The sequence below is a fragment of the Delphinapterus leucas genome, chromosome 4, assembly GCF_059928025.1.
Source record: "Delphinapterus leucas isolate spDelLeu-1000000601 "Yukka" chromosome 4, BTC_Dleu_Yukka2, whole genome shotgun sequence".
In the NCBI taxonomy this organism is placed as follows: domain Eukaryota; kingdom Metazoa; phylum Chordata; class Mammalia; order Artiodactyla; family Monodontidae; genus Delphinapterus; species Delphinapterus leucas.
In genome coordinates, this window is record NC_143132.1 from 65165067 (window position 1) to 65237155 (window position 72089).

At 38.6% G+C, this 72089-nt stretch overlaps 1 protein-coding gene and 1 pseudogene across 1 annotated transcript; both read right to left on the bottom strand.

Annotated features, from left to right (window-relative positions):
- Positions 1 to 3076: 3076 nt before the first annotated feature.
- IGSF11 (immunoglobulin superfamily member 11) lies at positions 3077 to 35038 on the bottom strand. The gene is made up of 6 exons (XM_022558348.3): positions 34805 to 35038; positions 32339 to 32546; positions 29441 to 29596; positions 6102 to 6224; positions 5140 to 5290; positions 3077 to 3521 (listed from the first exon to the last, which is right to left on the bottom strand). The coding sequence occupies exons 1-6, from the start codon at positions 35015 to 35017 to the stop codon at positions 3077 to 3079; spliced, it is 1296 nt and encodes a 431-aa protein (XP_022414056.2). The 5' UTR covers positions 35018 to 35038.
- On the bottom strand, positions 22780 to 23886 carry LOC111166634 (tetratricopeptide repeat protein 19, mitochondrial-like; annotated as a pseudogene).
- Positions 35039 to 72089: the final 37051 nt, after the last annotated feature.

Consider the following 72089-nt stretch of genomic DNA (forward strand, 5'->3'; position numbering starts at 1 on the left):
GTGCTAAAGCAATTCACTGGAGGAAGAATAGACTTTTCAATAAATAGTGCTGGAGCCACTATACACTTGGGCATTTATCTCAGAGAAATGAAAACTTACGTTTACATAAAAACCTGCAAAAAATGTTCACAGTAGCTTTATGTGTAGTAGCCAAAAACTGGAAACAACTCAAATATCCTTCATACCCTTCAGTGGGTAAATGGTTAAACAAACTGTGGTATATCTGTACCATGAATTCTACTCATCAATAAAGAGGAATGAACTATTGATACATGCAACAACTTGGATGAATCTCGAGAAAGTTATGCTGAGTGAGAAAAAGTCAATCCTCAAACGTTACATACTACATGATTCCACTCATACAGCATTCTTGAAATGACAAATTATAGAGATGGAGAAGAGATTAGGGATTATGGACTTGGGGAGGAAGGAGGTGGCTATGACTATAAAAGAATAACTCAAGGAATCCTGTATCCTGAGTGTGGTGGTGGCCACACAAATCTACACATGTGATAAAATTCCATAAAACTGATGCACATGTGCGCATGTGCACACGCGCACACACACATACACACACACACACACACACACACAGCAGCGCATGTACAATGTTGAAATCTGAATAAGGTGGATGGATTGTATCCATATCAGTATGTGACACTGTATAATAGTTATGCAAGATATTACCCTTTGGAAAAATTAGGTGAAGGGTATATGGGAATCTCTATTATTTCTTATAAACTGCATGTAAATACATAATTATCTCAAATAAAAAGTTAAAGGAATGACCCAATATACATCAAGAGCTACAATCACGACCATAACTTTCTGAACTGAAACTTGGCAACTCCAGTTCAGAAATCATCATTTATCTACTCAATACCCATATTAGGCACTGTGCTAGGTGACAGAGATATAGGGTGAAAAAGATAGCCATGGATCCTGTCTTCATGAACTTCCAGATAAAGAAACAGGAAAATGACTCAGTGTATGAAAAGGATCATCACATCTTCAATCACACATGTGATAAATGGACTCAAATTTCTAATGATAAGAGTAAAGTAATTTTTGGAATACTATATGCTCATTAAAGTTATTATAAATACTATTTAACAGAATGGAAAATGTTTACAACACTAAGAGAACACTAAGTACAAAATCATATATTCATTAGTATATGATAATTAATGACAACTTGTTTTTATATGAATAAAACTTTTATTGAATTTTAGATAATTAGAAAGAATAAAGAAATGCAAGATAAATGCTTTCTAAACAACATCTGATAGTATCATCTTATCTGTCATGGCATTTTCACTCTTCTTTATAAAAGGTATAGACATTCATTTATTTAAATTTTTACAAAGTCAAGAACCGTCAAACGGAAAAAATAAGTAATGCTAAAGTAAATTCAGTTCTTCATCAATATTGGAATGATTGCAATGGTTAGGTTCTGAGCTTAGCCCTCTTGGAAAAACAGTGCATGCAGCAGCTGTTGGTTTCCATTATTCAAATAAGTCTGAAAACCAGAAGGCCACTTCCTGTGACGACTGTGCTTGCAGGAAAAGAGGGCAAAAGCATAGTGGGAAGAGGGAATGAGAGACTACATCGGGCAAAGAAAAGATGCTCTTATCCAATCCCGGGGTCAGCATCATAAATAATTTAGGAAACAAATCTGGGAAGAAATCATTTGTGTTGCTTAAAGTGTGATTAAGGCGAGAGAGTCACCGATACAAGCACAGCCAGATCTACAGAGCACAAATAGAGCGGAGAGTCTGCAAATTACCTGGTGAACTCCCAAGGCCAGGTAATTAATCACAAAGAATCTCTTTACAGTGGTGTAAAATTCATCTGGGCAAAGTTGCAACCCTGAGCTGTGACGAGAACAGGGCAGAGCCTCCCAGGAGCATATCTGAAGACATCCCTTTTGTCTCAGTATTATCTTTTGCAAAAATAATCATTTTGAGAAAAACAAAAACAAAGCAACTCCTGCCCTCCCTGTAACAACCCAGTAACCTCAACTTGTCAAACAAGGAGAAAGTTATCTACCGCAGTACAAAGGCATGGGGTGCTGCCCTCATTAAGAGTAACCTGGTGTGACAGCAAGGGAGACCTGGGCGGCCCTGCTCTGAGAGGCTGCCAGGAATTCCCTTCCACCCTCCTCCCTGCTCCTGTGCTGCCTGCGCGACCTAGGTCTTGCCGCCTGCCGGGCTCCACGAACAAGCTCACTGGACGTGGCGTTGACAGTAGTCTTTTCCTTCCTAACCCAATGCCTCTCTCGTATTTGTTTTTTTTAAAAACAACAGTTTTCTTTTAAAAAATATTTTCCCAGGAAATAATGAACAGTAACTGTCATGGACCTATAACAGACCCTAGAAAAACATAGACAGGCAATAATCTGTCAATATAGCAATATTCCAAATATGAAATTCATGGTCCAGGAAGAGATAAATAAATAAATATGAAGGGGCTCCTCAAAGAAGTTTATAGTTTTCACCCATTCCTTACTGAATTCTGTTGGTGTAAAAAGTTTTGATTCTACGATACAAAAGCCAGCCCTGCTAGGACCAGTATACGCCATTTATGCCATTCGGCCCCCTACATCAAGAGGGGACGGGGAAAGGCAGGATGTAACACAGGGTTGCTCAGTATGTTTCTAAAGACACCTATCTTTTTAAATAATTTCATTATTTAAACTCCATCTGGCACTTTAGTTTCTTGAAAAATTATTACGTTAGACATGAATTAAAAAATAAGCCCATCTGGACTGCAGTTTGGGTTTTTAATGCTATTCTGCTCTTCTACCTTTTTCCTTGGCTTGGCACATCTGTGAGATCCAGCGTTTTGAACAGAATCCTGGGACAGCTGGGGTGGGGGAACGAACAAGTCTTCATGCCGGAGCATTCCAGTTCATTTTACCAATCTTAGTGGCCGGGTCACAGCCCTGCCTCCTTCTTTGTGCTTTTTACTAGGATCATTGTCAGGAAAGTGTCCTTCCCAACACGCCACCACCCCGCCCCCCGCTGGAATGGGGGCTCCCTTTGCTTCTTCTCTGCACACTCCATCTGCTTGCGTCCTAGACCAGGGAGCCAGCCCGACTCTGGGCTGGAACCATGACAGGGACAGCACCAATGCGCTCCAGGCTTGCTTGGCTGATGGTGTAGGAGTGTGTGTACTGAGCCCGGGGCTTCCTGCTGACTGAGCCATTGCTCCTGGACACGGCCTGCGGTGACGACCCTCTGTTGGCTGTCACTACCAGGGTCTTCTGTGGGGCTGGGGCCAGATGGCTGCCGTTGGCATAGACGGATGGTATGTTGGCGTGGCCCGAGTGGAGGGAGAAGGACTGGCGCAAGTCACTGAAGTGGTCGAGCGACTCTGTGTTTCTGTGCACTTTGGGATTGTTGCTCCAGCAGCGGCTGTTATAGGTATTGGAAGAGGTAAATGTGTTGCTCTCTGAGGAGGACACCTCGGTGTGAAATGCTTTGGCAGAAGAAGGACATTTAGGTGGAAGATCATCCTCTCTGAAAACGAACAAAAATAAAGCTGTTGTTAGGATTTACTTGAGGTTTACCCTACCTACCTGCCCAGGACTCTGTCTTCCCATGTTCAGGTGAATATGTCTGTGAAATTCAAACTCTCAGGACAGACCACACTATCATGAAAGCAAACACGGCAGTCCTGGTGGCCTCGGCTTTGACATTCATTCCCTTTAAGACAATGCTTAGGAAAAATTCTCCCTCAGCTTCTCAGTCCCCAAGAGTAACCAAGAAAGTAGTATCAAATCTCTCAAAAACTGTGTCCTCCAATATAACTGAAAAATATATGTGTGTGTGTATGTATATATGTGTGTGTGTGTATATATATATATTTTTTTTTTTTTTTTCTCTCTCTAAATAGGAAAATAGTCCATGAAGAGATCCACCGAACTAGCTGCTGTAAAGCTAGGAAACCAAACTACGGGTGTAGGAACTTCAAAAAACTATTAGAATTGGCCTGATTTTATTGCCTTTTGGGGTTTGAGAAATCACTGTCGTATGCTGATGAGAGGTTTTCCTCATTAATCTTACACTGGGATGAAATCTGTCCCTGCATAGGGTCCAAACCCTTAAGAATTATAAGAGGCTAAGAGAAGTCATTAAGTTAATTTAAGATGTTAACTAATTCAATTACCATTTTCTGAGTACCAGGCATTTTACTGGATGTTTCATGTGAGAAAAAGACAGCTCCTCTACCCAAGAAGCCTATGGTCAAATGAGGGTGACAATCAATGCAAGAACATCTGCAAGTCTTAAAGGCTGGATAAGTCAACTTATGTGAGGAGGTGATGCCTGGACTAGACTTAAACCAGACCAAGGAATGTACTGAAGAGATGGATGCAAAGGGAAGGAGTATATGGTCCAGGAACAAGGTGGAGGCTACCGGAAAGGCCCTGAGGCATGAGAGAAGACAACAACAGACTGGAACACAAAGTGATCAGGGAAGTTGTGAGAGATAAAAGCAGGGAAGCAGGTAAGGGTCAGATTCTGAAGGGCTGTGTATGTCATGCTAAGTAGACTGGAGTCATTAAAGCATTTTCAATAAGGTTATTGATGCAATGCCATCTAAGACTGAGCCTGAACCCCCATATCTCCACAATACGGCAAGAGTCACCTTTCTTTCAAGATCATTTGACATTGTTTCCTTAAGATGTTCATATTCTTGACTGAACTGTTTTTAACCAAGCCATACTGCTTTGGTCTATCTGTACAGGTGCTGTTCTTTCTTGCTTTATGTTCGCATCATTTATAAATGTCAATATTAAACACATGTTCTAAACTCACTTTTCTACTATGGCAGCCACCTAACCCCACCCACCCTGAAGCTATGGGAGGAAACGGGGGAATTCTTCACTTGTGTCCTCCTAGTTGGGCACATGCTAGACTACCCTACCCACCTCCCGCCTTTCATGATCCAGTAAATAAAGCTGAGGAGTAAGTACCATGAGGAAGAGTGATATAACATACAAGAAACTATCGTTTGGCCACTTTAACTACCTTGGTTAAAGTCATAAGATTAGCAAAGAAATCTTAGCTGCCAAAATGAATAGAAATACAGACATTGGCTATGCCAATGTCAGGATAAATTATCTGACACACAAACCTTATTTCATTAGGAATTTCTTCTTCCTCCTCCTCTTTATTTTTGCTTCTCCAGTAAAAGAATGCCCCTAAAATTAGTGCAATGCAAAAAATGATAATAACTGCACCAGTGCCAATGGCTCCAGCTATTAGTCCAATGCTCCTGGGCTGGGCTGCAAAATATATTTAAGGTATATTTAAAGAAAAAAAAGGAGAGAGAGAGAGAAAGAGAAATAGAATATGCTCACACAACTTCATAAACATAAAAGGCTACCAAAGAATTTTCTTAAAATGTACAAAATTGCCTACAGTATTGTATCCATTTAAAGTTAAACCTCACTTAATTTTCTGTATCCCCAGTGGCTAGGACTAACACACAACAGGCTCACAAACATTTACTGAATAAATGAGCAATTCGTTCAATAAACGAACAGCTGTAGGAGAGCCACAACCAGGGCAGAGCAGGAGAAAGACCGTACCTGACTACTTGCCTGACCTGCCCCGAACGAACCTGGCAAGCAGCAGGATAACTTGCTACCTCATCACAGCCAGATCATTCCCTTTTGCAACTGGAATTCAAACAACCCAGAATTCTCAACTAAAGAGAAAATTTCTGCACTGCTTATGTATGACCTGGGCACCCAACATTTAAGCAGATATAAGGGATTAGGGAAAAATACAAGAAGGTCTTGCCATGACCGTAAGATCATTACAAATTTTTAATATGCCTATAGCACTATATAATCAAACTGATCTGATTCTAATGATCCTGGGGAGACATTTTATCATAAAGAAGAAGTCGTATTGCTGAGGCTGAGAAGCATACTAACACATCTATTAAATATCTTCAGTAATGATTAAAATCAAAAGCATTTCTATTTAATCTTCAAACAACCTCTAAACAAGCAGAACTTTTCATTCCCTAGTTTAACAAAGATCTTGGCATTCAGACCCAGAGTGCACATCAGAATTTTACATACTTACGAGAAATAACCTGGAGATCCAAAAGACAGGTGCTGGTCCCAATGGCATTAGAAGCCACGCACTGGTACAAACCTGATGACAGGGCGCTGATGTTCCGGATGGTGACTGTTCCCTGGACCTGGTCTGTCACAAAAGTAACAGTCAAGTGAGGATTTAGGAAAGAAAATAAGAAAACCAAAGAAATCAGCAGAAGACTATAAAAAGAGATAAACAGTGAAGAGCTATCAATACCTTTTTTTGGAGAGATTTTTTTGGTTCATGAAGGTTAAAGACTAAAATAATAACGTACGTTAAAGACCCGGCGCTATAGAGGACTGTCCTAAACAAGGGCAGTCTTAGAACTTAATCTGCAGATTAGTATGAGGTCCTAAAGGTGAGCAGCCTTCCCTGAGGAAATGTTGGCTAATGCCTATTTTAGAGAATTTATGATCAGAAACACCAAATTTTAATTCTGAAGAAATGCAATAACATACAAAGTTAAACTCATTATAATAATGTCTGCTTCATACTTGATGGAAAACATATCCTCTCTGTGCTCAAGGGTGTAGACTGCTACTCCCTTCCAACAACTATGATAACCATTGTGTAAGTCCAGCTCCTCCAAGGAGTGGACACCAAGACAAGCAGGAGGTTTACTGGAGGAAATGGCAGTAAGGGAAACGGAGAGGAACCTGGAGGAAGCAAGGAGAGGCTCAGACTGCAGTACAGGTCTGGCCCCCGTGAAGGGGAGAGGGAAGGAAGGAGGCAGTGTCTCAGACTGCAACACAGCCTTATGGAAGTTTCCACCAGGCTGATGGGGAGTCCTTGAGCCAAGGTCACCTGTTAAAGGCATCTTAGACTTTGCAGGAATGGGCCTGCATTAGCAGCCCCACTGTGCCCAGTGACTGGCTGGGAGCTGCCCAGGCGAAGCATGACCTGGGTGCGAAGCAGTCGTGGATGCTGCGGGAAGCCACTGGGGCTGTCAGTCAATTATGTTCCCACAGCAGGAGATCTGAGCCATGCATTTTCCAGGTGACCACACTGATATTACCAAGAAATATTGCAGTGGTTCACATTTTAGTAACTTATCAACACTAGGATAGTTGATTTATTCCTTACAAACAAAACGCAAATGACTTACAGTGATAATAAAACCTAAGTTAATAGCTATTACTACGTGCCAAGCACTGGCTAAGCTTTTACACATATGATCTCAATCTTTACACTAACTCTTAGCGGTATTGTTATCATCAATCCCATTGAACAGATAAGGAAACCGAGGCTTTACGTGAGTGATAAGATTACACAGCTGGGCAACAGGAACTGAACGGAGGGCTGTCTTACCTCTAAGCTCAGGCTGCACTGCAGTCTCCCTCAGGCAGTGCACAACTCTTCCAGCCACTCACCGCTCAAAAAGAGCAGCAGATCAGGAAAAGCCTCCTGGTGGCACACTGGTGGCACAAAGTCCACATACTCCTAGGGCAACACCTGGAGCTATCTCTACCCTGTGCTGACAACTTTTACATGAAACTAAGATTTAGTTTCTTCCGGCAACCTTCATTTCGATTTAGATCAAAGGCAGAAGCAGAGCCATTTAACAAATAAATATTTATTGAGCACCTTTCTGTGTGCTGGATAATTTTTGAGGATGGTTATATCATGATGAACAAGACACACCCAGCCCTGTACCTTAAAGAGACAAGTAGGTGAGAAATCACAGTAAGTGGGGTAAGTGCCATCACTAGAGGACACAGGGTGCTTAAGAGGGGCATCTAGTGAGGATGAGCAAATTCGGAAAGACCCCCAGACAGCAACTGCCCTCAGGGTTATCTCTCTGCCTTCTAACATAATATAGTGGGTAGTGTTAACAAATGACTCATCAAACACACACTGAAATTAACTTCAATATACAGGCCAGGGAAGGGAGGGTTGGGGTTTTTTTTTGCTTTTGTTTTTGTTTTTTAATGGGAGCATTTAAATGGTCGAACCCATACTATATGGATATCTTACGGACTTATACTTATGTCTTACTTGGACATTTGAATTGTACTGTACACACCCAAGTCAATATACTCGGTGGTTATTTGGTTCACACTTGTGTGTTATTTCCTTTTCCTTAAAAACGAACAACTCTGATGGCTATCAATGTATGAGGCTTTTCAGTGAATTCACTCAGATAATTGGGTCCGTCTGGAGGGAAACTGTTTTCTCCTCCTCCGTGTTCTATCTGATTTCCCAGGCTCTCCTTAACCATCCCTCCTATGTGCTCCCCAGCACCCTGTAATCCCTAGTGCTGGAACTTGCCCCATTATTATAATTTCTTGCCTACTTGTCTCATTAAGATAAGGGACTCTTGTTTGTCTTGTTCATCACTGTATCATCATCCTCAGAAATTACCCAGCCACAGAAAGGTGCTCAATAAATAAATAAATGGGCAATCTTCTCGAGTGTCTATTGTGTACCACATACATTGCACTAAGAGCTTTACATGTCTCATTTAATCTTACAAACCTTAAGTTTTATATTCCCTACTTTTCAAAGATGAAAAAGCTCAGAGAAGCTATGCAATTGGTCCAAGATCACACAGGACACAAGGAGCAGCACAAAATATCAGGTCTGTCATGTCCAAAGCTCATAACCACCATACACACAGTTGAATTTCTTGTAAGGTATTTAAAACCACAATACTCTATGGGATGCATCTGTAGGATATTTCCTAACCTTGCAATCAATGTCCCAATGCTATGGGTATTAAACTAAGCCATCTGTCTAACTCCACCTTCAATACGTTAGCAAATGTCATCATGCAAGAAAACCATAATCTCTGGGCAACTAACCCCACAATTTCACACACTGTATTGTTGTTTTCCTAAATCCTGAAATTCTAGAAATTTGATCAGCTCACACCAAATCAGTGATTTTGTTGACACTTCCAGAGAGAGAATTTGGGAAATTTTTAACAGCTGATCTAAGCAGCATTCTGGCATGCAGAAAGAGGTAAACTGTAAAGATTCTAAAATAAAATAAAATGACAACTTCAAAAAAGAGGTGAAGTCACTGTTCTTTCCTCCTCAGTGAGGCTGACACACCACGCCGGAGTGAACTCAGAACGTAATCAGAGAATGGGACAGACACATGAGTAAGACAGGTCTAACCAGAAGCAGAAGAGGGCTGCTGAGGTAGTCGGGGGAGCAACGCATCTCTGCAGCCAGCACCTGACTGCTCCCTGCCACGGGCACGGGCCCTTTCTGAAATGAAATGGGCTCATTCCTCAATCTGTCACTTCACTTGGCCTGCTCTGGAGCAGAGTAATTTGTTGAAATGAAGTTAGAGAATAAATATTCTTTAGATCTTCTTTCTTTTAAAGGATAGGGGAAGTTCAACAGTGTGGAACTGCAGTCTGGAAAGCAACAAATTGCATCACACCCCAGTTCACAGCAATACTGTAACCCACACAAGCTGTGTACCTGGGCCAGAAGCCCTACAGAATTTAGAGAGAAATAAATATAAGTGCACATTTCCACTTCCATCCTTTCTCCTTAGCTCCGGAACCACTTCTCTGCTGCCTGGCAGACGGTACACTGGCTAAGAACATGTGTTCTAGACTCAGGCAGCCCGGGGTGGAACCTGCTCTACCACCTGCTAGCTAGGTGGTCATGAATGTGCTACCTCTTCTGCATCTATGTTTTTGATTCCTCGTGTGTGACATGGAACTGCCAACATGCTTCTACATCACAGGCTACTGTGAGGACTGAGTGACATAATGCACAGTGCCTGGCAAGGCTTCCACGTTGGAATTTCCTCTTGGCATCACTTGGGAAATTTGTATCTTTTTCTGATTCATAAGAAAAATCAAGAAACTGGGAAAATGTTGAATGTCTCCAAATTCCAATAAATATTAATACTCAGGATTTGAGGTTGGGAGATCAGACTTCCAAAATCAAATTACTCTATATTTTATATGATTTATGCATTTTTATAATAATGCATGATCATAATAATAAACAGTGAGTCATCTCTTATATAAAAATTTCAGAAGTACTCTGTAGAAGAAAATAATGAATACATGGTTTATTGTTACTTGAACCAATATATTATGACATACTATATATTTGAAAAATATGTAAAAAATTATCTCAACCAGATACAAACATTTGATGATAAAAAATAGTAAAAATGGGAACATTAACACAAAATAAATGCCAAAATAAAACCTATTTTAAAATTCAAAGATAATATCACAAATACTTAATTTTTTTTTTTTTTTTTTTTTTTTTTTTTGCGGTACGCAGGCCTCTCTCACTGTTGTGGCCTCTCCCGTTGCGGGACGCGCAGGCTCAGCGGCCATGGCTCACGGGCCTAGCTGCTCCGCGGCACGTGGGATCTTCCCGGACCGGGGCACGAGCCCATGTCCCCTGCAACGGCAGGCGGACTCTCAACCACTGCGCCACCAGGGAAGCCCACAAATACTTAATATTTAAACTCTGTCATTCTAAAAGAAAATTTAAAAACACTATACAGCATTAAGTATCCAACAGTCTTGATCTTTGTTTCATGCCAAATTTTCCAGACATGGAAAGAAAATTTTATTTCCTTTCTGTGTTGATGTTGGTTGAATTAGGATGGAGATGGACAGGGGAGACAGAGAGAACCTGTCCCCATTAAGAGAACATCCTAAGCACCTCTGATGCACACGTGAAGACACACACTGCTTCATATTAGTTCATCTCCTTTATTTAACAGTGAAAATACTCTGCCTTTTTGCCCTGATTTTCATTTTGTCATTGAAATAGGTATTACTCTTGCCAATTCAGATTTTAAATCCATTTCTGATTTCATGTCAGTGTATTCTACAGCAACATTTCCATCTACTTCTCTTTGCATTTCTGCTATTATTTTCAAAGAACTGTAATCTACAGCAAATACTCAAACACTAGAAAACACCAGTGGACATTACTGGGCAATATTTGAATAATGCAAGATTTGTATCTCCTTGGTATTAATAACACTGCAGAGAATCACACATCAAAATACTAAGCTAAGGATTTATTTTACTTCTAAAATCTGTTATTTATCGGAATACCACTCATGGCATTTGTATAAAATATAATGGCTCATCACTGGCAACAGACGGGTCAGGAACACACACTTACAACATGGCAACAGCTACAATTAAGACTAACTGATTAGCTTGTGACTACTTTTCTCCTACATATTTCGGTCTAGGTTCCCAGAAATGCTGACTCTGAGCAGTCTGGCTTTCAACTTGACATCAGTAGATTCTTTCAGATCAAGATGTCTCTATGTTGATTGTTAAGATTTAATTATCAAAGGAGAATGGTGCTTAGTGCTCAAGAAACATCACCTGTTACCATTATCATTATTTCAGTCCCCATCTAGAGGTCTCAGAGGACCACTACCTCACTGCTTCCCTCAAGCAAAACTCTAAGTATATCTTCTCTGAGTTAATAGTTACTGTTCATTCAATAGCTTAAGACAGAAATCTCAGTTAACTCTGACTCTTCTCTGAGTCCCAGTGTATCATCAAGCTCCATGTCTTGTTGATTTCTGGCTTCCATCTTTCTCGAATCCCACCCTGCCTCTATCCATTCTCCATCCTGATCAGCAGGTCCTTAGTTCAGGCCCTCTTCATTTTTTTTTTTTTTTTTTTGCGGTACATGGGTCTCTCACTGTTGTGGCCTCTCCCGTTGCAGAGCACAGGCTCCGGACGCGCAGGCTCAGCGGCCATGGCTCACGGGCCCAGCCGCTCCATGGCACGTGGGATCCTCCCGGACCGGGGCACGAACCCGTGTCCCCTGCATCGGCAGGCGGACCCTCAACCACTGCGCCACCAGGGAAGCCCCCTCTTCATTTCTTGATGGAGCTATTATCAAAGCCTCCCATCTGTGACCTGGCTGCCAATCTCTCATCCTGTTTGCTGAGGCTGTTTCTAAAATGCAGATCTAGATATCTTCTCTGGCTTTATAAAAAGGCCAGTCGATATCCACAGTCTCAAGGACAACATCCAAATTCTTTGAATGCTATACAATGACTCTCACAATCTGGACCTGAACTTGCCAACCTCCTCTCTGGTCAAACCTTCATGAATCTTTATGTCAGGTCATGAATCTTTATTCAGAATCAAAGGTCAAACCTTTGTGAATCTTTAATCATAATTCTTCTCACTTTAAAATGTCAAAATTTTTAGTGTGTGTGGGATCAAGATGGTAGAGTAGGAGGACTGGGCTCATCTTCCTCATGAATACATCAAAGCTGCAACTATATAGAGAACAAATCTCACTGAAATCAACCTGGGGACCAGCAGGATGGCTCTTCCACAACCAAGGCTGTAAAGAAAAATCCACACAGAGTCTGGTAGTAAGGGAGGAGAAGCGATCTGGTTGGGACCCCCACCTCTAGAGGGGGACACAGAAGAGGAGGGGATATCACAGGCTCGAGGATGCTCCCTGGGGAGCGAGGGGTCTGAGCCACATATTAGGCAGCCCAGCCCTGGGGTCCAGCACTAGGAAGACAAGCCCCCTTGATGGTCTGAAAACCAACATGGCTTACTAGAGGGCTGTAAGAAACCAAGACTACACTCTTGAAGAGTACATGCACAGACCTGCTTGCTGCCAGTCACAGCACAGAAGCAGCAGACTGGAAACTGCGTGGAGCTCTGCCCAGCCTGCCAGGACCACCCTGGCATGCCCCCATCCGGCAATGGCAACCTGCTCCAGCCGCTCTTGTTCCAAAGCTGCTCTCCACTAAGGTGGAGGCTGCTGTTGCCAACAAGTGTGCACACACTTTGAGAGAAGAGAACTTGGTCTGACCCCAGTCCTGCCTCTGACCAGGGCAAAGGCAGCCATGGCCAGTGCACGCTTTGGTGCACACTCTCAGAAGGGTGAAAGGCTAACTCCAGGGCAGAAACAGCCATCCCCTGAGCACGTGTCTCTGCACATACTGGGGAGGGAGCCAGCCCAGTAGTGTGGAACCAACCCCTCTGGCCCCGACCTAGCCTCTAACCCAGGTGCACACACTGGGGAAAAAGTGAAAGCAGCATAGAAGTACAACCCCAAATCCTCAGGTTCTGGCCATACCCCAAACCAAGGTTGAGAATGCCATCACACCTGGGAGAAATCCAATTCCCTCAGAGGTCCTGCTCCAACCCCTATGTCCCCAATCCCACCCCGATAGGGTGGTGATGGCCACTGAGCACAGGAGAAGCTCCAACTCACACCTGGCTCCAGCTCTAGCCCCTCCATCTCCAGCCCTACCACCCATCAAGGTGGTAGCTGCCAGCACACCCCAGGTGAAGACACAGCCCATGCTCATTTCAGATCCAGTTCTCCCACCAAAGCCCCTGGGCACATGCAGACTGCATAGGGACATTCCCACACAAGGACACACCTTCAAGACTGGGAAAGGTAACTGTTTCACCTAATTTCACAGAGTCAGAGAAAGTTAAACAAAATAAGAAGGAATATGTTTCAAACAAAAAACAAAAACAAAAAACCTTGACAAAACCCTAATAAAACAGAGATAAGTAATTTACCTGATAAACAGTTCAAAGCAATGGTAATGAGAATAACAACTGAACTCGGGAAAATAATACATGAACACAGTGAGAACTTTAATAGAGAACTAGAAAACATAAAAAAGAACCAGACACAGCAGAAGAATATAGTAAGTAAAATGAAAAATACAGTAGAGGGAGTTAACAGCAGATAAAGTGATACAGAAGAATGCACAAGTGATCTGAAAGATAGAATAATGGAAATCACCCAATCAGAACAGCAAAAAGAAATACAGATTTAAAAAATGAGAATAGTTTAAAGGACCTCGAGGACAACATAAGTGTACTAACATTTGCATTATAGGAGTCCTAGAAGGAGAAGAGAGAGAGAAAGAAGTAGAAAATGTATTTGATGAAATTATGGTTGAAAACTTCCTGAACTTGAAAAAGGAAACAGATATACAGGTCCAGGAAGCACAGAGAGTCCCAAACAAGATGAACCCAAAGACACTCACACCAAGAATTAAAATGGCAAAAGTTAAAGATAAAGAGAGAATTTTAAAAGCAGCAAGAGAAAAACGAAGAGTCACATACAAGGGAACCAATATAAAGCTATCAGCTGATTTTTCTGCAGAAACTTTGCAGGCCAGAAGGGAGCGGCATGATATATTCAAAGTGCTGAAAGGGAGAAAACCTACAACCTAGGACACTCTACCCTGCAAGATTATCATTTACAATTGAAGGAGAGATACAAAGCTCCTCAAACAAGCAAAAACTGAGAGATCATCAATACTAAGCTGACCTTACAAGAAGCATTAGAGGATCTTCTTTAAGTAAAAAAGGCTACAAGAAATAAGAAATTATAGGAAGGGAAAAATCCCACTGGTAAAAGCAAATATATAGGAAAGGCTGAGAATCAACCAGTTAAGAAAGTGAGCACAAAGGTTAAAAGACAAAAATTGTAAAGTCAACTTTAACTACAATAAACAGTTAAGGGATTGACACAAAGATATAAAATATGACATCAAAAACAGAAAATGTGGGGGAGAGGAATAAAAATGTAGTACTTTTAGAATGTGCTTAAACTTAAGTGACTATCAGTTTAAAACAAGCAAATATAATTATAGGTCAACATATATGAACTCCACAGTAAGAGCAAGTCAAAAACCTACAATAGGTACACAAAAACTACAGAGAAAGAAACATAACACTAAAGAAAATCACCAAACCACAAGGGAAGAGACTAAAAGAAGAAGAACAGGGAAGAACTACAAAAACAACCAGAAAACAAGTAATAAAATGGCAATAAGTACTTACCTATCAATAAGCACTTTAAATGTCAATGGACTAAATGCTCCAGTCAAAAGACATAGGGTGACTGATCAGATAAAACAAACAAGACCCATCTATATGCTGCCTACAAGAGACTCACAGTGCTAAAACCCACATAGACTAAAAGTGGGAGAATGGAAAAAGATATTCCATGCAAATGGAAACAATAAGAAAGCTGGGGTAGCAACACTCATATCAGACAAAGTAGACTTTAAAATAAAGTCTATAAAAAAAGACAAAAAGGTCATTATATAATGGTAAAGGGATCAATACAAGAAGAGGATATAAAATTCATTAACATATATGCACATAATATAGGAACACCAAAATATATAAAGCAAATGTTAATAGATATAAAGGAAGAAACTGACAGTAATACAATAGTAAGGGACATTAACACCTCACTTACATCAATGGATAGATCATCCAGACAGAAAATCAATAAAGAAACAGTGGCCTTAAATGACACAGTAGACCAGATGGACTTAATAGATATCTATAGGACATTCCATACAAAACAAAAGAATGCACATTCTTTTCAAATGCACATGGAATGTTCTCCAGGACAGATCAATTGTTAGGCCACAAAACAAGTCTCAACAAAATTAAAAGGGATATAAATTATATCAAACATATTTTCCAACCATAATTGTATGAAACTAGAAATCAATTATAGGAAGAAAAATAGGAAAAACACAAATACATAGAAGCTAAACAACATGTTACCAAAAAACTAATGGGTCAATGAAGAAATCAAAGAGGAAATCAGAAAATACCTTGAGACAAATGAAAATAAAAACACAATTTTCCAAAATTTATGGGATGTAGCAAAAGCAGGTCTACTTGGGTAAGTTTATAGCAATACAGGCCTTCTTCAAGAAACAAGAAAAATCTCAAATAAACAACCTAACCTACCACCTAAAGAAATGAGAGAGAAAACAAAGTCAGAAAAAGGAAGGAAAAGATCAGAGTGGAAATAAATAAAAGAGACCAAAAGAAAAGAAAAGATCAGTGAAACCAAGAGCTAGTTTTTCAAAAAGATAAGCAAAATGAATAAGCTTTTTGCCAGGCTCATTGAGAAAAAAAGAAAGAGGACACAAATAAGCAAAATAAGAAATGAAAGAGAATAAATTACAACTGATATCACAGAAATACAAACAACATAAGAGAATACCATGAACAGTTATATGCCGACAAATTGGTCGAACCAGAAGAGATGGATAAATTCCTAGAAACATACAATCTTCCAAGATTGAATCAGGAAGAAATAGATAACCTGAACAAACTGATTACTAGTATTGAAAATGAATCAGTAATTAAAAAAAAAAAAAAACTCCCAACAAAGAAAAGTCCAGGACTAGATAGCTTCACAGGGGAATTCTACCAAACATATACAGAAGAGTTCATACCTATCCATCTTATACTATTCCAAAAATTAAAGAGGAAGGAACACTCCTAAATTCATTCAATGAGGCCACCGTCACCCTGATACCAAAACTAGATAACAATACTACCCTAAAAATTACAGGTCAATATTTCTGAAGAACAAAGATGCAAAAACCCTTAACAAAATATCAGCAAACCAAATTCAGCAGTATATAAAAAGAATCATACACCTTGATCAAATGGGATTTATTCCAGGGATGCAAGGATGGTTCAGTATCCACAAATCAGTCAATGTGATATACCACATTAACAAAAGGAAGGATAAAAATCACATGATCATTTACAGAGATGCAGAAAAAGCATCTGACAAAATTCAACACCCATTCATGATAAAAAAACTCTCAACATAGTTGGTATAAAAGAACATATCTCAAAATAATAAAGGCCATTTATGACAAACCCACAGCTAACAACATACTCAATGGAGAAAATCTGAAAGTTTTTCCTCTAAAATCAGGAACAAGACAAGCATGTCCATACTCGCTATTTCTATTTAACACAACATTGGAAGTCCTAACCATAGCAATCAGATAATAAAAATTTAAAAAGGGAAGAAGTAAAACTGTCACTATTTGCAGATGACACAATGCTATATGTAGAAAGCCCTAAATTCTCCACCAAAAAACTATTAAAACTGATAAGTGAATTTAATCAAGTTGCATGATATAAGATCAATATACAGAGATCTGCTTCTTTTCTATACATCAATAATAAACTATCAGAAAGGGAATACAAGAAAGAATCCCATTTACAATCATATCAAAAAGAATAAAATACCTAGGAATAAATTTAACCAAGGAGATGAAAGGCCTATACTTAGAGAACTATATAACACACTGATGAAGAAAACTGAAGATGATACAAAGATATGGAAAGATATCCTGTGTTCATGGATTGGAAGAACTAATATTGTTAAAATGTCCATACTACCCAAAGCAATCTACAGATTTAATGCAATCCCTATCAAAATACCCATGACATTTTTCACAGAACTAAAACAAATGATCCTAAGATTCATATGGAACTGCCAAAGACCCTAATATCCAAAGCAATCTTTAGGGGGAACAAAAAAATCAAAGCTGGAGGTATAATCCTCCCTGACTTCAGAATATACTACAAAGCTACAGTAATCAAAACAGTATGTTACAAAAAACAGACACATACATCAATGAAACAGAATAGAGAGTCCAGAAATAAACTCACGCACACACGGGTCAGTTAATCTACAAGAAAGGAGGCAAAAATATACAATGGGAAAAGTCAGTCTCTTTAATGAGTGGTGTTGGGAAAACTGAACAGCTACCTGTAAAAAGATGAAATTAGAACATTTTCTCACACCACATACAATAATAAATTCAAAGTGGATTAAAGACTTAGGTGTAAGATTGAAAACTATAAAACTCCTAGAAAAAAACATAGGCAATACACTCTTTCACATAAGTGTTACCAATATTTTTGGATCTGTTTCTTTAGGCAAGGGAAGCAAAAGCAATAATAAACAAATGGAATCTAATTAAACTTAAAGGCTTTTACAAAGTGAAGGAAACCACATACAAAATGAAAAAAATAACCTACTGAATGGGAGAAGATATTTGAAGATGATATGTCTGGTAATGGATTAATATCCAAGATACATAAACAGTTCATACACCTCAATATCTAAAAAGCAAACAACCTGGTTAAAAATTGGGCAGAAGACCTGACTAGACATTTTTCCAAAGAAGACATACAGATGGCCAACAGACATATGAAAATATGTTCAACATTGCTAGTCATCAGGGAAATGCAAATCGAAAGCATAACAAACTATCACCTCACACTGTCAGAATTGCTACTGTAAAAAAGACAACAAATAATAAATGTTGGCAAGGATATAGAGAAAAGGGAACATACACTGTCAGTGGGAATGTAAATTTTTATACACACTATGGAAAACAGCATGGAGGTTTTTCAAAGAAACTGAAAAAAGAACTTCCATATGATCCAGCAATTCCACTGCTGGGTATATATCCAAAGAAAATGAAAACATAAATTCAAAAAGATGTATGCAACCTAATGTTCATAGCAGCATTATTTACAATAGCCAAAATATGGAAGCAACCTAAATGTCCATCAACAGATGAAAGGATAAAGAAGATGTGGCGGGGGGGAATACACACACACACACACACACACACACACACACACACACACACAGAGGAATACTCAGCCATAAAAAAGATTGAAATTGTGTCATTTGCAACAACATGGATGGGCCTGGAGGGTATTGTTCAGTGAGATAAGTCAGACAGAGAAAGACAAAAACTGTATGTTTTCACTTATATGTGGAATCTAAAAAATAAAACAAATGAATGAACATAACAAAACAGACTCAGAGATACAGAGAACAAACTAGGGGTTACCAGTGGGGAAAGTGGTTAGTGGAGGGTCAAGGAAGGGGAAGGGAATTAAGAGGTACAAACTACAAGGTATAAAAAAAAAATAAGATACAATGATGTAATGTACAACACAGGAAATATAGCCAATATTTTACAATAACTTTAAATGGAGTATAATCTATAAAAATATTGAATCACTATGTTGTATATCTGAAACTAATATAACATTGTAAATCAACTATACTTCAAAAAAAGGTCAAACTTTTATGCTTGTAAGATTTTGCATGCATGGTTCTCTCTATTGATAATAACCGCTTTTACCTGGTAAAACATCTACTCATCCCTTAAGATCCTTTTCTTCTCAGGAATTTCATTCCCTATAAAGTCCTTCCTAACCTCGTCAGGGAGAATTAATACTTCTATCATTTTAACTTTATAGCACTATAAACACGTTTATAGCATTAAATACATAGCATTGTAGTTATCTCTTTATATTGGTCTCCCCCATTAGACAGTGAACTCTAGAATGGAGATATATCTCTTTATTTTTATATTCCTTTACCTTCCCCAACACTCTACCCTAAAGCAGTTGCACAGAATAAGTGTTGTGTCTGTGTACAGACACACACACACACACACACACACACACACACACTAAAAGAATGGATGAATGTATTAACAAATGAATACAGTTATGATAATCGCTCGTGTTTAATTTTTTCAGAAGAGGGAGTAATGAACACTGCATAGGACTAGGTTCTTTATGTCTGAGGGCAAAACAAAGGGGAAATCTTATCTTTGGTCAGAATAACATTTCGATGAAGAGGAAATGAGTCCCTGTTTATTGGGCAAATTAAGTGGCTGAAGACTTTTCTGCTCCCCATGAGAGAAAAATGGACACACTCTCACTGGGAAGGGAAACAGAGTGGGAGTTCAAGGAGAATCAAGATTCCTGAGGCTTCCCAGCCTGGCAGGAGAATGGGAGTGCTTTCTATCAGTGGACTTTGGGCAAACCTGGTATCCTCTCTGGGCCTCAGTCTCCTCCCTTGTAACACGATAGTCTTGGACTACAGTGATAGTTAAGATGTTCCATCTATGATCTCCATACCAGGTTCTGCACAGAGTTCTCAAGCAAGCAGGAGAGTTAATCATCTCTTTTCGCTGCATTAAATTATGAAAGGATAAGGACAACAGAAGATTTCTTAGGAACCATGAAGGAAAAATGCATAATTTATAAAGAACATTGAAATAAGCAGTAGAAGGTATGGGATAGGGTATAAAAGAAAAAGCTGGGTAAATAAAAAACATAAAATATGGTATTAGAAATTAACTTAAGTATATCCATTATCAAAATTAATGTAAATGGATTCAATCCAAGGAAAAATGTTCTCAGATTGTAGACTGGAAACCAAACTAGATCCAGACACACTGTTTACAAGAGATACACCTAAAACATAAAGCATGGAAACCCAAAAGTAAATGAACCATAAAAGAGAAACATAACAATAAGAATTAACCAAAGAAAGCTATTATAGGCGTTTTAATATCAGTTAAAATAACACAAAAATGCATATTAAGCATAGAGAATCAGTGAGATATAACAACCTATAAGCAACAGAGGCCCAGGATAGGTTAAAAAAAAGAAGGTATAATCGACAAATCCACAATCCTACTATGTGATTTTTAAACAAATCTCTCACATAAAATACTAGCTGAAACAAATAAAATATTGGTAAAGATATAAAGTATTTGAATAATATGATTAACAAATATAAATTTTAAGAAATATATATGTATACATACCCCCATTGTAGCACCTGTAAGTGGACAAAATAGCTCCTACTATTCTCTGCCTTGCTTACTCCATGCCAAACACACTGTCTTCTTTGTCCTAAAACACCTCTGTCTTATTCGTAGTGTTTCAGAGAACAGAAAAAGAGAAAGAACTGCCCAACTCATTTTATCATCTGATACTAAAACTCAACCAAGGATAACACAAGACATAAAAATATGGGCCATTCTCACTTATGATCACAGATGAGAAAGTTCTATTAAAATATTAGCATATTGGGCTTCCCTGGTGGCGCAGTGGTTGAGAGTTCGCCTGCCGATGCAGGGGACACGGGTTCGTGTCCCGGTCCGGGAAGATCCCACATGCCGCGGAGCGGCTGGGCCCGTGAGCCATGGCTGCTGAGCCTGCACGTCCGGAGCCTGTGCTCCGCAACTGGAGAGGCCACAACAGTGAGAGGCCCGTGTACCGCAAAAAAAAAATAAAATAAAAAATTAGCACACTGCATATTAGCAATTTATTAAAAACTAATCACAAATAGACTTTAGTCCAGAAATGCAAGGGTGTTTTAATGTTTGAAAAATCTATTAATTTAATTCACTTGTTGACATTTGGGGCTAGATAATTCTTTATTGTGGGGGCTGACCTGTTGCATATATGATGCTCAGCAGCATCCCTGGCCTCTACCTACTAGCTGCCAGTAGCACCTTCCTCCCAGCTGTGACAACCGAAAATGTCTCCAGACACTGCCAAATGAAACTGTCCCCGGTTGAGAACCCACTGACACAGAGGCTGATGAACTATCTCATGCATTATGTTTCCACTTAATGGGACCTGGGCCAACTATACAGGCCTAATGAAACACTGCCCAGACTGCTATATTTTGCTTCAGATAATATCCATCAAACGTAGTTTCCACTTATTTTAGAATTCAAAGTTTTATATACCAAAAGAACAATACTAAATCCACTTTATTATTCCTCTGTATAAAATCAAAGTATACCTCCACAGGATGCTGGTTCTAAACTTACTCAATATCTAGTATCCACATGTAAACTATATGAGGACAGCTTTTTGGTAACTTTTATTGCAACATAATTTTATTTTATTTATTTATTTATTTATTTATTTATTTTATTGCAGAGTGTCTAGTTTATTATGAAAGGGTTCTCCCAGTATGTACACAGGAACCCAAACTATCAGTTTATCCTGCCCACCCCACCCCCCGCAAAGGCAAATCAGCAACAACAGGGTTCCTTCATGGTACCTAGAAGAACTGCAGAACTGCTGGGGTGAAAACATCATCGATGCCCCCTGTGTTGTGTACTTTACACACTCTGAGGCAGTGTGATAAAGCTCTCAACACAGCAGCCTATCCAGGTAAGGTCATCCACCAAATGCATTCTCCCAGGGTTAAGAGACAATCTCACTACACACGAAGATACTAAGACCCAAACTCCAAAAGCCAGAGCTAGGGTCCAGGGCATTGGTTCTTCTACAGCACCAGTAGGATAAATCAGAGCGACTGGGAAGCTTTCAACACTACACCTATAGGGACCCACTCGGAGTCAGAGGGTTTGGGGACACCTGTGCCTGGATGCAGAGGAGTGAATGCTCAGAGGGCAGGGATGAAGGAGATCGTCATTCCTTGCCCTCCTTTTATCATAGTTGTATATAACCAGATACATACAAAAACATACAGTTCACTTTTATTTATAATCAAATGGGCACTATACTTTCCAGTGCCTAATCCCACTTTAAAACTTCATGCTGGATGCTGGTGGCAGGCCAAGATATTACTTTCTTATGCATTAAATCCCACACTGGGCTTCAGGAGACAGATGATAAGAGAAAATAACTCACTGTCATCCCCCTTTGCCATGAGACCGGTAGCTCTGGTCTGCCAGGTATTGATAAAATAAGAGAAGGCAGCAAATCGGTGGGCAGAAATCTTATGGGTGAGATGCCTGGCTGAAATACCAGACTCTACCCCAGAGGGAAACTGGCGTCTCTTAATCTAGAGCTATACTCAGACCAGCATGGACAGCACCTAACCAACCATCTGTTACAACGGAAAGCAACAACTGACACCTGTCCTTAGAAGCAATATCAGGTGGGGGTGAAAGTTTTCTTTGCACAACAGAAGTGGCCATGTATACAGTGTATACAGCTTGTCCTCCACCAAGGCTAAGTTGAGGGGACTTGAGTATCAAGGACAAAGGATTTAAGCCAATGATTATGGTGCCGCTGGGACTGGAATAAGAGGTGTTACTAGGCGTTCCCTACAACAAAAAAGGGTCTAGAGCTTGGTAAGGCTACAACAAAGGTCTCCTTTTTCTTGACATCTCAGCCAGCTCTTCCCTGATGTGCTGCACAGAAACCTCATCTCTTTTCAGCTTTGCTCGTTTCAGTGCTTCCTAGTAGATCTCTTCTACTTGTGCATATCGTTCTCTGTGCATCAGGGCTGCAGCCAGATTACTGAGCAGCACTTGGAGCTCAGGGTGCTCCACCTGTCTCGCCAGGTCTGACGCCCTCTGTGCGTGAACACAGGCCTCATCAGAGCGGCCCTGTGCATCCAGGGTGGTAGCCAGGTCACTCAGCAGCACGATGGTCTGTGGGTGTCTTTCTCCTAGTATTTCTTCAGAGATCTGTAAAGCTTCTTCATACATCCTTTGTGCCTGTGATGGCTGCTTGGAGAACAGAAGGTAGTGGGGCATAGGTGTCTAGGCACATGCCCAAGAGGAGATGGGCGTTGGCTTTCTCTTACACTGACAAAGTGTCTTCTGATAATTCGTTTTCTTTTTCAATTTTTTCCTCTAGAGCTGAAATGCAGAATTATAGCCAGCAAGAGCCAATTCCTGTCTATTCTGAGCAGTATAAATAATGGCCAGCTTTAGAGAGTTTTCTATTATTGCATTGTTTTCCTGTTGCATGGCCCCTCCAAGCAAGTAACTCATTGTTGCTCTAAAAAGTTTTTCCGCATTTTCAAGCTGACCCTGTAAAAATGATAAGCTGGCCATCAAATCATAAATGTAAGTGATGGCCGTCTTGTTATCACTCTAATAGGCAAGATGAAGAGCATCATGCAAAATTAGCTTCGCCTCTTCTGGCTCATCTTTCATGATGCACAACTGCCAGCCACAGCAGTTGTGAAATTTTTTGTTCTAGTTCTGTGAAAAATGCCATTGGTAGTTTGATAGGGATTGCACTGAATCTGTAGATTGCTTTGGGTAGTACAGTCATTTTCACAATGACTTGGATTCTTCCAATCCAAGAATGTGGTGTATCTCTCCATCTGTTTGTATAATCTTTAATTTCTTTCACCAGTGTCATAGTTTTCTGCACACAAGTCTCTTGTCTCCTTAGGTAGGTTTATTCCTAGGTATTTTATTCTTTTTGTTGCAATGCTAAATGGGAGTGTTTCCTTAATTGCTCTTTCAGATTTTTCATCATTAGTGTATAGGAATGCAAGAGATTTCTGCATTAATTTTGTATCCTGCTACTTTACCAGATTCGTTGATTAGCTTTAGTAGTTTTCTGGTAGCATCTTTAGGATTCTCTATGTATAGTATCATGTCATCTGCAAACAGTGACAGCTTTACTTCTTCTTTCCCAATTTGGATTCCTTTTATTTCTTTTTCTTCTCTGATTGCTGTGGCTAAAACTTCCAAAACTATGTTGAATAATAGTGGTGAGAGTGGACAACCTTGTCTTTCTCCTGATCTTAGAGGAAATGCTTTCAGTTTTTCACCATTCAGAATGATGTTTGCTGTGGGTTTGTCATATATGGCCTTTATTATGTTGAGGCAAGTTCCCTCTATGCCTACTTTCTGGAGAGTTTTTATCATAAATGGGTGCTGAATTTTGTGGAAAGCTTTTCCTGCATCTATTGAGATGATCATATGGTTCTTATCCTTCTATTTGTTAATATGGTATATCACATTGATTGATTTTCATATATTGAAGAATCCTTCCATTCCTGGGATAAACCCCACTTGATCATGGTGTATGATCCTTTTAATGTGCTGTTGGATTCTGTTTGCTAGTATTTCGTTGAGGATTTTTATATCTATGTTCATCAGTGATATTGGCCTGTAGTTTTCTTTCTTTGTGACATCTTTGTCTGGTTTTGGCATCAGGGTGATGGTGGCCTCAAAGAATGAGTTTGGGAGTGTTCCTCCTTCTGCTATATTCCGGAAGAGTTTGAGAGGATGGGTGTTAGCTCTTCTATAAATGTTAGACAGAATTCGCCTGTGAAGCCGTCTGGTCCTGGGCTTCTGTTTGTTGGAAGATTTTTAACCAAGTCTCAATTTCAGTGCTTGTGATTGGTCTGTTTATATTTTCTATTTCTTCCTAGTTCAGTCTCAGATGGATGTGCTTTTATAAGAATTTGTCCATTTTATTGCCATATAGTTGCTTGTAGTAATCTCTCATGATCCTTGTATTTCTGCAGTGTCAGTTGTTACTTCCCCTTTTTCATTTCTAATTCTATTGATTTGAATCTTCTCCATTTTTTTCTTGATGAGTCTGGCTTATGGTTCATCAATTTTGTTTATCTTCTCAAAGAACCAGCTTTTAATTTTATTGATCATTGCTATCGTTTCCTTCATTTCTTTTTCATTTATTTCTCATCTGATCTTTATGATTTCTCTCCTTCTGCTAACTTTGGGGTTTTTTTGTCATTCTTTCTCTGATTGCTTTAGGTGTAAGGTTAGGTTGTTTATTTGAGATGTTTCTTGTTTCTTAAGGTAGGATTGTATTGCTATAAACTTCCCTCTTAGAACTGCTTTTGCTGCATCCCATAGGTTTTGGGTCATCGTGTTTCCCTTGTCATTTGATTCTAGGTATTTTTTGATTTCCTCTTTGAGCTCTTCAGTGATCTCTTGGTTATTAAGTAGTGTATTGTTTGGCCTCCATATGTTTGTATTTTTTACAGATTTTTTCCTGTAATTGATATCTAGTCTCATAGCATTGTGGTCACAAAAGATACTTGATACGATTTCAATTTTCTTAAATTTACTAAGGGTTGATTTGTGACCCAAGATATTATCTATCCTGGAGAATGTTCCATGAGCACTTGAGAAGAAAGTGTATTCTGTTGTTTTTGGATGGGACGTCCTATAAATATCAACTAAGTCCATCTTGTTTAATGTATCATTTAAAGCTTGTGTTTCCTTAATTATTTTCATTTTGGATGATCTGCCCATTGGTGAAAGTGGGGTGTTAAAGTCCCCTACTATGATTGTGTTACTGTCGATTTCCCCTTTTATAGCTGTTAGCATTTGCCTTATGTATTGAGGTGCTCCTATGTTGGGTGCATAAATATTTATAATTGTTATATCTTCTTCTTGGATTGATCCCTTGAACATTATGTAGTGTCCTTCTTTGTCTCTTGTAATTGTCTTTGTTTTAAAGTCTATTTTGTCTGATATGAGAATTGCTGCTCCAGCTTTCTTTTGATTTCCATTTGCATGGAATATCTTTTTCGATCCCCTCACTTTCAGTCTGTATGTGTCTCTAGGTCTGAAGTGGGTCTGCCGTAGACAGCATATGTATGGGTTTTGTTTTTGTATCCATTCAGCCAGTCTATGTCTTTTGGTTGCAGCATTTAATCCATTTACATTTAAGGTAGTTATTGATATGTATGTTCCTATTACCATTTTCTTAACTGTTTTGGGTTTGGTTTTGTAGGTCTTTTTCTTCTCTTGTGATTAATGCCTAGAGAAGTTCCTTTAGCATTTGTTGTAAAGCTGGTTCGGTGGTGCTGAATTCTCTTAGCTTTTGCTTGTCTGTAAAGGTTTTAATTTCTCCGTCGAATCTGAATGAGATCCTTGCTGAGTAGAGTAATCTTGGTTGTAGGTTTTTCCCTTTCAACACTTTAAATACATCCTGCCACTCCCTTCTGGCTTGCAGAGTATCTGCTGAAAGATCAGTTGTTAAGCTTATGGGGATTCTCTTGTGTGTTATTTGCTATTTTTCCCTTGCTGCTTTTAATGTTTTCTCTTTGTATTTAATTTTTGATAGTTTGATTAATATGTGTCTTGGCGTGTTTCTCCTTGGATTTATCCTGTATGGGACTCTCTGCCCTTCCTGGACTTGATTGACTATTTCCTTTCCCATATTAGGGAAGTTTTCAACTATAATCTTCAAATATTTTCTCAGTCCCTTTCTTTTTCTCTTCTTCTTCTGGGACCCCTATAATTTGAATGTTGATGCGTTTAATGTTGTCCCAGAGGTCTCTGAGACTGTCCTCAATTCTTTTCATTCTTTTTTCTGCTCTGCAGTAGTTATTTCCACTATTTTATCTTCCAGGTCACTTATCCATTCTTCTGCCTCAGTTATTGTACTATTGATTCCTTCTAGAGAATTTTTAATTTCATTTATTGTGTTGTTCATCATTGTTTGTTTGCTCTTTAGTTCTTCTAGGTCCTTCTTAAACGTTTCCTGTATCTTCTCCATTCTATTTCCAAGAGTTTGAATCATCTTTACTATCATTACTCTGAATTATTTTTCAGGTGACTGCCTATTTCCTCTTCATTTGTTTGGTCAGGTGGGTTTATACCTTGCTCCTTCATCTGCTGTGTGTTTCTCTGTCTTCTCATTTGGCTTAACTTGCTGTGTTTGGGGTCTCCTTTTCGCAGGCTGCCGGTTTGTAGTTCCCATTGTTTTTGGTGTCTGCCCCCAGTGGCTAAAGTTGGTTCAGTGGGTTGTGTAGGCTTCCTGGTGGAGGGGACTAGTGACTGTGTTCTGGTGGATGAGGCTGGATGTTGTCTTTCTGGTGGGCAGGTCCACGTCTGGTGGTGTGTTTTGGGGTGTCTGTGGACTTATTATGATTTCAGGCAGCCTCTCTGCTAATGGGTGGGGCTGTGTTCTAGTCTTGCTAGTTGTCTGGCAAGGGGTGTCCAGCACTGGAGCTTGCTGGTTGTTGAGAGGAGCTGGGTCTTAGCATTGAGATGGAGATCCCTGGGAGAGCTTTCGCTGTGTGATATTACGTGGAGAAGGGAGGTCTCTGGTGGACCAAGGTCCTGAACTCGGCTCTCCCACCTCAGAGGCACAGGCCTGACACCCGGCCAGAGCACCAGGACTCTGTCAGTCACACGGCTTTTGGGAAGTCTGAGGTCTTCTGCCAGCGTTCAGTAGGTGTTCTGTAGGAGTTGTTCCACATGTAGTTGTATTTCTGATGTATTTGTGTGGAGGAAGATGATCTCCACCTTTTGCTCCTCCGCCATCTTGAAGGTCTCTCCAACAAAACTGATAGTGTGACTTGTTCAGGTATGTTGTTCATTCTGTGGCTTCCATTGTGCAGGTCCAGAGTCACTCATTTGTTAGCAACACATACATATCTTCAAAGGCAACGCTGCTCCAGGGACCAGTGCAAAGCAGTCACTGGTCGTCCAGACCTCGTGTCGGGGAGGCTGGTCTGCTTGTCCTGGAGCTTCGGCCTGAGAGGCAGGCATCCGATGTAGCACTTAGCTAGATTTGCTGCCTGGTGGGCACCGTCTCTGACTTTCTCTCCCTGCCTGGCTCTCTCTGGGGCGCCATCTTTTTTTTTAAATCATAGAATCTTAATGCTAATACAGAGGACCTTGGAGATGATATTGTTAAATAGCCTTATTTTACAAAAAGGCAACAAAGAGGTGAACTGCCACAGAAATAGTTACTGGAAAATCTAGAACTTGAATATAGTTTTCAGGATTTCAAGACAAGAGCTAATTTAAACATGCCACTTACAATGGTAATATTAACAGATTAGTCAACCAAAAAAAAAAAAAGCTATTTAGCCCGCAGTATGGCTAAAACATCTAGCAATGAACAATCTGTAGGCAACAACAGCATTGCAGTAATCATTATTAGAGTAACCCAAAAGTTATTATGTTGAAAAGAAGTTTTTTAAAATAATACTGGTTAATACTGCTAAGTTAACTAAAAAGTGATGGGAAGGTCTATTAATAATTTCTGTGGGGATTCTTAAAGGAAACTTAAAAGCTCTTAAGAGGCTGGTGATCCTAGTTCTTTAATGTCTAACTTCACCATACAACTTAGGACTTTCCTTTCCATGAGAGGTCTATACCAAAAATATGATTCAAACTTATCAGGCATAACTAAGGTTGTTTGGGACCTCTCCATTAACTGCCAACTCTTTAAGTTAAGATTTGTAAATCTGTCCTGAGAATGCTAGAAGAGACATGCTCTGTATTAGAGATGATGCAACACACAAGACTGCTAAATTTTATTCTCTTGAAATAGAAATTACATATATGATTCTGTAATTTCCCTCATTTCATAAATTTTCCTCAATTTTTCAAGGGTGTTTCCTTTAATATCAAATTTAAGCAGCTGGATTTACATGCAGAAAACCATCGGTGATACTCATGCCTCCTCCATCTTTACTTGTCTGGTGTGATCAACTCCTAGATCTCCCATGATCTGAGGCCTTTTCCTGTTCTCTTTCCCATCTTCCTCCTCTAATTAGACTTGAGGCTGAAAACAGGATGATTAACCCTCTCATGACCATGCTGATGTTTCTCATACTAAATTAGGCAGTTTTTTCTTAAGTAGGAAGTAGATTCTCAGTTGTAAACTTCAAGGATTGTCTTACAGTTAACAATTCAAGGAAACTACCAATTAGCTATTTTAAGTCTTCACTACAAAGAGACAGAATTTCCATATATAGTTACCACTGGATAAGATACATTTCATAAAGGCAGCATTGCGAAGATGAAAGGAGATATTTTTATTCTCTTTAAAGCTGAAAACACAAAACGATCCAGATAGCTTTTTCAGCAGTTACAAATAGAGTGTGTTATTTTTCAAACTCTATTAAAGTCAATTACTTTGTGAGCCTGCGAGTCAGAATTTTCCATGATAATGAATTAAATGGGCGAAGCAACACCATACATACCCTGAGTGGCTGTTGGGGGTAGCTGGAGGCTACTGTCTAGCTTCTCCCAAAGGTAAGTTGGTCGAGGAGTGCCTTCCTCTGAGCTACAGAGCAGGATGACATCGCTGCCAATATCCTGGGGTCCTTGGATTTGGCAGTGTGGGGCAGAAGGAGGAACTATAATAGGAAGGGTAAGCAATAAAGAATTCATTTACCATGAGTCAAATGATGACAGAGGAGACATCAACATTCAGCACTAGAACCTCAGGTAACACTGTTTTGGGGACACATATCAGAAGACTACCTCATGAGCAAAGCCAGTGGATGGTATGTATGATGCACAGGTTTGGCCATAGGTGCAGGGCCTACAACTTCAGCTGGCAGGGAGCAAATATGTATAAGGGGCAACACCCTCAGATTATATTTTTAAGATACCTTATAACTTTAGTTTCATTCTTCTTCCTCCAAAGAAGTATTCGAAGAATTCTTAAGATCCTTCATGTCAACATATTGCTTTTAAAAGCATTACTGAATACACACATGTTCAGAGCAGCATTATTCACAATAGCTGAAAGGTGGAAACAACCCAAGTGTCCATAGAGGGATGGAAGGCTAAACAAAATATAGTGTATACGTACAATGGAATATTATTTAACCTTGAAAGTAAGGAAATTCTGACACATGCTACAACATGGATGAACCTTGAGAACATGCTAAGTGAAATAATTCAGTTATAAGAAGACAAATAATGTATGATTCCACTTATATGCAGCACCTAGGGTACTCAAATTCATAGAAAAAGAAAACAGAACAGTGGTTTCCAGCTGCTGAGTGGAGGGAGAAATGTCATTTAATGAGCAGAATTTTATTTTTGTAAGCTGAAGAAAGTTCCGGAGATTGGTTGCACAACAATGTGAATATACTAAATTGTTCACTTAAAAATTGGCTAAAATGGTAAATTTTGTTATATTTTACCACAATTAAAATTTTTTAATTGATGAAAGAGCCCCCTTGTAAAGAAGATATCTCAAGGAACAGCATCCACTTACCCTGCCGGCTACTCTCGGCTAAGACCACCTTACCATAGTTCTTTGTTACTTTACAAACAAAACCAGACACACCAACATTATACCAACTTCTGTTTTATGGTGGGAGGAGTCAGAGCAAGGTTCAAGTATATCTAGTACTTGATAGTAATGCAATGGACATTTTATAATCATTAATACAGATAAGGACACAAAGGATGTGAAACAAAAAATTACAAAAAACAAAAGAATATTAAAGGAAGAAGGTGATAGTTTATAGTGAAAAAGCAAGCAAATAAAAATATAAACTAAGCCCATGGCTTGGATTCTCATATTTGATAATGCATATAGTAGAGTTTAAATACAAGTGATGATGCACTTGTAATGCTAATGACTTTTTAATAAATGTGTTCAACCTTGCAAAAATGAATGAATGAGTGGAAAATGAATGCACTACACAGAGGAACCAGCAAAGAAAATGGGTGGGGGAAGAGAGAACAATGAAAGGGTTAGGTAGAAAGACTGAAAAATCTCAAGGAATCTTAACTCCTGTGATGGGATAAACCAATCTCAATTTACTGCTTTAAACATTGCCACCATGAGGCTATGAGGGGAAAGCCAAAATAATTATTTGAAGGTAGTACTAACTATAAGATAAATTACAGGGTTTTTTTCTTCCTTTAAAAAATGAAAAAATAAATGTGGATCATGTGGGAAGCTCACTACCTAAACTATAGGTGTAAGCATCAAAATAATGTTAAATTCCAACAGTACTCTTTATTCAGTACTCAGGGTGCTTTAAAATCTATATAATTTTAATATACTTGAATGAATAATAGTTCTAGGACAGAAATCTCCCACTTGTCCTTGGTTTTCTTATTCTGTTTGAAGACTGGGAGAACAAGGTGCCAGGGCTATAGCATTTTCTTGCCCAAAGAAGGAAAATGGCAAGAACCCCCAACACTGGTATCTTCAAGGGACTCAACAGTGGAAGGGAAAAGGGGGAGAATGTACCAAGGAATCCTGGAGTCGATTCTGAGACTTCAGTAGGATGGAGGACAGTCCAGAGCATCAGGCTTCTCTAAGCACTTCTCATCCTCCCCAGATGAACTGAATTTAGCCACTTCTACCACAAGTACCCATTTAGGAGGCAGCGCTTTATTTCAGAAGCAGCGCAAGTGAGAAATAAAACGTGCTCAGAATGAATTTAATTTAGCATGAGATAGTCTATCTGTATGGTACAATAGAAAGAATACTGGTTTGAGTTACAGAGACCTAAATTTTAAGCTAAACTTTATTGTTGTTCATGGTCTATAAAACCTTGGGAAAGACTCTAAATCTATTTGATCTCGGTATTAAGACCAAACTGATCATATAATTTCTCGTTCAAACAAGGATACTTTTGAGAGTAAAAGGAAGTATTATTAAAATTCTTCCAGGACAAGAGGCAAAAGCTTAGAACTGTCGGGGGCCTACTCAGCATTACATAGATATGAAGTAGTAGTAAATTTATTCTCACGTGTGCTAAAACCCTGCTCCCTGCTTATAATCAATTGTTCTTGATTTAATTTGCTCTCAACAATAAGTCCTATCCTATAAAAGCTTAGGAAAAGTGAGAGGCCAATTTTGATGGTATTTTATACCACCTTTCTCCACCTTGAGGAAAAGTCATTTAACAAGTAAGCTTTCGAGAGCCACCTGAAATGGAGTAATGGGTGGGGAGACTATGTGGAAGAAGCATGGAGAAGCAGAGTCCAGATGGAGCTGAAAGGAGAGAGGACAGGAAAAGGACACAAGCAGAAAGAGAGTACAGAAAAACTGGCAGAAGTAAATATGCTTGAGAGTAAATTCGTAAGTAAAGCCAAGGTAGCTGCAACATTTTCCTGTCACTCACCTAAAACTGTGAGACCGGTGACCCCAATATTCCTGCCCCCTCTATCTGGAAGGTTGTTAACCAAACACTGGTAGGTGCCTGTATCTGATAGCTGGGTGTTGTTAATGAAGATAGAGACATTGGTGGCTGGCATGGTGCCTGTAAATCCTACCCTACCATGGAACCGGGGGGCACCATCAAACATCTGTCCACTTTGATACAGAATGACCTGCAAAGGAAAGCGAAAGAAATAAATTGGCCACTGCATCTCCTTCTAGACACGTAACAATAACTATCTAGTAAACAGCAGACTATACCAAACATTGGAAAATTATATTTCTAATATTAGAGTTGTCACCAACTTTTTTTTTTTTTTTTTTTTTTTTTGCAGTTCGCAGGCCTCTCACTGTTGTGGCCTCTCCTGTTGCGGAGAACAGGCTCCGGACACGCAGGCTCAGCGGCCATGGCTTATGGGCCTAGCCACTCCACGGCATGTGGGATCTTCCTGGACCAGGGCACGAGCCCGTGTCCCCTGCATCGGCAGGCAGACTCTCAACCACTGTGCCACCAGGGAAGCCCCACCAACTTTTTTTTTAAATTATTTGTTGGGCTTTCTTTTTTCTTTCTCATTTTCTTTTCTTTTATTTTATTTTATTAACATCTCTATTGGGTATAATTGCTTTACAACATTCTGTTAGTTTCTGCTGCATAACAAAGTGAATCAGCTATATGTAGACATATATACCCATATCCCCTCCCTCCCACCCTCCCTATCCCACCCCTCTAGGTCACCAACTTTGTACTACAGCACCTATCTGTAGATATCAGGGATTCTAAATTCTTACATACCAAACTGGAATAACATCGTATCCTTACCTAACTCAACAGAATAGAGAAAGTGCATTTTATGATACCTTACTATTAGTTCATAGATACTTTTACCAGTGCAAAAATTAATTCCAGAAAAAATGTTAAAAAAAATTAACACTGCCATTCTCATGCTTACTAGGTCACAAAATGATAGCTCACAGTTATAGATTGAATATAAGTGAACGCCATGAAAGGGAAGAAGAGTTATGAGTCCATGATTGCTTACCTATGTCAATTTCCTTACCAAAGTTAACTCTTCATGGGAGAGGACTCAGAGTGGTACTGCAAAAAGCCCTTTGGGCTGACAGTGAGGTACCTGGTTTTATCTTAGCTCTACCTTAAATGTCTGGCAGATTGTGGTCAAGTCTTTTCTAGCCTCTATCACTGACTCTTAAAATGATGAAGCTGAACAAAATGATCTCAAAGGCTCAGTCTAATTATTAAAGTTCCATGGATTAAGGAAATAGAAGAGGTTACTATTAAATATATCAATTTAAATTTCCTATCAGAAAACTTAGCTTATCAAATATTTTTAGGTAGTGAAAAGCTTACTGAAGCCGAAAAGCTTCATAACAGAAATACGTTAATTTTGGGAATGAAGGTATAGTCATGTTCACAATTCACTAATTTTCCGAGGATTATTTTCTGCAGTGGGTATCGCATATTATGGGATCTTTTACCTATAACTGATACACCTTATTAGATAGCAGCTTCTATTTTCATGTACCCTAATTTATTTGAGAAGCTTGGAAGAGATCTAGCGTGCCTGGCTTTGTTTATTTTAAAATACTTGTGCAATTAACCAAAAAAATCAAGTACTACTACCTAATGTTACTTCCTTATCACTATATTTATTTATTTTTAATTAATTTATTTTTGGCTGCATTGGGTCTTCATTGCTGTGCGTGGGCTTTCTCTAGTTGTGGCGAACGGGGGCTACTCTTTGTTGTGGTGCACGGGCTTCTCATTGCGGTGGCTTCTCTTGTTGCGGAGCATGGGCTCTAGGCGCGCAGGCTTCAGTAGTTGTGGCTCGTGGGCTCTAGAGTGCAGGCTCAGTAGTTGTGGTACACGGGCTTCTCAATGTGGTGGCTTCTCTTATTGCAGAGCGTGGGCTCTAGGCACATGGGCTTCAGTAGTTGTGGCACGTAGGCTCAGTAGTTGTGGCGCACGGGCTTAGCGCCTCCGCGGCAGGTGGGATCTTCCCAGACCAGGGCTTGAACCCTGGCAGGCAGATTCTTAACCACTGCGCCACCAGGGAAGCCCTATCACTATCTTTAAAAAGTAGTCTCTCATCCACCTATGTTAGTACTAGTCCCTCCCTGTCAAAATATACTTTGCTTTTTCTGTCTTAGTATTTCCTGTCAGCAATGTGTTTTGATGAAATTCCAGGTTCCTACATAAAATCCTCGGAAGGATCCCCTTGACATCTCTTAATTAAAAAAAAAAATATTTTACAAAGAGGATAGCTTCTTCTGATAGTTGACTAATAAAACAGCTTAGGTTCAGTGGAAGTATCACCTTATTCTAGAAATCAAATATGTACTCAAGATGCTTTCCTACCCACCTCTTGTGAAAAGATTAAAATTTCAGAGGTAGCACAGGATGGGACAGAAGTACCTGCTCCGGCTGGTTCGCATTGGAGAGAGGAATGACCATCCAAATGACATTGAGGTTAATGAGGGCAGCGCTGGTAGTGAAAGTACAGGGCAGGACTGCTGTCTGACCCCGGGCCACTTGGACACTCCCAGGGCTCTCGGAGACTTCCAGGGAAGCTGCAACACCTACAGAAGGAGGAACAAAGAGGTTATGTGATAGACCAAATCTCTTCATAAAAGGTCTGTGTGTTTTATATTATCAGTTATGTAAACAGACTGATATAACAGTCTTACTAAACATCTACTGACCACTCACTGAGTCAAAATAATAAAAATTTTTCAACCTTTTACCTCTTAGAAACTATAAAGGAAAAATATTAGAAGACACATTCTATTTTGTAAGACGGTATCTGATATTTGCCAGATTCAAATACAGATTGGGAGAATTCAACTGACAGGGTCTAAGCAAAGCTTTAACGGTGATGAGGGATAAGAAATAAACTGAAAGTATTTTAAAGAATCATCACACAATAGCACACTGTAAAATTAAATGCTTATATATAAATCCAACAAAATATGCTCAGGATGTATATCCTGAAAACTATAAAATGCTGATGAAAGAAATCAAATAAGACTAAATAAATGGATATGCAATGTCCATGGGTTGGAAGAATCAACATTCTTAAGATGCCAATCCTCTCCAAATAGATCTACGATGGAGAGCAATGCCAATCAAAATCTTAGCGTGCTTTTTGCAGATACTGACAAGCTAATTCTAAAACACATGACAAGGCAAAGAACTAGAATAGCCAAAAGAATATTGAAAAACAGGAACAAATTTGGAGACGACGTTACACTATCTGATTTCAAAATTTGCTATAAATTAGCTATAGCAATCGAGACAGTGTAATACTAGCATAAGGACAGAGCATCAGACAAATGGCACAGGCTTGATCGTTCTGAAATAAACCTTATTTATTTATGATCAAATGCTTTTCAACAAAGGTACAAGACAATTAAATGAGGGAAAAATAGTTTTTTCAAAAAATTATTCTGGAACAATTCAATATTAATATGCAAAAAATTTAACTCAGACCCTTACCTCAAAGCATATACAAAAATCGACTCAAAATGTATCATAGACCTAAATGTAAGAGCTAAAACTATTAAACTTCTAGAAATAAACATAGAAGAAAACCTTTGCGGCCTTGGATTAGTCAAAGTGGTCTTAGTTATGTCACCAGGACCATAAACTGTAAAAGAAAACAATTAAGAAACTGGACTTGATTAAAATTTTTAAAAACTTCTGTGATTCAAAAGACTTAATTAAAAAAAATAAAAAGCCAAGGTATAGACTGGGAAAAATATTTTTAATTTACATATCTGATAAAGGACTTGTATACAGAATATATAAAGAACGATTATAGCTCAATAATAAAAAGACAAGCAACCTAATATTAAATGGGCAAAACATCTGAGTATGTATTTCAACAAAGGTTAATAACAAGCACATGGAAAGCTGCTCAACATTATTATTCACTATGAAACTGCATATTAAAACCACAATAAGGTATCATCACACATCCAGTGGAACGGTTATAATCAAGACAAAACCACGTGCTGAACAAAGATGTAGAGAAACTGGAATCCTCCTCATTCACTGCTGGTGGAAATGTAAAACTGTACAGTCACTTCGGAAAACAGCTTCAGTTTCTTAAAAAGTTTAACACAGACGTGGAACAAACTTACCATATAACCCAGAAATTCCATTCCTAGGAATCTACCCAAGTAAAATGAAAATATATGCCCACACAAAGACCATGAATGCTTATAACAGCATTATTGATATCATACCTCCAAATGGAAATAATACAAATATCCATTAGCTGATGAATGGATAAACAAAATGTGGTATATCCACGCAATGAAATACTATTCAGAAATAAAAAGCAACAAGCTACTGATACATATTACAACATAGATGAGCCTCTCAAAAACATTTTGCTAAGTGAAAGAAGGCAGATTCAAAAGTCTACATACTGTATTATTCCATTTATATGAAACGTCCAGAAAAGGCAAATCTATAGAGACAGGAAGCAAATCAGTGGCTGCATGGGGTAAGAGAGAAGGGAAAAGGGATTGATGCAAATAGGTTCAATGGAACTTTCTAGGGCAATGGAAAACTTCTAAAACTGTATTGCTTTGATAGTTGTATAAATTTACTAAAAATAATTGAATTCTATACTTTTTTATAAATAAATTTATTTATTTTTGGCTGTGTTGGGTGTCCGTTGCTGCACGCGGGCTTTTCTCTTGTTGCGGCGAGCAGGGGCTACTCTTCGTTGCGGTGTGCAGACTTCTCATTGCAGTGGCTTCTCATGTTGCGGAGCACGGGCTCTAGGCATGTGGGCTTCAGTAGTTGTGGCTCGCAGGCTCGAGAACACAGGCTCAGTAGTTGTGGCACACGAGCTTAGCTGCTCCACGGCATGTGGGATCTTCCCAGACCAGGGCTCGAACCCGTGTCCCCTGCATTGACAGGCGGATTCTTAACCACTGCGCCACCAGGGAAGCCTGAATTTTATACTTTAAATGGATGAGTTCTTTGGAATGTAAATTATACCTCAGTATTGCTATTAAAATTCAAAAAAAAGAAAACAGTAACTTACCAGAGCTAACTCCTGACAAGTCAAAATCAACTGTAATCTTTTCTGAAAAGAATGCCTGCCCCCTGGGACTATAGTACAATATGGGAATAACAGGAGATTAAAATAGGTCAGAGGGATCCAATAAAGAAGCTATTCTAACTATGAAAAATACACTGTCCATGGCAGTAACTCAAACTGTTTTATTTTGAAGTGATATTACCTCAGTTCGCCCAAAAAAGTAACACAATAACATACTGTTATGATTACAATTTGTTTAAAAAATAAACATACATAACACCTTCCTTCCATAAAACTTTGTGTTCTTCACATATAGTCCAATGACGCTCTTAGGAGTTAACTTTACAGGATAAAATGTTTCATAAAATGAGCCATCTGTGGTAGAATATAAAGCACTTGATAACATCAGGAAAAGTCTCTAAGTTAAATAACATTAGGGAAAGTCTCTAAGTTTTAAAAAGGAAAGTTGAATGAACCTCAGGTGCTAAGAGGCAGAAAGTGGAGGTTACTTGAGCATGGAACAGGCAATGGCAGGAACAAGTCACCTCATGGGTAGAAGTGGGTTAACGGAGGATATATGTTATGATCATTATGGTAAATGCAATGGAGATTTTTAAAAGTAAGTGTGGAAACCAAACTGGCAAAAAACCTCCATCACTTCATTCTTCAGATAATACTCCAAGGAAGAAGTGTAGGGAATACGCCACCCCTTAAACTAACTATACAGGATAACATATGCCCCCCCGCCCTCAATTTACTAATTTTAAGCTGAACTCACACAATCTTTGATACAAATTTTAAAAAGAAAAAAAGGGCAGTATAGACTATTAATGAAAGATAAAGATGTAGATGGGAAAACTACCAAAATACGATAGTATTCCAGTAAAGGAAGAGTAGATTCACAGGATCGGGGTGGGAGCTGAGGGAAACAGAGCAGATCTGCTGGCAGAAGGCGGGCCCCCAGGGTGGCAGAAGCTGGGAAAGACTGACTTTATTTATCTCACATTTTTACATAAGGTCAACCCTGAAATCTCAAGCATTGAGATAGGTGCAGAATAAATACTCTAGATAAGCTGCTTTCAGAACTTGTAAAAGTATGGGTTTGAAGCTGGATAGGTCTAGTTTGAAATCTGGCTCTTTCATCTCCTTAACTGTGTGGCCTCACTTATTCTCTGATTCCATTGCCTCACCTGTAAAATAGGGCTAACACCATCATCACATCGTTAGAAGGGTATGATGAGGGCAATACCAGATGCTGACGGCTGACAGTGACCATTACCACACCACTATTGCTTGCTGACATTTAGGGCACACTGACCACATAGCGAGTCCACATGAAGCACTATATGTAAACATATACATGTACATACACGTATACACACATAAACTCATTTAATACTATAAAGTATCTTATACCTCATATATAATTTCTTATCCATAAGAAATTTAGGCCCAGAGAGACTAAAAACCAGCTATAGGTCACACAGCTCAAGGAAATGGTAAGCTCTGGATTCAAATCCAGACAGTTTATCTACAGAGAACATATACTTAAAGACCACACATAACACACAGAAATCAGTCCATAAATGTTTGTTTTTATCATCACTACTATATTATACAATCACCAAATTTTAAGTTAGTATGGACTTTTTCATAAAGCCATCAGATAAAAACTCCCTCAACTTCCTGCTTCCAAGTCAGCTTTGATCTGCCTTACCCTCTTCTTCCTCTCTCCCCTTAGATTAGAGAAGTTCATCTAAGGCCAGCCTCTCAGGTGAGCATAATTTATATTTCATCCTCTTGGCCTCCTCAGTAACCTTATCATAGACTGTCCCCTCTCTTGTAGCCTCAGCCTCTTGCTCTGCACTGGAGACTTCCTGACAGCATTTAAACATACTCAAGTATTTCCACTTAGAACAAAATTCCTCCTTCCCCCCACCCCACAGTTCCCTCCAGGGACTGCCCTCTCTCCAGACTCTTCTACATTTAGTCTTCAATCCACTCCTGCCACCATTACTTCTTAACATAGTTCTCCCTAGGTTTCCCAGAGACCTTCTGATGGCTCCATGACTCTTGAATTCATTCTTGGACTCTCAGTAGCATCTAGCAGTGATGACCATTCCCCTCTCCTTCTTGAAACACAGCTTTCCCTTAGCTTCAGTGATGTAATTTACTTCTGGTTTTCCTTCCATATCTCTGGATACTTCTCAATCTCTTCTGCTGTTTCTCCCTTCTCTACCCAGCTATTAAATGTTGGCATTCCTCAATCGGCTGCCTTTTCTTTCTTTTATCTTTCTTTTGCGGTACGCGGACCTCTCACTGTTGTGGCCTCTCCCGTTGCGGAGCACAGCCTCCGGACGGACGCGCAGGCTCAGCGGCCATGGCTCACGGGCGCAGCCGCTCCGCGGCATGTGGGATCCTCCCGGACTGGGGCACGAACCCGTGTCCCCTGCATCGGCAGGCTCTCAACCACTGTGCCACCAGGGAAGCCCCCGGCTGCCTTTTCTTATTTTAAACTCTCTCCCTGCAGACTCTCATTCACTATCATGGGTTCATTTCTCGTATACAAGCCAATGGCTTCCAAATTTAACTAACCCAAAGCTCTCCTCTTATATACAATTGCCTCCTAGACATCTCCACACAGAAATCTCAAAGATACCTCAAGTCAACTCGTCCAAGATCAGACTCTTGATCTTCCCCACCATGCCTGCATCCCCTGTATATCTGGCTCCTTTTTAGGGTTCCCTGTGCTAGCAAATGGCTCAGCTAGCCATCAAGTTGGACAAGTCAGAAATTTCGAAATCTTTCTTGATTCCTTCTACTCTCTCATCATCTCCCAAACCCAGTCCACGATCAAATCTGATCCATTTTACCAATAAAATTTCTCTTGACTACTTCCATCACAGCCTTTGCTCTGTCCTCTGTCTTTCCTCTGACCTTCTCTGTTCCACACCCAATCTTTTACTTAATATATTACCTCCTACTCATTCTTCATATTAGCTCAAGTGCTACCTTCTCACAGATAAGCATTTCCTGACCCCTCAGCCTAGGTCAGGGTCTCATAAAGCAGTGTTCCTGTTATTCTGAACACTATTCAAACTTGTAATCATACTTTCATCAGTGTGATTATTTAAGATAACATCCTTGGAATACTGTGAGGTACATTAACTCCAGAGTAATTCCATTACTGTAAGCACACAATAAGAACTCAATAAATATATATTGTTTAATTGATCTAATTCAATTTGCACACGAAGATACTAGGGTCCAAAGAGATAGCCTTGCCAAAGGTCTTAAGATTAGGACCTATTTCTTCTGACTTCTGATAGAGTATATTTTCTACTATTCCAAACTCCTCCACAGACCATAACTCTGAAAACAAATGATAGGATTACTTGTAGTATGATTAAGGCGAAGAGATACTTCTTTACCAACAGAACCAACACTGAGCAATAAAAACTCAATTTATTTGTAAATATATCTGCTCTACTCTGTCTCATGTATACAGAACTTAATATAAAAAGTCTACTTTGCTCTTTAGCTATCAGAATTCTCTATGAAAGACAATTTTAAAAGTCAACCAACACCTTAAAATGTCAGATATAAGATATGAGATATCAAAGCAAGTTTTTTTAAAAGCTATTTTTTATTAGTTATCTATTTTATACATATTTGTGCATATATGTCAATCCCAATCTCCCAACTCACCCCACCACTATCACCACCATCTCCAGCTTTCTCCCCTTGGTGTCCATACATTGGTTCTCTACATCTATGTCTCTATTTCTGCCTTGCAAACCAGTTCATCTGTACCATTTTTCTAGATTCCACATGTATGCGTTAAAATGCAATATTTGTTTTTCTATTTCTGACTTACTTCACTCTGTATGACAGTCTCTAGGTCCATCCATGTCTCTACAAATGACCCAGTTTCGTTCCTTTTTATGGCTGAGTAATATTACATTGTATATATGTACCACAACTTCTTTAACAATTCGTCTGCCGATGGGCATTTAGGTTGCTTCCAAGACCTGGCTATTGTAAACAGTGCTGCAATAAACATTGGGGTACATGTGTCTTTTTGAATTATGGTTTTCTCTGGGCATATGCCCAGTAGTGGGATTGCTGGGTCATATGGTAATTCTATCTTTAGTTTTTTAAGGAATGTCCATACTGTTCTCCATAGTGGCTGTATCAATTTACATTCCCACCAACAGTGCAAGAGGGTTCCCTTTTCTCCACACCCTCTCCAGCATTTGTTGTTTGTAGATTTTCTGATGATGCCCATTCAAAGCGAGTTGTTTTTTTTAACATCTTTATTGGAGTATAATTGCTTTACAATGGTGTGTTACCTTCTGCTTTATAACAAAGTGAATCAGTTATACATATACATTGATCCCCATACCTCTACCCTCTTGCATCTCCCTCCCTCCCACCCTCCCTATCCCACCCCTTTAGGTGGTCACAAAGCACCGAGCTGATCTCCCTGTGCTATGCGGGGGCTTCCCACTAGCTATCGATTTTACGTTTGGTAGTGTATATATGTCCATGCCACTCTCTCACTTTGTCGCAGCTTACCCTTCCCCCTCCCCGTGTCCTCAAGTCCACTCTCTAGTAGGTCTGCATCTTTATTCCCATCTTGCCCCTAGGTTCTTCATGACCATTTTTCTTTTTTTAGATTCCATATATATGTGTTAGCATACGGTATTTGTTTTTCTCTTTCTGACTTACTTCACTCTGTATGACAGTCTCTAGGTCCATCCACCTTACTACAAATAACTCAGTTTTGTTCCTTTTTATGGCTGAGTAATATTCCATTGTATATATGTGCCACATCTTCTTTATCCATTCATCTGTTGATGGACACTTTGGTTGCTTCCATGTCCTGGCTATTGTAAATACAGCTGCAATGAACATTTTGGTACATGACTCTTTTTGAATTATGGTTTTCTCAGGGTATATGCCCAGTAGTGGGATTGCTGGGTCATATGGTAGTTCTATTTTTAGTTTTTTAAGGAATGTCCATACTGTTCTCCATAGTGGCTGTATCAATTTACATTCCCACCAACAGTGCAAGAGGGTTCCCTTTTCTCCACACCCTCTCCAGCATTTGTTGTTTGTAGATTTTCTGATGATGCCCATTCAAAGCGAGTTTTAAGATCAACTACCCTGAAGGATTTGTACAAAGACAGATGAAAACTGGCTATATAACTTTTAGGACTATACAGAGAATAAATGGGTCAGGCATGAATGTCTGGAAACAGATTTTGTGGAGAGCTGTGGTGTGCTATAAGTTCCATTCCATTCCCACCCAGGAAAAGGGGCTACTTTCCCTGAATATGTCAGGGCAAAGGGCATCTGAGTGGATCACATGTGGGTTCCCTTAGATTCTGTCCCAGAGGGCTGTCTAATGAGCCTTCCAGGAGAAAGAAGCTGGAGGCAGACCTCTGGACTAGAGGGTGGGTCACTGGCATTCTGAGAACTACACATATATTTCTGTGTATAAATTGAGATTTTCTTGCTTTGCTTTATTTTTAACCTAAGAATGATCAGAAAAGTTGTGTAACCTGCTTAAATTTTCATCTAGAAAAAGAAAAACTGGATCTTGAATAAATTTTAAAAGATGTGGAAGACAAAAAGTTGCTTTGTGATTGTGTCTCAGGATTCCTATTTAAAATACGGATTCAACTGAATATAATTGAGAATTTCTTAGAAAGAGTAAGAAGGAAGGAAATGGGTGTGCTTCACATTTTAAATGCTTCTTTTTTTTCTATTTTATTTAAAAAAAAACCCTAAAAACCCTATTTTCTGTTAGAGTATATTTCCATGTTTGAAATTCTGGGCAGGAATTTAAACTTTAATGCTAAATACTAAATTAAAAATTCATTTAAAATATCTTACAATTTGCAATATTTACATGTAAAATGCATAATTTAACAGTTGAATTGGCAGCATTTTGCAGACTTGAATCTTTTCTTAGTACGTTCACCCAAGAAAAATTAAGTCAACTCATGAATTCTGAATGACTCCTAGCAATTAAACAAGAAAGACATAAAGCACATGGCCCTATTTCCTCCCAGGAGTTGAAACCATAAATAACAGTTGTGTATACTCTTTCTTTAGACCTCTATTTCTCAAGATTTAAAGCAAGAAGAAATTCACATTTTCTCAGACCAAGAGGTACATGTTAGAGGAAAAAAAGCTGGCAGCAAAGAATCCTTAGAAGTCTGAAGAGGAATCATCCACACTGCATAGCCAAGAGAAGAGACAAAGGACGTTTTACAGTGATTGGCTAGACTCAAAGGACACAAGCCCTCCCCCTACAAATCCAACAGAGCCAGAACACCTGAAGTTCAGAAGCAGAACTGGCACAAAAATCTAACTGAGATGTTGAAATAGAGTGTTTGCTGATATCTATGGAGCATGTGCTCATGTTTCAGGATCAGCCCAACTGCCAGAGCACTTCCCTCCAGGAATATGGTCAGCAAAGCATCAACAGGATCTTATGGCATTTTGGAGGACCTATGCTGTCCTTCTGCTCCAAATGTTAATATCAGCGGTCACATAATGCCTATTGGCTTGTATGATTCCCATATGATTTCATAAGTGCTGTTTCGTGCATATAAAAATTATAACATCCATCTAACCTGTTCAAATTAAGTTTTATAGATCCATCAGACTGAAATAAATTTCAAAAAAACAAAAATTCTATGCTATACTTGTTTTCTGAAGGAAATTATGGAATAACACAAGTCTCTAACATTGCAGTGATTTTTATTTTTTTTAAGTTTTAAATATTTTATTTATTTATTTTAACATCTTTATTGGAGTATAATTGCTTTACAATGGTGTGTTAGTTTCTGCTTTATAACAAAGTGAATCAGCTATACATATACATATATCCCCATATCTCCTCCCTCTTGCGTCTCCCTCCTACCCTCCCTATCCCACCCCTCTAAGTAGTTACAAAACACGGAGCTGATCTCCCTGTGCCATGCAGCTGCTTCCCACTAGCTATTTATTTTACTGTAGTGATTTTTAAGGAAATCACTTTCTCTTCATACTTTAAGCAAATTTTAATCAGATGAAATTATCTTTACAATTGTTATTATTATATAATTTTAACTGCCATTTTAACTAAAAAACAATGTTTGTGTTAACTGACATTAAATTAGGCTTTGGCCATCAACACAGCACTAAACTAAATGAAGAGTAAATATCTGGTTAATTTGATCAGTGTAGATGGCTTTATTATGCACTGGTCATCGACATTAATCAATTTACAGAACCACTGCCAAGTCTCTGTAAACAATATGCATACTTTATTGTTGGTATACAAAGGCAGGTTACCATAAAATTACACATCCTCACCTTCTGACTGGAGCACTGTAGCCCCATACATGTGCCACGGTATCACAGTATTGTATTTCCATGGTATTATGGTGCCCCTTTAAACGCCACTGCACTGCCTTCTCACTGGCTCCTCCTCTTCAGCCACAAACATTCCTCAGGAAGCATGCCAAGGGCAAACAGCACGCCAAGGGACCCAGGTATAGGAATGATTTCCTCAAGTATAGTTCCAAAGAGCAGGCCCAGAGATGAGACAGAGGTCCAGAGGGAGGCCAAGGCCTTGTACTGAACCAATGCTCACACTCTACATTAGCGTGCCCCTTTGTCACTTTTCAAGTGATCAAAAGTATATACATCTGCCTACTCGGCCCCTTCGTGCCATGGCATATCTATTATATAGGAGACTTCTACTCAGCAATAATTCCTAACACTCCATGTGATCTTGATCAGAATCTTCTACAGCAAGTCTCCCATTATTATCACCCTCCCCTAATTTTACATCTGACTTAGGACATAGTTGTTCTATTCCATTTAGGAATTCCCTTACAGGGCTGACTACAGTCTGGCAAGGTTACAGAAGATCTACATACATATTTTGTTTGGCCTATATTATATGACCCACTCAGAGTTTTTAAGTACTTCGAATTACTTACAATTAAATAATAAAAAACTCTAGATTACCAACTTATCTTAAAAAACTGTAAGAGTAATAGTGGGCCTGAATTTCTCACGGCAATTAATTAGTGCTGCCCCTTCACACAAATTTTGAGCTCTTCACATTGCCACAATCCTCACCACTCCCTATTATCTACAATATACCACTTTTCTCAGTCAGGATCCCTGCCTGACTCCGATGAACATCTGTGTTTGCAAATCCTTTTGTAAAAATGAGTAATGTGATTATAATTAGCTGTCTAAAGAAGCAAGCCACAAAAGCAGATGCAAGATTTGAAGTGTTATGATGAACATGATAATATGATGGCTACCACAGCCAAAATTCCCCTCAGGGAAAGCAGAATGAAGCAATTCCTTACATAGGTCACCATGGTTTTAACACAGGATCTCATTCACATCCTGGCTACAAGTGATTGTATACCAGAAATCAGCACCTGACCAAATCAGTCACATATAGACCAGACAGTTGTTTATGAAATAGCTGTCATAAGATCCTTGTCAAAAGATGTACCAAACACAACGGTGCCTGGTAACTCTAATAGGACTTTCCTTCTTGTTGGAGAGTCTGAAAGAAGCAGCATGTGAAGAGAGAACTAAATCACCAAAATAGGAATAAAGAGGGACATTAAATAATGATAAAGGGGTCAATTCATCAAGAACATAATAGTCATGTGTATGCATCTAACAACAGAGCTTCAGAGTACATGAAGCAAAAACTGATAGAACTGAAAGGATAAAAAGAAAAAAATCTCAATCACAGAGAGTGGAACACTTTTCTGTCATTGACAATTACATAAAACAAATATATAAAAATCAATAAATAAGAAAAAATCAGTGAAAATACAGAAGACCTACACAACACTACAAATGAACTTAACATAACTGAGATTTTTTAGGACACTCTACCCAACATCATGGAATACACATTATTTTCAAATGCACATGGAACATTCACCAAGATAGACCATATTCTGAGCTACAAAATAAACTTTAACCAATTTAAAGTCATTAAAATCACACACGGATGTGAATTAAATTAGAACTCAACAGAAAGAAATATAGAAAATCATCAAATATTTATAAAAATTAACTTCTAAATAATTCACAGGTCAAAGGCCAAATTACAAGGAAAATCAGAAAATTTTTTGAATTGCATAAAAATGAAAATACAACACATCAAAATTTAAGGCAAGCAACCAAGCACTACTCTGAGGAAAATTAATAGCATCTAAATGCTCACAGTATGAAAGAAGAAGGTTTATAGTCAAAAACTTAAACACCCACCTTAGGAAACTAGGAAAAGAAAATTACATCAAAAGTAAGTCAAGGGCTTCCCTGGTGGCGCGGTGGTTGACAGTCCGCCTGCCGATGCAGGGAACACAGGTTTGTGCCCCAGTCCGGGAAGATCCCACATGCCGCGGAGCGGCTGGGCCTGTGAGCCATGGCCACTGAGCCTGCGCGTCCAGAGCCTGTGCTCCACAACGGGAGAGGCCACAACAGTGAGAGGCCCGCATACCACAAAAGAAAAAAAAAAAAAAAAAGTAAGTCAAAAGAGAAAAGTATAAAAATAACAGTAGAATTCAATGAAAATGAAGACAGGAAAATTATTAATGGAGTAAATCACTGAAACCAAAAGCTGGTTCTCTGAGAAGTCAATAATTGATAAATCTCTAACCAGACTTATCAAGAAAATAAAAGACATAAATTACCATTATGAAGGAAAGGACATAACTACAGATCCCAGAGACATTAAAAGAATAATAAAGGGATATTATAAATAACTTTATGCTAGTATCTTGGAAACAGATGAAATGAACAAATCCCTTGAAAGACACAAACTACCAAAGCTCTCTGTAAAAGATATAACCTGACTAGCCCTATGCTCATTTTTTAAAAAATGAATTAATTTGCATTTAAGAATTCTCCCACCGAGATAACACCAGGTCCAAATGGCTTCAACTGTGAACTGTGCCAAACAATTAATGAAAAAATAATGACAATTCCATATATAAATTCTTCCAGAAAAAAAAGGGAACACTCCCCAACTCATTTTATGAGGCTTACATTACCCTGATACCAAAATCCAACAAAGACAATACAAGCAAAGAAAATTACTGACTAACATCCCTTCTAAATATAGGCATTATAGCCCTTAACAAAATATTAGCAAATTGAATCCAGCAATATATAGAAAAATAATTAATAATGACAAAAGTGACGTTTACCCTTTTAAATGCAAGGTTCACTCAGTATTTGAAATCAATATAATTTACCAAGCCAATATACTAAAAAAAATACACACACACACACACACACACACTTTTCAATGGGTACCGAAAAAGTGACAAAAATCAGTGTCTGTTTATCATAAAAACTCTCTTCAGACAAGGAAGAGTAGGAAACTTCCACAAATGGATAACAAGCATCTACAAAAAAATAGAGAGCTAACATTATATTTAATGATAATAGACAACGTTCACTTAATGGCTAAAGCTGCTTTCCTCCTATGATCAGAAACAAGGAAAGGATGTCTGCTCTCACCACATCCATTCAACATGGAGTTCCTAGCCATTGCAATAAGTCAAAGATAAGAAGCAAAACGCATATAGATTGGAAAGGAAAAAGTAAAACTGTACAGATTATTTGCAGATAACACAATTGTCTACATTAAACATCCTAATGAACCTACTAAAAAGCAAAAAATTCTAATTAATAAATTAGTTTACCAAAGCTGCAGAAGTCAAGGTCAATATATGAATATCAACTATATTTCTATTTAATAGTAGTGAATATTTGGAAATTAAAATTTAAAAATAGGGCTTCCCTGGTGGTGCAGTGATTGAGAGTCTGCCTGCCGATGCAGGGGACACGGGTTCATGCCCCAGTCCGGGAAGATCTCACATGCCGTGGAGCGGCTGGGCCCATGAGCCATGGCCGCTGAGCCTGCGCGTCCGGAGCCTGTGCTCCGCAACGGGAGAGGCCACAACAGTGAGAGGCCCGTGTACCTCAAAAAAATAAATAAATAAATAAAAATAATACCACTTTTACAATAGCACCAAAAAGATGAAACACTTGGGAATAACTTTAACAAAATATCTGTAAGACCTATACAATGAAAATTACAAAACTTTCCTGAGAAAAATTTAAGGACCTAAATAAATAAAAAGATAAACCATGGCCATTAATCAAAAACAATACTTTTAAGATGTCAAGTCTCCCCAAATTCATCTACTGATTTAATACAATCCTAATCAAAATTCCAGTGAACTTCTTTGTAGAAATAAACAAATTGCTTCTAAAATGTATGTGTAAAAGTGAAGACTAAAATAGCCAAATTTTGAAAAGAAAAAAAAGTTTGAGGACTTGCAATACCTGATTTTTAAAACTTACTGTAAGCTACGGTAATCAAGATAGTGTAGGATCGGCATTAGGACAGACATACGGAGTACGGAAACAGATCCACACAAATATGGTCGATTGATTTCCAAAGATTTCAAGGCTGTTCAGTGGGAAAAGGATACTCTTCAAAAAACAGTGCTGGAAGAACTGGACCTCCATATGCAAGAATATTAACTTTACCTTTACCTTACACCTTATATAAAAGTTAACCTGAAATGGATCAAAAACCTAAATGTACGAGTGAAAACTATGAAATTTCTGTAAGGAAACATAGGTGAAAGTCTCCATGACTTTGAGTTAGGAAAAGACTTCTTAGGATACAAAATGCATGAATTATTTAAAAAATTGATAAAGTAGTCTTTCAAAATTAACAATTTCTTGTCTTCAAAAGACACTATTAAGAAAATCAAAAACCAGCCACAGTTTGGAAGAAAATATTTTCAAAACACATCAAGGACTTGTATTTATGATATTTAAACAACTCTTACAATTCAGTAAGACAAACAACCCAATTTTTTAAGCGCACCATTGACAAAATACAAATGAGTAATAAGAATATGAAAATTCTTATTACTCAATTTCATTAGTCAACATGGAAATTAAAATCACATTGAGGGGACTTCCCTGGAAGTCCAGTGGTTGAGACTTTGCCTTCCGATGCGGGGGTGTGGGTTCGATTTCTGGTCAGGGAGCTAAGATCCCACATGCCTCAGAGCCAAAAAACCAAAACATAAAACAGAAGCAAAATTGTAGCAAATTCAATAAAGACTCTAAAAATGAAAAAAAAATACATTGAGATACTACTACACATCAACTAGAATGAGTTAAATTAAAATGATTGACAATACCAAGTTTTGCCCAAAATGCAGAGCAACTTGAAACCTCATACATTTCTGGAGGGACTACAAAGTGGTACAGTCATTTGGGAATATTTTCACAGTTTCTAACAAAGTTAAATATACACTTAATCATACTATCCAGCAATTCCAATCCTAGGTATTTATCCAAGAGATGTAAAAACATACATACACACACACACAAAAAACCTATATGCATAGGTTTTTTAATAGGTTCATATAGCATCTTTATTCACAATAGCCAAAAAAACTGGAACAAACTCAAATGTCCAGCACCTTGTGAATGGATAAAAATAATTAGGGCATACACTGGAAAATTACTCATTAACAGAAGGGAACAAACTACTGATACATGCAACATGGATAAATATCAAAGGCATTATGCTAAGTGAAAGAACAGAGAAACAAAAACTATATACAATATGTATTCACAGTTTTAAAAAATTCGGTATTATGGAAAAGGGAAAACCACAGGGGCAGAAAATGGGCTGGAGTTAGGGCAGAGAGGAAAGGGGGCACAGAGAAGATTACACGGGGGCATAACCTCTTTGGGGTGATAGAAATATTCAGTATCATGATTGTGGTGATTATTAGGAGACTGTAAACATCTGTCAAAACCCAACAAACAATAAACCCAAAACAGCATTTTATTGTACGTCAATTATACCTCAATAAATCTGATTTTAAGTTCACAGAATCACTGAGATGACTAGAAAAACAAGCAAGCTCAAGGCTAAACTTGTAGGAAAACATCCAAAACTATGCTGTAGAACTGGCTTGATGAGAAAACCGCTGCATCTGTCCCAGTCACCAAACCCTAAATGCCAAAACCTGACTGCAACTAGTACTGACGCCAGGTCTCTACCAGGCACTCAACACTATCATCCCCCAGAGCCACGCTCTCCTGCTGCTGCCTATGCTCAGCACAGAGCCCGTTTCTCACATGGTTCTCTTCCAAGTCGTGGTCTCACCTAAGTGCCTCCGACTGGAGAGTGAAGTCCAAGCAGCAAAAGACGCTGGAAATTTGAGTTCTCACTTCTGACCCTAAGGAGACGGATGCATAATGTGGAGATTTCTCCAAATGTAGAAATGCTGTCCAACATGTGATGGCCAGACATGAATAGGACAAATGTTGATGACAACAAGCAGTAAATGAAAACATTAAAAGTTCTTTCTCTTTCTTTTTCCTCTCCCCTACCTCTTCTAAGCCTTTCTTTGTCAAGCACTCTGTATTTCCTCACCTCAGAGGCTTTTGCAAGGTGGAAAGCTGAAACTACCAAAGACAAACAGGCTATCTCTAGGGAAAGCCTGGGCTCACTGAGGAAACTGTCCTGGGGAAGAGGAGGTAGGAGGGGCTACCTCTGAGCTGAAGAAAGGAGAACACAGACTACTAGGAAGGGCATGGATGCTATAGCCAACTTCCCAGAGAAGAGGGGATCCAAGCTCTACTTTCCTCAGAGGCCAAGGGAAATAGCAGTGTCTCAAAAAGGATGGCTGCCCCTGGACACTGGGGCTCTGTCACTGCAAGATCCCCTGAGTTCTACACAGTACAGAGCTGCAGAGCAAGACTTCAACGGACCCTGCGGGCTCAAACGTGGGGCATGTTAATAGTTACTCTGCAGAGGACCAGAGGAGTCCCCCAGTGTTTTGGCTCTGCATGAGACCTTGCGGTGTGGAGGAGGGAGCCCCAATAAAAATCGATATTAAATTTATTGCCACTCTGATAAGAAGAGAGTCTCACATTTGTATTTAACTTGCCTTACAGAAAGTAGATGAAGAGCATTTCTTGCAAACGTTTGCAGGTCCTAGGAATAAGTATAATCTAAAAAATCTGAATGTCCCAAGGATTATACGAAAGACTTTTAAAAAAAAATCACTGTGCTTTCAAATTGCAGAAATCACTGTTTAGAAAGAGGGCAGGGCATGGGGAGAGAAAACTGACAGTTTATGAGCTATTTTTTCATGGTTACCTTTTATTACAGGGGTAACCTTTAGGCAAATCTGAACGTGCAAGTCACTGGCCTTTTCCAGCAATAAAAAAAATTAAAATGCTTTTACTGTTTAGCTTTCTAAAGAACTTCTAAATATGTAGGCTTTTAATCCAGACAATGACTAGGGTGGAAGAATGTACTTTTCTTTCCTGGCTTAGTTTTGTTGTGTTTTCTAAAGAAATTACAGAGTTCTTTAGTTTATATTTGGGTAGGCCTTTCTGACATTGTCACACTAGCTAAATGCCAGTATCAATCTGGTTAGCAGATTGAAGATTTATATTGGGAAATACTAACTAGAGTTTCTAGATGGCAAAAGGCCAGATAAATGGCTTTTACTGTTAAATACAACCACGTACGCTCAACGTCACTAAATGGTTGAATATAGCCCCACTTGGCTATAATGAGCAAGCTCCATTTGTTTAATGAAGCATTCATATGATAAAAGAGGCTAAATCAAAAGTAGAGTTATTTATGAACAAATAAAGCCATCTGAAACCATCAGGAAGGATGTTATATTCTGAAACCAATTAAATTCTTTTTTAAAAATGACTCAACTGAAATTTTTATTCTTGTTCACCAATAACACTGCCTCTTTCCAAACTAAACACTATTTTTTTTTAATTTTCTTGATTTTTGGGGATATGTTTGTGTCAGTACCAGTTTAACTTTTAACTAGTTTAAAGCATTCTTCAATGTGTACAATATGAAAAAATAAGAGATTTGAAATGTGGAGGAAATAAGAACTCATACAACTCAACAGCTAAAAATTAAACAATCCAATTAAAAAATGGGCAGAGGATCTTTCCAGAGAAGACATACAGATGGCCAACAGGTAGATGAAAAATGTTCAACCTCATCTTTCATCAATCATCAGGGAAATGCAAATCAAAACCACTATGAGATACGACTTCACACCTGTCAGAATGACTATCATGAAAAAGACTAGAAATAACAAGTGCTAGCAAGGATGTGGAGAAAAGAGAACCCACTGTTCTCTCTCACAAACTGTACTGTTTGTGGGAATATAAATTAGTGCAGCTACTATGAAAAATATGGAGGTTCCTCAAAAATTAAAAATAGAACTACCACATGATCCAATAATTCCACTTCTCAGTATTCACCCAAAGAAGATGAAAACACTAATTTGAAAAGACATCTGTACCTAAATGTCCGTTTCAGCATTACTTACGATAGCCAAGACATGGAAACAATCTAAAGGTCCATGGATGGATGAATGGATAATGAAAATGTGGTGTACATGTACAATGGAATATTATTCAGTCATAAAAATGAATGAAATCTTACCATTTGCAACAACATGGATGGACCATGAAAACATTATGCTAAGTGGAGTAAGTCAGACACAAAAAGATAAATACCACATTATCTCACTTATATTTGGAATCTAAAAAAATAAAATAAAAACACCAAGTTCAAAGATAATAGAAAAGATTGTTAGTTGCCTAAGGCAGGAGGGCAGGCCAAATAGCAGGCCTAAAGGTACAAATTTCCACTTATAAAGTCATGAGGATGTAATGTACAGCTTGATGACTATAGTTAATAAACTTTATTGCATATTTGAAATTAGCTAGGAGAGTAAATCTTAAAGTTCTGATTATAAGAAAAAAAATTTTGTATATATATGGGAACAGATGTTAACTGGACATACCGTGGTGATCATTTTGCAATTATGTATACAAGTGTCAAATCATTATGTTGCACGCCTTAAACTAATATAATGTTTATGTCAAATATACCTCAACTAAAAAATGCGAAAGTAGGAAATTTTGTTATCTATCCTATTAGAAACTCTTAGAAATCTAAGAGCGCAGACAGAGGTAATATTACATCAGAATTAAGTACTGACACAATGTGTCTAAGTACTTTCCATGACCTTCAGACCCTGCTGAATATGGCCTTTGCCTGTTTTTCCAACCAGTTTTACAGCACTTTTTCCCACAGTGGACTTTTCTCAGGTCCAGGAGTACACTGGCCTCTCCTGGATTTGTATGGTCTCTTTCCATAGCCTGAAATACACTCCCCCGCCACACACACACACACACACACACACACACACACACACACACAGAGGATCCTTCTAACTCCTACCTATCCTTCAGATTTCAAAATTTCCCTGACCTCCAGGCCTCTTACATACCTCCACAGTACCCTGTACTTCCCTGAAATTATCAGAAACCTTCTAGGCAGATTCTAAGTAGAAACTATATGCCCAGGTCCAATATGCCCGATAATACAGTAAATGTCCAATATGCATTTGATAATATTCATCAAGAACTTACATGCCAAATACTCTTCTAAGCACTTTATATAAGCTTAGTAACAAACAAGACTGGGAGGTGATAGGATTATTAATCATATTTTACACATGAGGACACTGAGGTCCAGAGATGCTAAAACACATTCCCAGATAGAACTGGGATTCAAACCAACGTCCACTCTGACTCCCTGGCCTTTCCTAACCAGTACTTCATACAGCCTCCTAGTAACAGTGAAAAGGGCACAGGACTTAGAACCCAGGCACGGCTACTTATTGCTGTATAACTTTAGACACGTTACTTAAACCTTTGAGCCTTAGTTTTCTTGCATTTTTAAGGAAAGGGATAAAAATATCTACCTCACAAGATCACTTTGAAGAAGTGTACTTTAAGTACCTGGCTTAAAGGAAGTCCTTAATGCATAATAATTGAATCTGATCTCAGGAAGATAACTCAAAGTAGTATTAAGCAGTAAGAAAGAAGAGAAGAAAGCAAGTATGTATTCACCCAGACTCACAATTGTCCTAGCGGCATGAAACTTCGCAGGAAAATTATGATCATATACTTATTTTTGACATATACCTATAACTGTGATTTTTTAATTACTAAGAGCTATACAAAGTTATGCTTAAGCATATGTTTAAGTTAAGAGAAAACTTCTTTTGGTAGATGTACTACTGCATATTCATATCCTCCATAGCCCCTAGTAAAAAGCTAAAAGACTGAATACTTCCCCATGACAAAGCAGGAGTGAAATTCAAAAATTAAATGTGAAGTAAAAATATTTAAAAAGCATTAGAAGACAACCGGTGGGAAATAAAAAGACAAATCTAAATGAAACCAAAGATGGCACAGGAAGAATAAGCAGGAAGAGAATGGGGGAAGATAATGGGGCTAGAAGGCCCTGTATTGTTGACAGTATCTGAGACACTGATTAATGTTATTTCTAAGCAGATTAACCAAATCCCAACTGTTCTACATCAGGTCCTTTCTCTAAGCTTGTCCTCCCTCAGACCAGCAAATAAAGGATACATTAAAATTTTAAACACACAAATAAAATAGAAGAAAAAAGCCCACCCACACAAAACAAAAATGTACTGAGTTGACAACTCACCCTAATGTTCCTATTCTTTCCTTTCATTCTGTGCCTATACTAAAATGATAATGTGATAAAACTGAAAAGTGAAAAAGAGGAGAATTAGCTCTCCTATGTAATTTTTAAAAGAAAGCATCAAGCCATCCTCCGTCAGCAATAGGTGGTGCAGTACTTGGTATCATCACATGAGTGGGAGGGCACAAAGAGATGGTGTGGGGGGATTGTTATTTCTGTCCCAGATACAGGAAGAACTTTTAACCTTCTGATGCTTCTCCTTATCATAACTTTCTCCATAGCAACCACAGAACTGCAGTGGCAAGAAATAGATGAGAAGATAAAAAATATACGTATTATGTATACACGCACACACTTATATATAAATCCTGCAAAACTGCAGAATTCAGTAATGGTTTTTAAAAATATTACACATTCCTCTATAATCTCAAATTTCTGTAGAAGATTAACAACTAAAAAACAGAATTAAGCAAACATAGCATACTTGTCATTTTTCTTTGGCACTTATATTTGTAACATATATATAGCATTTCACAACAGATTTAATCTCTAAGATGAGCCCATTTTACTAAAAAAAAAAAAAAAAAATTCTTTTGAGGCCTAACAGATGTCCCAATGTTTGGTCCAGAAGAACAAGAACCTCACATACTATTCATAAATAAGAGTGTTACGACAGTAATATACGATTGTGACTTTGTGTCCACTGCACATTATACTGCTGGTGAAAAGTTTAAAACTAGAAAAACAAGAAAACGAGAAAGGGTCACTCCACTGACAAGGGCTCTTATGCCAGGTAAAAGCAAGAAAGGGCTGGAGTAACTAACTCACTGGGAACAAACTCGCCCTAGTTTGCAGTCACTGTTTCCCTATTTTGGCTTAGCCTTGATGTTCAATTGCAGGATTAACAAATGCACATAAAACATTAGGTTTCATCATGAAGAGGTCCTACAACCAGGTGTCGGGAAGCATGATGTTATCAGAAAAAGCATGGCACCCCCAGAGCCCCACTGCATAGAAAGGGAAAGAACTTCTTAGGGTTGAGATGGGAATGACAACGTTAGATGAATGAGTGTTCCCCTGCCAGACCTGCTCTTTTGAGGAACAGACTACATTTTACATCTTCTCACTGCTTCCATTCCTACTCTCTGGGTGCCCAGGGACCATTTCGGAAGGTGCTAAACACCTGTAAAAACCTACACTAGAATCCAGCAGGTCTCTGCGTGGGGAATTTTAGGATGATCACTCGGTTCTCTCACTACATGGTGAAGTCTTATTAATGGCTCAGCCCATATATTTACATCCGGTAATTTAAATGTCACAGGAAGATAAATTTTTATGGGGTTTGTTATCAAAATATAGGAAAAGGACAGGCAATAAGGGATTTGGACAAAACAGGTTAAGTGGAGGAAGAACAGGGAGAAAATATATTGATGACAGGTATATTATTGTTTAATAGGGAAGAATATATTTAATTCTTTTCAGGCATGAGAAGGGAACTGAGGCTGGAGCACTGGTGTGTGTGGTGAGTAGTGGAGGGGGAAGCTGGGGGGAGAGAAGGAGGAGGCACTGGCTGGGGCTAAAGTCTGGGGAGCACAGGGCAACCATACTCTTCATGCTTCCACCTCGGCCCCCAGGCTCACATGAGCCCAGGCTGATCACATTTTACCCTTATTAATTCAGGTAGCCAACCAAATGCCAGGCACCAGTACGAGTGGCAAACATAGGAGACACAGTTTCTACCCTCAAGGAATCCACCATCTAGTGGAAATACAGCTGTTAATCGATTAAACACAATGGTGATAAATGTTATACAGAAGATACGCACTTTTATTTCTCCCAGCCTGTCTACAATGCTGAGTCCTCAGGTCTCAGGAAAAATATCATGGAACCAGGGCTGGCTCATGGTCTGAAACTGACACACAAGAGCCCAGAGGGTAAACCGAAGGGCACGACTCTTTCCTGCAGCCCTAGGACTCTGTGCCCCGGTGCAGAGGGTGTGTGGGCACCCACTCTGGTTATCCAGCCCTTCCAGAGCTGTCTCAGGTTCAGAGAGGATTTCAGTTGAATTTAGATCAAACTGATTTTCAGAGGAAGCCCAGACAGCCTGGTGGAGGGATGTTTTCTTTGGCATGAGAAGAAATGATCATGAACTAGAGACACCAAGCAGGACAGGGAGAACTTTCTGCATACCTGCCGCTTTTCTGCAAAAATTAAGCTGCTGCCTGAGAGTAACGGCTTGAGAGTGAAACTTATCTGGCTCCACTCTAGTCACAATGGAACAAGCTGTGTACAAGAAACTAGGTGCTTCCACTGACTTCTGAGTTAAAGGGCTTTGAAAATAGTAAAGCACTCTCAGATCTAAGGTACTAAAACTACTTATACAACATGAGTAATACGTTCCTTCCATATGATTTTTAAAGTTCTTCTCTCCCTCCCCCAAACACCTTCCAGTTGGAGACTAGAAGCAGTAGTCCTAGACTCTGACGACTTTTCCTTGTACAGTGCACACCATCTTATGTCCTGCACCCAAGAAGGCCACTCCCTCAGTGCCCTGTGAACTAGACAGGGTCTCACATCTTTCCAATTTAATCCTTTCAGACAACTCCATGGCTATTCAAAGTTGTCTGGGGTTTTCAGATTTAGCCAGATGAAAAGAGACTACTAGGGGCAAAATGGCTTGTGACTAATTAATTAAAAACCATAGAAGCACCTGTGTATGTGTGTGTATGCACACGTACACACACACACATATACATATACATACAACCTGAAAATTTGGAGATAAAAATCAGTTACCCAGGTTGGATACCAAAAAAAAAAAAGAACAGTATTAATAAAACTGCATGAAGAAAGTAGCTGTTGAGCTGAAGATCAGCAGAAAAATAAGACTGCCACATGATCTACAGTTTTCAAAGGGTTCAATATTTTTTCCATGGCACACAAAAAAGGAGAAATTGGAGGTCACAGCTCTGTCTTTCTCAACCCAATTTCCTAATGAAAATATCCTCAAAGGAAACATCTGCCTCCTTTACCCCACTTCTCTCCTTGAAGCCAGACTCCAATGGGGACCACCACCTCACCAGAGAACTGATCAATAAAGAGGAAAGTGACACTGAGGCCAGAGGTCTACACAATCCCCAAACTGAGTAATCCACTCCTCAATTATGAGGTATCTCTTATAGTATTTATGACCAGTCTTTTGTTTTTATATACAGCAGGTTCTTATTAGCTATCTATTTTATACACATTAGTGTATACATGTCAATCCCAATCTCCCAATTCATCACACCACAACCCCTACCCCCCGCAGGGAGGCCAGGGAGTCAAAGTGATCTTGTGACCCTGGTGTCCATACATTTCTTCTCTACAACTGTGTTTCAATTTCTGCTCTGCAAACCGGTTCATCTGTACCATTTCCTAGGTTCCACATATATGCGTTAATATACGATATTTGTTATTCTCTTTCTGACTTACTTCACTCTATGACAGTCTCTAGATCCATCCACATCACTACAAATGACCCAATTTTGCTCCTTTTCATGGTTGAATAATATTCCATTGTATATATGTACCACATCTTCTTTATCCATTCGTCTGTTGATGGGCATTTAGGTTGCTTCCATGACTTGGCTATTGTACATAGTGCTGCAATGAACATTGGGGTGCATGTGTCTTTTTTTTTTTTTTTAAACATCTTTATTGGGGTATAATTGCTTTACAATGGTGTGTTAGTTTCTGCTTTATAACAAAGTGAATCAGTTATACATATACATATGTTCCCATATGTCTTCCCTCTTGCGTCTCCCTCCCTCCCACTCTCCCTATCCCACCCCTCCAGGCTGTCACAAAGCACCGAGCTAATATCCCTGTGCCTTGCGGCTGCTTCCCCCTAGCTATCTACCTTACTACGTTTGTTAGTGTGTATATGTCCATGACTCTCTCTCGCCCTGTCAAAGCTCACCCTTCCCCCTCCCCATATCCTCAAGCCGTTCTCCAGTAGGTCTGCGTCTTTATTCCTGTCTTACCCCTAGGTTCTTCATGACATTTTTTTCCCCTTAAATTCCATATATATGTATTAGCATACGGTATTTGTCTTTTTCTTTCTGACTTACTTCACTCTGTATGACAGACTCTAGGTCTATCCATCTCATTACAAATAGCTCAATTTCATTTCTTTTTAAGGCTGAGTAATATTCCATTGTATATATGTGCAACATCTTCTTTATCCATTCATCCGATGATGGGCGCTTAGGTTGTTTCCATCTCCGGGCTATTGTAAATAGAGCTGCAATGAACATTTTGGTACGTGACTCTTTTTTTGTTTGTTTGTTTGTTTTTTGTTTGTTTGTTTTTTTGTTTTTTGTTTTTTAAACATCTTTATTGGGGTATAATTTCTTTACAATGGTGTGTTAGTTTCTGCTTTATAACAAAGTGAATTAGTTATACATATACATATGTTCCCATATGTCTTCCCTCTTGCGTCTCCCTCCCTCCCACTCTCCCTATCCCACCCCTCCAGGCTGTCACAAAGCACCGAGCTAATATCCCTGTGCCTTGCGGCTGCTTCCCCCTAGCTATCTACCTTACTACGTTTGTTAGTGTGTATATGTCCATGACTCTCTCTTGCCCTGTCAAAGCTCACCCTTCCCCCTCCCCATATCCTCAAGTCCGTTCTCCAGTAGGTCTGCGTCTTTATTCCTGTCTTACCCCTAGGTTCTTCATGACATTTTTTTCCCCTTAAATTCCATATATATGTGTTAGCATACGGTATTTGTCTTTTTCTTTCTGACTTATTTCACTCTGTATGACAGACTCTAGGTCTATCCATCTCATTACAAATAGCTCAATTTCATTTCTTTTTAAGGCTGAGTAATATTCCATTGTATATATGTGCAACATCTTCTTTATCCATTCATCCGATGATGGGCGCTTAGGTTGTTTCCATCTCCGGGCTATTGTAAATAGAGCTGCAATGAACATTTTGGTACGTGACTCTTTTTTTGTTTGTTTGTTTGTTTTTTGTTTGTTTTTTTGTTTTTTGTTTTTTAAACATCTTTATTGGGGTATAATTTCTTTACAATGGTGTGTTAGTTTCTGCTTTATAACAAAGTGAATTAGTTATACATATACATATGTTCCCATATGTCTTCCCTCTTGCGTCTCCCTCCCTCCCACTCTCCCTATCCCACCCCTCCAGGCTGTCACAAAGCACCGAGCTAATATCCCTGTGCCTTGCGGCTGCTTCCCCCTAGCTATCTACCTTACTACGTTTGTTAGTGTGTATATGTCCATGACTCTCTCTTGCCCTGTCAAAGCTCACCCTTCCCCCTCCCCATATCCTCAAGTCCGTTCTCCAGTAGGTCTGCGTCTTTATTCCTGTCTTACCCCTAGGTTCTTCATGACATTTTTTTCCCCTTAAATTCCATATATATGTGTTAGCATACGGTATTTGTCTTTTTCTTTCTGACTTATTTCACTCTGTATGACAGACTCTAGGTCTATCCATCTCATTACAAATAGCTCAATTTCATTTCTTTTTAAGGCTGAGTAATATTCCATTGTATATATGTGCCACATCTTCTTTATCCATTCATCCGATGATGGGCGCTTAGGTTGTTTCCATCTCCGGGCTATTGTAAATAGAGCTGCAATGAACATTTTGGTACATGACTCTTTTTGAATTATGGTCTTCTCAGGGTATATGCCCAGTAGTGGGATTGCTGGGTCATATGGTAATTCTATTTGTAGTTTTTTAAGGAACCTCCATACTGTTCTCCATAGTGGCTGAACCAATTCACATTCCCACCAGCAGTGCAAGAGTGTTCCCTTTTCTCCACACCCTCTCCAGCATTTATTGTTTCTAGATTTTTTGATGATGGCCATTCTGACTGGTGTGAGATGATATCTCATTGTAGTTTTGATTTGCATTTCTCTAATGATTAATGATGTTGAGCATTCTTTCATGTGTTTGTTGGCATTCTGTATATCTTCTTTGGAGAAATGTCTATTTAGGTCTTCTGCCCATTTTTGGATTGGGTTGTTTGTTTTTTTGTTATTGAGCTGCATGAGCTGCTTGTAAATTTTGGAGATTAACCCTTTGTCATTTGCTTCATTTGCAAATATTTTCTCCCATTCTCAGGGTTGTCTTTTGGTCTTGATTATGGTTTCCTTTGCTGTGCAAAAGCTTTGAAGTTTCATTAGGTCCCATTTGTTTATTTTTGTTTTTATTTCCATTACTCTAGGAGGTGGGTCAGAAAGGATCTTGCTGTGATTTATGTCATAGAGTGTTCTGCCTATGTTTTCCTCTAAGAGTTTGACAGTTTCTGGCCTTACATTTAGGTCTTTAATCCATTTTGAGCTTATTTTTGTGTATGGTGTTAGGGAGTGATCTAATCTCATACTTTTACATGTACCTGTCCAGTTTTCCCAGCACCACTTATTGAAGAGGCTGTCCTTTCTCCACGGTACATTCCTGCCACCTTTATCAAAGATAAGGTGTCCATATGTGCGTGGGTTTATCTCTGGGCTTTCTATCCTGTTCCATTGATCTATATCTGTTTTTGTGCCAGTACCATACTGTCTTGATTACTGTAGCTTTGTAGTATAGTCTGAAGTCAGGGAGCCTGATTCCTCCAGCTCCTTTTTTCGTTCTCAAGATTGCTTTGGCTATTCGGGGTCTTTTGTGTTTCCATACAAATTGTGAAATTTTTTGTTCTAGTTCTGTGAAAAATGCCAGTGGTAGTTTGATAGGGATTGCATTGAATCTGTAGATTGCTTTGGGTAGTAGAGTCATTTTCACAATGTTGATTCTTCCCATCCAAGAACATGGTATATCTCTCCATCTATTTGTATCATCTTTAATTTCTTTCATCAGTGTCTTATAATTTTCTGCATACAGGTCTTTCGTCTCCTTAGGTAGGTTTATTCCTAGGTATTTTATTCTTTTTGTTGCAATGGTAAATGGGAGTGTTTTCTTGATTTCACTTTCAGATTTTTCATCATTAGTATATAGGAATGCCAGAGATTTCTGTGCATTAACTTTGTATCCTGCTACTTTACCAAATTCATTGATTAGCTCTAGTAGTTTTCTGGTAGCATCTTTAGGATTCTCTATGTATAGTATCATGTCATCTGCAAACAGTGACAGCTTTACTTCTTCTTTTCTGATTTGGATTCCTTTTATTTCCTTTTCTTCTCTGATTGCTGTGGCTAAAACTTCCAAAACTATGTTGAATAAGAGTGGTGAGAGTGGGCAACCTTGTCTTGTTCCTGATCTTAGTGGAAATGCTTTCAGTTTTTCACCATTGAGGATGATGTTTGCTGTGGGCTTGTCATATATGGCCTTTATTATGTTGAGGAAAGTTCCCTCTATGCCTACTTTCTGCAGGGTTTTTAGCATAAATGGGTGTTGAATTTTGTCGAAAGCTTTCTCTGCATCTATTGAGATAATCATATGGTTTTTCTCCTTCAATTTGTTAATATGGTTTATCACATTGATAGATTTACATATATTGAAGAATCCTTGCATTCCTGGAATAAACCCCACTTGATCATGGTGTATGATCCTTTTAATGTGCTCTTGGATTCTGTTTGCTAGTATTTTGTTGAGGACTTTTGCATCTATGTTCATCAGTGATATTGGCCTGTAGTTTTCTTTCTTTGTGACATCCTTGTCTGGTTTTGGTATCAAGGTGATGGTGGCCTCATAGAAGGAATTTGGGAGTGTTCCTCCCTCTGCTATATTTTGGAAGAGTTTGAGAAGGATAGGTGTTAGCTCTTCTCTAAACGTTTGATAGAATTCACCTGTGAAGCCATCTGGTCCTGGGCTTTTGTTTGTTGGAAGATTTTTAATCACAGTTTCAATTTCAGTGCTTGTGATTGGTCTGTTCATATTTTCTATTTCTTCCTGATTCAGTCTTGGCAGGTTGTGCATTTCTAAGAATTTGTCCATTTCTTCCAGATTGTCCATTTTATTGGCATAGAGTTGCTTGTAGTAATCTCTCATGATTTTTTTTATTTCTGCAGTGTCAGTTGTTACTTCTCCTTTTTCATTTCTAATTCTATTGATTTGAGTCTTCTCCCTTTTTTTCTTGATGAGTCTGGCTAGTGGTTTATCTATTTTGTTTATCTTCTCAAAGAACCAGCTTTTAGTTTTATTGATCTTTGCTATCGTTTCCTTCATTTCTTTTTCATTTATTTCTGATCTGATTTTTATGATTTCTTTCCTTCTGCTAGCTTTGGGGTTTTTTTGTTCTTCTTTCTCTAATTGCTTGAGGTGCAAGGTTAGGTTGTTTATTCGAGATGTTTCCTGCTTCTTAAGGTGGGCTTGTATTGCTATAAACTTCCCCCTTAGAACTGCTTTTGCTGCATCCCATAGGTTTTGGGTCGTTGTGTCTCCATTGTCATTTGTTTCTAGGTATTTTTTTATTTCCGCTTTGATTTCTTCAGTGATCACTTCATTATTAAGTAGTGTATTGTTTAGCCTCCATGTGTTTGTATTTTTTACAGATCTTTTCCTGTAATTGATATCTAGTCTCATGGCGTTGTGGTCAGAAAAGATACTTGATACAATTTCAATTTTCTTAAATTTACCAAGGCTTGATTTGTGACCCAATATATGATCTATCCTGGAGACATGTGTCTTTTTGAATTACGGTTTTCTCTGGGTATATGCCCAGTAGTGGGATTGCTGGGTCATATGGTAATTCCATTTTTAGTTCTTTAAGGAACGTCCATACTGTTCTCCATAGTGGCTGTATCAATTTACATTCCTACCAACAGTGCAAGAGGGTTCCCTTTTCTCCACACCCTCTCCAGCATTTGTTGTTTGTAGATTTTCTGATGATGCCCATTATAAGTGGTGTGAGGTGATACCTCATTGTAGTTTTGATTTTCATTTCTCTAATAATTAGTGATGCTGAGCAGCTTTTCATGTGCTTCTTGGCCATCTGTATGTCTTCTTTGGAGAAATGTCTATTTAGGTCTTCTGCCCATTTTTGGATTGGGTTGTTTGTTTTTTTAATATTGAGCTGCATGAGCTGTTTATATATTTTGGAGATTAATCCTTTGCCCGATGATTCATTTGCAAATATTTTCTCCCATTCTGAGGGTTGTCTTTTCGTCTTGTTTATGGTTCCCTTTGCTGTGCAAAAGCTTTTAAGTTTCATTAGGTCCCATTTGTTTACTTTTATTTCCATTACTCTAGGAGGTGGATCAAAAAAGATCTTGCTGTGATTTATGTCAAAGAGTGTTCTTCCTATGTTTTCCTCTAAGAGTTTTAGAGTGCCCGGTCTTACATTTAGGTCTCTAATCCATTTTGAGTTTATTTTTGTGTATAGTATTAAGGAGTGTTCTAATTTCATTCTTTTACATGTAGCTGTCCAGTTTTCCCAGCACCACTTATTGAAGAGACTGTCTTTTCTCCATTGTATATCCTTGCCTCCTTTGTCATAGATTAGTTGACCATAGGTGCATGGCTTTACCTCTGGGCTTTCTATCCTGTTCCATTGATCTATATTTCTGTTTTTGTGCCAGTACCATATTGTCTTGATTATTGTAGCTTTGTAGTATAGTCTGAAGTCAGGGAGTCTGATTCCTCCAGCTCCATTTTGTTCCCTCAAGACTGCTTTGGCTATTTGGGGTCTTTTGTATCTCCATACAAATTTTAAGATTTTTTGTTCTAGTTCTGTAAAAAATGCCCTTGGTAATTTGATAGGGATTGCATTGAATTTGTAGATTGCTTTGGGTAGTATAGTCATTTTCACAATATTGATTCTTCCAATCCACGAACATGGCATATCTCTCCATCTGTTGGTATCATCTTTAATTTCTTTCATCAGTGTCTTATTGTTTTCTGCATACAGGTCTTTTGGCTCCTCAGGTAGGTTTATTCCTAGATATTTTATTCTTTTTGTTGCAATGGTAAATGGGAGTGATTCCTTAATTTCTCTTTCAGATTTTTCATCATTAGTGTATAGGAATACTGGAGATTTCTGTGCATTAATTTTGTATCCTGCAACTTTACCAAATTCATTGATAAGCTCTAGTAGTTTTCTGGTAGCATCTTTAGGATTCTCTATGTATAGTATCATATCATCTGCAAACAGTGACAGCTTTACTTCTTCTTTTCTGATTTGTATTCCTTTTATTTCTTTTTCTTCTCTGATTGCCATGGCTAGGACATCCAAAACTATGTTGAATAATAGTGGTGAGAGTGGACATCCTTGTCTTGTTCCCGATCTTAGAGGAAATGTTTTCAGTTTTTCACCATTGAGAATGACGTTTGCTGTGGGATTGTCATATATGGCCTTTATTATGTTGAAGTAGGTTCCCTCTATGCCCACTTTCTGGAGAGTTTTTATCATAAATGGGTGTTGAATTTTGTCAAAAGCTTTTGCTGCATCTATTGTGATGATCATATGGTTTTTATTCTTCAGTTTGTTAACATGGTGTATCACATTGACTGATTTGCATATGTTGAAGAATCCTTGCATCCCTGGGATAAATCCCACTTGATCATGGTGTATGATCCTTTTAATGTGTCGTTGGATTCTGTTTGCTAGTATTTTGTTGAGGATTTTTGCATCTATATTCATCAGTGATATTGGTCTGTAATTTTCTTTTTTTGGAGTATCTTTGTCTGGTTTTGGTATCAGGGTGATGGTGGCCTCATAGCATGAGTTTGGGAGCTTTCCTTCCTCTACAATTTTTTGGAAGAGTTTGAGAAGGATAGGTGTTAGCTCTTCTCTAAATGTTTGATAGAATTCACCTGTGAAGCCATCTGGTCCTGAACTTTTGTTTGTTGGAAGATTTTTAATTCACAGTTTCAATTTCATTACTTGTGATAGGTCTGCTCATATTTTCTATTTCTTCCTGGTTCAGTCTTGGAAGGTTAAACCTTTCTAAGAATTTGTCCATTTCTTCCAGGTTGTCCATTTTATTGGCATAGAGTTGCTTGTAGTAATCTCTCATGATTTTTTTTATTTCTGGAGTGTCAGTTGTTACTTCTCCTTTTTCATTTCTACTTTTATTGATTTGAGTCCTCTCCCTCTTTTTCTTGATGAGTCTTGCTAATGGTTTATCAATTTTGTTTATCTTCTCAAAGAACCAGTTTTTAGCTTTATTGATCTTTGCTATTGTTTTATTTGTTTCTATTTCATTTATTTCTGCTCTGATCGTTATGATTTCTTTCCTTCTGCTAACTTTGGGTTTTGTTTGTTCTTCTTTCTCTAGTTCCTTTAGGTGTAATGTTAGATTGTTTATTTGAGATGTTTCTTGTTTCTTGAGATAGGCTTGTACAGCTATAAACTTCCCTCATAGAACTGCTTTTGCTGCATCCCATAGGTTTTGGATTGTGGTGTTTTCATTGTCATTTGTCTCTAGGTATTTTTTGATTTCCTCTTTGATTTCTTCAGTTATCTCTTGGTTGTTTAGTAATGTATTGTTTAGCTTCCATGTGTTTGTGCTTTTTACGTGTTTTTCCCTGTAACTGATTTCTAATCTCATTGCATTGTGGTCAGAAAAGATGCTTGATATGATTTCAATTTTCTTCAATTTACTGAGGCTTGATTTGTGACCCAAGATGTGATCTATCCTGGAAAATGTTCCGTGTGCACTTGAGAAGAAAGTGTAATCTGCTGTTTTTGGATGGAATGTCCTATAAATATCAATTAAATCTATCTGGTCTATTTTGTCATTTAAAGCTTGTGCTTCCTTATTAATTTTCTGTCTGGATGATCTGTCCATTGGTGTAAGTGAGGTGTTAAGAATCCTCCACTATTATTGTGTTAGTGTCGATTTCCTCTTTTATAGCTTTTAGCAGTTGTCTTATGTATTGAGGTGCTCCTATGTTGGGTGCATATATATTTATAATTGTTATATCTTCTTCTTGGATTGACCCCTTGATCATTATGGAGTGTCCTTCCTTGTCTCTTGTAACATTCTTCATTTTAAGGTCTATTTTATCTGATATGAGTATTGCTACTCCAGCTTTCTTTTGATTTCCATTTGCATGGAATATCTTTTTCCATCCCCTCACTTTCAGTCTGTATGTGTCCCTAGGTCTGAAGTGGGTCTCTTGTAGACAGCATATATATGGTTCTTGTTTTTGTATCCATTCAGTGAGCCTGTGTCTTTTGGTTGGAGCATTTAATCCATTCATGTTTAAGGTAATTATCAATATGTATGTTCCTATGACCATTTTCTTAATTGTTTTGGTTTGTTTTTGTAGGTCCTTTTCTTCTCTTGTGTTTCCCACTTAGAGAAGTTCCTTTAGCATTTGTTGTAGAGCTGGTTTGGTGGTGCTGAATTCTCTTAGCTTTTGCTTGTCTGTAAAGCTTCTGATTTCTCCATCGAATCTGAATGAGATCCTTGCCGGGTAGAGTAATCTTGGTTGTAGGTTCCTTCCTTTCATCACTTTAAGTCTATCATGCCACTCTCTGGCTTGTAGAGTTTCTGCTGTGAAATCAGCTGTTAACCTTATGGGAGTTCCCTTGTATGTTATTTGTAGTTTTTCCCTTGCTACTTTCAATAATTTTTCTTTGTCTTTAAGTTTTGCCAATTTGATTACTATGTGTCTCAGCATGTTTCTCTTTGTGTTTATCCTATATGGGACTCTCTGCGCTTCCTGGACTTGGGTGGCTATTTCCTTTCCCACGTTAGGGAAGTTTTCGACTATATTCTCTTCAAATATTTTCTCGGGTCCTTTCTCTCTCTCTTCTCCTTCTGGAACCCCTATAATGCGAATGTTGTTGCGTTTAATGTTGTCCCAGAGGTCTCTTAGGCTGTCTTCATTTCTTTTCATTCTTTTTTCTTTGTTCTGTTCTGCAACAGTGAATTCCACCATTCTGTCTTCCAGGTCACTTATCCGTTCTTCTGCCTCAGTTATTCTGCTATTGATTCCTTCTAGTGTATTTTTCATTTCAGTTATAGTATTGTTCATCTCTGTTTGTTTGTTCTTTAATTCTTCTAGGTCTTTGTTAAACATTTCTTGCATCTTCTTGATCTTTGCCTCCATTCTTTTTCCAAGGTCCTGGATCATCTTCACTATCATTATCCTGAATTCTTTTTCTGGAAGATTGCCTATCTCCAATTCATTTAGTTGTTTTTCTGGGGTTTTATCTTGTTCCTTCATCTGGCATATAGCCCTCTGCCTTTTCATCTTGTCTATCTTTCTGTGAATGTGGTTTGTGTTCCACAGGCTGCTGGATTTTAGTTCTTCTTCCTTCTGCTGTCTGCTACAGTGAGTTTTCTATTCCTAAAAGTATCAATTACCCAAGCTGTACTCAGAAATAAAGTCAGTGACCAGATGGCATTTGCCATTGTTGCTCTCCTGTTCTTCTTTCATTAGGAGTCTCTTTGAAAGTATTTATTTTGGATGGTTTCATGTGCCACCCTTAAGATTCCCTGCAGAGCTCACAGATTCTTTCATTTTTCATGTAAAAATCAAGGTTTAGGGTAAATCCTAGACCTTAGGTGTCATTTTTTTCATATATAAATTTATTTATTTATTTATGACTGTGTTGGGTCTTCGTTGCTGCACGCGGGCTTTCTCCGGCTGCGGCAAGCAGGGGCTACTCTTTATTGTGGTGCGCAGGCTTCTCATTGTGGGGGCTTCTCATTGCGGTGGCTTCTGTTGCTGTGGAGCACCGGTTCTAGGCATGCGGGCTTCAGTAATTGCAGCACACCGGCTCAGTAGTTGTGGCTCACGGGCTTAGGTGCTCCGCGGCATGTGGGATCTTTCCGGCCCAGGGATCGAACTCATGTCTCCTGCATTGGCAGGAGGATTCTCAACCACTGCGCCACCAGGGAAGCCCCCCTTAGGTGTCATTTTAATGTTTGTTTGTTTGTTTTAATTTGAAGCTTTTCTGAATGTTAAAAGGGTAGAAAGTGACCTTAAATATCATCTAATCCAATCCTTTTATTTCATAAATGAAAAACTTCTCCCACAACAGGGAAGTCACAGGTCTGAAATCACCGTTAGTTAGTGTTAGTCCTCAATTCCCAGCTCAGTGTCTTTCCCACTGTATCAGATTTGTTGCACAAAAGACAGAAACTCAAATACTAAGGAATAAATCTCAAGTATTTCTGAGTAAGAAGCCTGAAATTTATGTTTCTTTATCTTTTCCACTGTTATTTATTCCATTACTCATTTGGCTGTTTATCAAATGATAGATGATAGAGAGAAAGGAAATGACTGTGAACTCAGTCCATTCTAATAATTTCTGGAAAACTTAGTTATTTTAAAGTTTTTGGATGAAAAGAGATTAAAACTATAGAGGAGAAATTGCAATTGGTGATTTCAATCATTTCAATTATCTATGTTTCATGTCTCCCCACCTTCTAATATATTAGGCCACAATCCCCATGAAAACATCAATAAATATTCTCTAAATTAGAAAATCACTCATTGGTATTAATGTTTCTGCATGAACTCAAACTAAATACAAGGTGTTTGAAAACTTACTCTGTCATAGGGGAAATACAAAAGCTATCTGGCTACAATTAATGCCAGAATATCCTATTTATGATAATCTAATTACATTGTATAAAAAATTCAAATGTATTTTTAAAAGTTACTGAAATATTTTGAGAGTTGAATTCGATAAAATGTGTAAAGCATAAAATATACATATCATGTACCATAGTTATATACAACTGAATCTGGTAATATTAAAGACAAGTTCTGCAGAAAACCTACAAGTAACTCAACAGCTATTTAAGAAGAGTGTGATCGATCGAAGTAAAAACATCTTGTCCAGATTATGTAAACGAAGTTAAGTATAATGTACAATTAAAACATAGCATACCATTGGATAAAGCTGATGATATTACTTGAAATGGTTAGGATAAAGTTCCTACCAAGTATTAGTAAAAAATATATTATAACTTCTACTACCAGCCATAAAAGGCTAAAGAGTATCATACTCTCCCTCTTCATTGTGTACAAAGAGCTATAAAATTGAGCAGAACACATGAAGCAATTGCTTTCAGAACTTGGAAAAGAGGCATACAGGACTGTAACGACGTGAGTCCCATGATGGTCCCAGCCTTCTGCCTTGAGGCACATTCTAGACTTAGTGAAGACAAGTGGAGTCAAAGCAGAGCACAGCATATTCATCAAGCTGAAAAGGCAGACAAGTTTGGGGCTACTGGGGTGGGTGGAATTTGTGGAGTAGGTCACGAGAAGGTAGGAGCTGTAAAAAGAACGAGCTCCACATGTCCACACAGAGTTCCCCTTAAGTCTTTGGCTGAAGGTGAAGCTGTGCATGCAAAGGGCATGATTCGATGAAGCTCAATAGAGAAGAGCTACTGGGGAGCTGAACACAGATGCTGCAGGTCGAGATAGTCCAGAAGGTTATGGCTCAGGCCTATGAGAGCCTCTGTTTCCAGATCTCAGTATCTAATGGCAAAGAGCGTGGGACCAGGAGGCCAGTTGATTGCACCAGAAGTCAATGCTGTGTGGTGATTATGGGTGGTCCAGAGATTCTAGGAGGTATGAGAAGAGGTTGTTAAAGCCTCTGTAGTAAAAGAGTCTTGGGGTCGGAGGAGGGGCACCAACAGGAGTGCCACCGTATTGCAGTATGGACAGATTCTATAGCCTTTTGTTGTGGGGAGTCCCATTTAAGATGGGCTGGTTTGCAAGTAACAGCACAAATTCACTTAAGTAAAATTCTTTAATGAAAAATATGTTGTCTTCAAAACCCAGAAAGACGTTGAGCCTATTTTAACATTTGTGGGTGCTGAAAGGGCCATGAGCTGTTTCTTGACAGTGTCAGAGATGGAGTGGCTCTTGGCTTATCAAATAATTTTCAGGAATTTAACAAAGGTAGCAGGGCCCTGTACTATGTGTGGGGCAATCAATGGCTCATGTCCTTTGTGAGTATTAGAATGTCCTGAATGAGTATGTCAAGTGGATCTCCTTGGAGGAGAATGTCACCAGGGTGATGTCATACTTGTGCTTCTGGAGAAAGCTGGATGTGGTGAAGATCTTGCCTGCAAAGACTGTACACAATAATAGGACTATTGATGGACCCCATGGACAGCTCGGCAGAGGTGTACTCTTCAAAGATGAAGGCAGACTGCAGTTGAGAGGTTGCTGAAATAGCCTTTGAACAGAACGTATTAGCCAGATCTATGACTGCCAAGTACTACCAGCTGCTGATTAGGTGGAGTCAGTAATTTCCATAATATTAGGAATGGAGGCCTTAATGGGTAGGATCATGGCTTGAAAGTTATGGTAATCCACTGTGAGGTACTATTCGTTCTTTCTGAGTTTAAAAACAGGTCAGATTGTGCTGTTAAACTGAGAAAGAGTAGGAATCATCACCCATTGTGTTAAAAGGTCTTATATATGGGTTTTAATTCTTGAAGGCTCTTTATTTTCATTTACATTGGGCAATATTAGCTATTTTAATCATGGAGTGGGGAGGGATTCAAGGAAGTCCCATATTTCCAAGCCAACTGTAAGTGTCAAAGATGTAACTTAATTTATTATTCATTGGGTCAGTGCATCCATGCTGACCTTGGATATTTTAGGGCAATAAATGCTATGACCATGGGGAATTTAGGCAAGGCACTAATTCCAATGGGTAAGGTGAGACAGGCCTATTTGTTCTCTATTACATATTTGGTAACTTCTCTAGGGGTATTAGGGGTACCTTATTAAAATTTGGTAGGATCTCCATGTACAGGATTACCTTGTTTATATATATTAAGATCCTCAGGTATAACTATAATTTGAGTCCCAGCATCAATTAAGACATGAAATGAAAGTGCATTTCAGCAGATGTTAAAATTAACTCAGAACCTATGTTGCAGAGGTGCAAAAGTCAATTGGTGTCTTTTTATCTTTTCGTTACATTCCTTTAGTAAATTCTGGGCTTCCAATTGGGTCAAATTTAGGATCTCTGACTCAGTTCTTTGTTTCTTTCCCATGTATCCAGGTATCCGCTTGTTGGTTTTTTTTCACTGATTTCTCACATACT

Excerpts from the sequence above, each read along its gene's own strand:
- IGSF11 (XM_022558348.3), bottom strand. The coding sequence starts at position 35,017 with ATGAAGAGATTTGGTCTATCACATAACCTCTTTGTTCCTCCTTCTGTA. Across the intron at positions 29,597-32,338 it reads CACCGGTCTCACAGTTTTAG|TTCCTCCTTCTGCCCCACAC; the intron begins GTGAGTGACAGG and ends TTCCTATTATAG. Across the intron at positions 5,291-6,101 it reads GGATCTCCAGGTTATTTCTC|CCCAGCCCAGGAGCATTGGA; the intron begins GTAAGTATGTAA and ends TATATTTTGCAG.